Source organism: Trachinotus anak, unplaced genomic scaffold (genome assembly GCF_046630095.1).
Source record: "Trachinotus anak isolate AG129_WGS33_773 ecotype Australia unplaced genomic scaffold, CSIRO_AGI_Tana_v1 ptg000031l, whole genome shotgun sequence".
Lineage (NCBI taxonomy): Eukaryota > Metazoa > Chordata > Actinopteri > Carangiformes > Carangidae > Trachinotus > Trachinotus anak.
The window spans coordinates 7,895,877-7,967,177 of NW_027273882.1; the positions used below are offsets into that span (position 1 = coordinate 7,895,877).

At 41.4% G+C, this 71,301-nt stretch overlaps 4 protein-coding genes across 5 annotated transcripts in view; 2 read left to right on the top strand and 2 right to left on the bottom strand.

Moving 5' to 3' along the window:
• Window positions 1-1,339: 1,339 nt before the first annotated feature.
• Window positions 1,340-4,395, top strand: LOC139612439 (bifunctional protein GlmU-like). 2 transcript variants are annotated; one of them, XM_071468019.1, is made up of 3 exons: window positions 1,340-1,450; window positions 3,541-3,732; window positions 4,128-4,395. In XM_071468019.1, the coding sequence occupies exons 1-3, from the start codon at window positions 1,448-1,450 to the stop codon at window positions 4,368-4,370; spliced, it is 438 nt and encodes a 145-aa protein (XP_071324120.1). In that variant the 5' UTR covers window positions 1,340-1,447; the 3' UTR covers window positions 4,371-4,395. The 2 variants fall into 2 exon arrangements, 1 of the variants encoding a protein (XP_071324120.1); XR_011686539.1 differs by lacking the exon at window positions 1,340-1,450 and adding an exon at window positions 2,593-2,806.
• A 15,747-nt stretch (window positions 4,396-20,142) lies between these two features.
• On the top strand, window positions 20,143-55,890 carry xrn2 (5'-3' exoribonuclease 2). The gene is made up of 31 exons (XM_071467770.1): window positions 20,143-20,372; window positions 21,123-21,250; window positions 21,677-21,788; window positions 22,162-22,273; window positions 22,570-22,628; window positions 22,722-22,811; window positions 22,955-23,027; window positions 23,244-23,294; window positions 23,457-23,614; window positions 23,989-24,063; window positions 24,274-24,407; window positions 25,443-25,500; window positions 25,618-25,725; window positions 25,876-25,920; window positions 26,400-26,543; window positions 26,962-27,006; window positions 28,761-28,855; window positions 30,444-30,579; window positions 35,155-35,262; window positions 35,698-35,787; window positions 36,731-36,803; window positions 37,214-37,297; window positions 37,736-37,833; window positions 38,924-39,003; window positions 39,149-39,205; window positions 40,939-41,007; window positions 42,153-42,281; window positions 43,709-43,827; window positions 51,040-51,100; window positions 53,698-53,887; window positions 55,623-55,890. Exons 1-31 carry the CDS (start codon window positions 20,298-20,300, stop codon window positions 55,683-55,685), a joined length of 2,919 nt encoding a protein of 972 aa, XP_071323871.1. The 5' UTR covers window positions 20,143-20,297; the 3' UTR covers window positions 55,686-55,890.
• A 362-nt stretch (window positions 55,891-56,252) lies between these two features.
• On the bottom strand, window positions 56,253-58,748 carry nkx2.4b (NK2 homeobox 4b). The gene is made up of 2 exons (XM_071467771.1): window positions 58,018-58,748; window positions 56,253-57,507 (listed from the first exon to the last, which is right to left on the bottom strand). Exons 1-2 carry the CDS (start codon window positions 58,502-58,504, stop codon window positions 56,852-56,854), a joined length of 1,143 nt encoding a protein of 380 aa, XP_071323872.1. The 5' UTR covers window positions 58,505-58,748; the 3' UTR covers window positions 56,253-56,851.
• Window positions 58,749-69,998: 11,250 nt separating this feature from the next.
• nkx2.2b (NK2 homeobox 2b) overlaps window positions 69,999-71,301 on the bottom strand; it is a 2,898-nt gene continuing 1,595 nt past the window's right edge. The window contains exon 2 of the mRNA XM_071467824.1: window positions 69,999-71,301. This exon is cut by the window's right edge and continues 155 nt beyond it. Within this exon, the coding sequence (XP_071323925.1) occupies window positions 70,909-71,301 (393 nt within the window). The 3' untranslated portion in view covers window positions 69,999-70,908.

The window sequence follows — 71,301 nt, forward strand, 5'->3', positions numbered from 1 at the left end:
TTTAAAAAAGTGTTTAAATCTGTGTCACTGACTTTAACACTGAGCCCCACACAGTTATGATGATAAGCCTGTTACTGTGTTGCTGTATCTGGACTGTGTCCAGAGCCTTACGTTAAAGGTGTCTGGATGTCAAGTGACGCCAGGACTGAGACTTTGCTTCTGGACTCATTTTATAAACCACAGCACCACCTGGGGTTAAAAACAAAGAAGTTCTTCACTCAGACACTTCAGATCCTCGGCAGAAGGTCACGCAGGTTCAGGTTTCATCTGTAACTCAGCTGGCTGATAACACGAGGAATCCTGCAGTGTTACTCTGTCTCGGAGGTTGAGTGTTTGAAGCTGAATGTGGATTAAAAAGCAGCTTCTCTTCTCCTCCCTCATCAGCTGCAGCGCGTTGAGCTCTCAGGGCCACCGTAGAAGAATGAGCAAAGGCAAATCAAAGAATGAAAAATAACAAATAAAAAAAAAATGTGTGTCTCTTCATCCCCTGTTAAAATCACCATGGCAACCTCTGAGTTCAGGTGGACATAAACAGCTGATTCTGATCAGTTAATGAGAAGACTTAGGTCAAACATTTTACTGACACTTCTGTCAAAGTCCTTCTACAGATCATTTCCACACTACATACAGGACACGTGATTCACACACACCTCAACAGTCTTCACTGGAAATATGTTTTATCACAGTCAGGAAACTTTCAGCAGTTAAATTCAGTTTGTCATTTACCTGGTGACACAGATTCAGCTGCAGCAGTGAAGTTCAGCTTCAGGCTTTTCTTAGCAGACAGCAACACAACCATCCCACTGTCTGGTAGGTTGATGTATTTTGATGAAGAGATTATGACAGAAACTATAATACATGCATTTTAGAGATAAAGTCCAACCTTCTCCCTGTAATACAACGAGTGTAATAACTGTAGGATCACACAAACATCTTCAGCTGAGGAGACTGGTGCTGCTACTCTGCAGGGACTCGTGCAGGTTCTCTAACTCCAGACAGTAATGATGCTCATAGGCGACGGAATCGTTCCATCTGATGAGTGATTGACTTCCAGGACCTTCACGTGATGTTTGAACCTAATCAAACATCTCTGGAGACACCTGGAAATGTCTGTCCACCGATGGTCCCGATCATCCTGACAGAGCCTGAGAGGACCCGCAGAGAAGAACAGCAGAGAATCCTCAAGTCCAGATGTGCAAAGCATCATTACCCAGAGGACCAGAGGCTGTCATCACTACTAAAGGTGTTTCAACTGGTTATATTTCTGTTGCATGTCTCTAAAACTAGCACCAGGTGGCAGTAAAGGATCAGGAATAAAGGGCCCAAACCGTCTGAGGACCCTCTGCAGGAAGTCCTCAGTCAGAGCTCTACTGAGCATGCTCAGATGATGATCTGTTAATGTTTACCTTGTGCGCTTGTGGTCAGAGTTTAGTCCCTCAGGAGCAGAATGGTGAGTTTACGCTTTTACACCTGTGTTTTCACAAAGTGCTCTCTGTGCTGCATTAAAGAGGTGAAGAAGAAGTGACAGTGTTTGGATACAAGCAAACTGCAGCAGAGGAAATAATAAAGATCCATTTAAACATAATTCACTGGTGCGGGTCTTTGTTGGACTCACTGAGCTGCTGCAGATCCTCGACTGACTCCACAGCCAATCTCTGACAAATGACTCTCAAGTGTCTCATGAGCCATTTTAGCTAAAGACCCGCAGACACCTGCACCGCTGCTCAGCGAGAGTCATAAAGACAGAAATTAGACCTCGTTCAGCTTCATTTGGTGCAGCCCATTAATATAATTACAGTGTCATGGAGGTTAAATCTCTTATCCTGAGTTACAGAGTTGTCAGAGCGAACCTACTGCCTCTCCATCATTTTTTTTTCCCACCGCAGACTTTATTTAAAATTCATTTCAGACTTCTGTCTGTGAAAAAGGAGTTTTCTCATGTTTTAAGCGTTTTTTAGTCAGTTTTGTCACACTTTTACTTTATTTGAATATTTCCATTTTATGCTCCTTTAAGCTTAAATTTCTTTTTTTTTTTAATTTCCACTATTTTATTTTATAGAAGAGCTTTCAATGTAAACCATATTATGATCTTAAAAGTATGATGCATTTTTAATACATTAAACCACCCAACAGTATACTGAGTTGTTAACATTAGCCTCACTTTGACAGCATTAAATGCCTCTTACATGTACTAAAAAAAGTAAATTCATTTGCAGTGTTATTTATGATCATAAGTGAAATTTTCATTACCAACTTTTACTTTTGATGCTCTGAAGTACATTTTGTTGATCATACTTGGGGGTTGTAGTTTTACTTTTATTTGTAATGGAGGATTGTTGGTAAAACACCACTGTTTCTGATTGGCTGTCCTTCACCTCTATCAGAACCACTATGGACGACAGTCGTACAAACTGAAACTCTCTCTCTTTATAATGGACTCTAATGGATCCTCCTCTCAGGCTGTTTTCTAAAAGCTCCTCTTCAAACTGTGGATCAGTGGGAGCTTCATTAATGTTTGGTCACATGATTCCCCCCCTCCCTCCCCCCTCTGTAGGGTCAGAGGTCAGGCTGGTGTTTGGTTAAGCACAGTGATCCAGTTACAGATCTGAAAGGACCACACACACACACACACACGCACACACAGAGAGAGAACAAAAAAGAGAATCTGGAATACCACACATTTGTTTTACTTTTAGATCCAGTTTGACACAGAAACACTTTGTGGTCGCACAACCGGGACAAAGTGGGACTGGATTCAGATTTCGAACAAACCCGTGCACCATGGCCTCTGTGTAACTTCAACCAGGTAGTTATTTTGATTTTATTCATCAGGCTGTATCCATCTATCTCCAATAGGGAGATAATAAAAGATTGATTAATAATTATCTGCTTGTTGCAGTGCTTTGGACTTTGCTCCATTATCATGGATCTGTAGATGTTTAAAAGTCCTTTTGTCCATGTTGCCTTCAAAGTCAGTCAGGATCCTGGAAAGTTCAAACACCTACAGTTTCCTCCCAGCTTCAAAGCCCTGTCTGCTGATGAGGACTGTTTGAGTGGACCTTGAGTTGAGATTGTTTGATTGACTGCTGGTCACGAATGAACCGTCAAGCTCTGAGAAGCTCTAGTCTCCTAAAACAAACCTTAACCACAACAGTGACAGAAATCAGTCGCGTCTGACAAAGTGAAAGCGACGCATGAGGAAAACAGTGTAAGCGAGGCTTAAAGCTGCAGCACCTGAAAATATGACAAAGTGTAAATAACGAACAATAGGACTCATCGAAGATTCCCTCACAGCGCTAGTGGAGATATTTGACTTCAAACCTAACAGACAACTGGTAAACAGAGCATCAGGTTAACAGGAAATCAGTCCAAATAACCACCACAGTCAGAATTACCTGCATTTATGTATTTATTTGTGTATAAATTGTTTTAACAAAGACACACTGTCAATGTGAACAGTAAAACTGAAACAGGAAAAGAAAATCAAATGTAAGTAAAGGGAAAAATTGCACAAAATAAGAAACTACATTTTTTTCCCAGAGTTCAGCTGGGGGAGGATCAGCCCTGCAGGTCCATGCGGTGCGGTTTGGCCCAGGTCAGGAGCTGTTGGGATCTCTGCAGGCGTTCGTGGAGCAGAGGCGCCTGCGAGCGCCGTTCATCATCACCTGCGTGGGCAGCCTCACCAAGGCAACGCTCCGGCTGGCGAACGCCACGGCGGCAAACACCAATGAGGTGCTGAGATGTTCGTTGACGTCGCTGCAGATGATTTTTCCTGACTCAGAGTCCAGGTTCATTTTAGCTCATTTTTGCTGAGTTTTTGTTTTTGTTTGGCACCTTTAAACCACAGGGTCTCATTTCAAGTCCGACTTCTCATTTAGTCAATTTCAACAAAGCATAAACCTGCAGGAAACCTAAAATAAACTTCAGAAATCTTTAAAACAGTCCCTCAAAATATTATTATAGATTAGTGGCATGTTGTTTTTTTTACTGGTCACTGGAAATCCCTGAAAATATTAATATTTTCAAGTTTAAAGTGATTTTTATGGAGTACAGACATAAGTGAGGTTCTGTCATTGTATTCACTGAATCATCCACTTCATGATATCAGCTTCATAATTTTCCCTCAGGTGATCCACCTCAGTGGGCGGTTTGAGATCGTCTCCCTGGTGGGCACACTGAATCCAGAAGCCCATCTCCACATCTCCCTGTCGGACACCGAGGGCCAGACGGTCGGTGGTCACGTGCTGGGGGGTCTGGAGGTGTTCACCACGGCCGAGGTGGTCGTCGGTGAGGCAGTCGACCTGCGGTTCACCAGAGAGATGGACGAGCACACGGGTTTCCCTGAGCTGGTGGTTCGGCCGAAGGAATAAACATAGATTTAACATAAAGCTTAAATCAGTGTCGTCTGTTTTTATAATCATTTTTTTAATCATATTGTAGGTTTTACATTTTAAATTTCATAACTGTGATATGACAATGGTCAATAGACAGACAATGGCTCATAAATGTAGATGCGTCCTGACACATATTCATACACTGTTGAGCTGTTATGTGCTTTTCTGCAGCACAGTCACTCTGTCAGAGGACGCTTTGTGTTGGGGAAGGTTTGGTGTGTGGATCATGGAGCATAATCCTGCTGACAAACAAACAAACAGGTGGTTCATGGCAGGCGATGGTAAAGCAAAGCGACAGATTTGATTTGAGGCAACACAACCCTGTGGAGTTTACACAGAGTAGTTCACATGGAAGAGTCTGAAATGAGACTTGTCATCACACAAACAGGAGGAGGTGCAGTTTTCACACCCACACAAATTCATAGCAACACATCTTCAGTCAAAATCAATCAGAGTATTGTTATTGATCGATACAATATCAGCATAGAAAATGAATGTAAGTGTTCAGTTTCTTCAGCAAGCAGCTTCCTAACACACACACACACACATACACAGTGTTGGCAGCCAATAGGAGCAGCTCTGTCGCAGCTTTCTGATAATTGATGTTAAACTGAGCTGCAGCCTTTCAGAGCCTCTGACCCCCCCCTGGTTGTGACAGGACAAAGCAAGAACCCCCCCTATGGATTAGACGTGACCTCGATGAAGAAAGGAGGGCCTCCGCTGCTGTGTGGCGGGGGGGTCAAAAGGAGGGGAGAGGGGAGTGGTAACAGCCTTTTAATGGGTTTTAATTGGACGTCCTAACTGACTGTTTGCAGCCTGCTTCTGTTCTGACTGGGAAATGTGTCAGAAGTCACATTAACAGGAGGAAACTCCAGGTGCGTTTAAGGTACTGATCTGAAGACAAAGAGGTTTCAAGATTCACTAATCTGACTTGACCGAGCTCTGTCAGAGGAGGATTTCTCTTCATTTAGTTTTTGGTCCTGTGAACCGTCGCTGTGTCACAACATCTTCTTCTGGGCTTGTTTCTTTCACACAGAGATAAAGAGAGCAGGAGTCTCAAAGTGAAGAAGTCAGAACTGCTTCTTCATGAAACCCTAACACTTCCTGTTGCCGAGAAGCCTCTTGATTTGTTTCAGTTCACTTCAAAATGACTTGTTTGTCCCACAGTAACTCCAAATTATCTAAACCAGTGGTTCCCAACCTGTGGACGGGAGCCCACTGGTGGGCCGTGAAGTTATTGCAAGTGGGCCGATAAATCATTTGCAAAACACACCAATTTTGCTGAAAAGATGTAAATATGAAAAATAATAATATAAAATTTTTTTGTATGTTTTAAAAAGAAATGATATTTGGAAACATATATAAACCTTTGTATAAAGGACGATCACTGTGATAAACCAAGGATAGGAACTTTTATTTTGTCGCCAGCCAGATCACATCATATACTTGTTATATCTCAGTGTAATTGTGCACTAAAAGCAAGAACTGTAACATTAAATGAAGAGCTGGTTAGCAACAGGAAGAACTAAAAGAGCCAAGAGACGGATGGTGAATCGACAAGTTATCTATCCCCAAAACCAAAAAAGAAAAATTGAGCTTCCTGTTTTCAGTTCAGTCCTGAATGTTCAATCATTAACAATAAATTAAAAGTGTTCTGAGAAAACATCATCTGGCCTCCATGTTGTTATGGGGTTAGATGTGGGTCGCCAACATTCCTGAGTTTTTCAACTCAGCCATGAGTCGAAAAAGGTCGGGAACCACTGGTCTATGCTGACACCACTGTTTGAAGTTGAGTGTTGAACGTACAGTTGTGGGAGTTTGGAAAACTCTGTGGCAGCTGTGTGAGATTTCGGTGAGCGGCTGAGAACTGCTGCATCCACCAGCTGCAGTTTGAGAAGATTTAATGTGAAAACAGCTTTTTGCATCAAAACGCGTCTCCTGTCTTGAATGTTGGATCTTCCACCAAAACAAACACGTGTCTGCAGCTGTATCCCCATGTTGCGATATTCAAGTTGCCATCTTTAACGTAGTCCGATAAAATCTGCAAAAGAAAAACCAACTTAATGTTCTTATCAATCAGCTGCTGTAATGAGAGAATGAAGAGACGACTGCATCAGGACAAACGGCTGCTGGGGTTAGTTCCTCCAGTGACCCACTGCAGAAGAAGATGAGATGACCACAACAAACCTCAAATGGTGGACAACCGTGTGGGAAAAACTGATGGGAGTATGACTGATGGTTTCTGTCAGCACGGCGGCGCTTTGCTGCTTCCAGGAGGACACGGCCACACGTCAGCGGGGCAGCCGGCCGCTACATTAAAGCAGAGCTACAAAGCGTCCCTGCTGCAGCTTTGTGCTTTTGTTTTGCTGTGTTGACGCAGCATGGTGGCCAAAAAGCGTTGGTGGTCTGCCCCAGTGCCCCCTGGGAGGCAGATTTAGACATCCAACTAAAGCAGCTCAATTCTCGTTCCTGACAAATTAGGCGGCAACGCAGCAGCTCGAAGCGGATGTTCTGGATTTGAAATGTAGCTTTTGATCTAGAGACCGTTCTCAATTCTCATCTTTTTTTTTCCTTCTCTTTAAATGGCAGATTTGATTAAACAGTTTTCGTGGTGTTGTTTTTCCTGCGCTCACACACACTTGTTAGAGTTATCCTTATTTGAAACGTCTGTGAATAACAAGTTCAGAGGGAATGTTTGTTGTGTATTAATCTTTCACAGCGGTGTTTGCAGATGGCGTCCTGCTGTGAGGCACCAATTACATTTTACTGTGATGCTCTTGCTTGACAAAGAGATGACTTTAATCTCTGCACAGCTGTAGTGGTAAAGACACTGTGGCTGTGTTCACACTGCAGATCAATGTGTCCCTGTTCTGATACTTGAGTGTGGACAAACTGTAAAATAATAATATCACTAGTAATTTGATTTGATGTTAGATTTATCTCCAGCTCGTTACAGTGATGAGATCCTGGTTGTTAACCTCTGTGATTCAGACTGGTTTCAGATTACGTCCCTGTTTATCCAGAGTCATTTAAAATTATAACTATTTTATCATAATTGCCATGTGAAGTTTTTGAGTAACAGCTAAAAAAGTGTTTGACCTTTGACCACCACCTTAAGGTACATTACATCACTACTATCAGCCTGGTCTGTTGACACAAGGCAGGTTGGGTCCAGCGCTGGTGAGTCCGTGTCCGCTGCAGCCTCAGCCGTCTGGTCTTTGCTGACAGGAACCTGACGCGGTCTCTACTGCTGCAGCTCATCCACCTCAAAGTCAGACGTGTTGTTCATCCTGAGACGCTTCTCTGCTCACCACAGCTGTAACGAGTGGTTATCTGAGTAACTGAAGCCTCTCTGTCTGGTTAGCTGAGAGTATAACTGGAACAATGAAAACAGCAGGTGCACAGGTGTTTCTAATGAAGGTGAGAAATTCAGCTTTGAAAAACGAAGCAGAATTTTCTATATGAAAAACATGAGGAAAACAAGGCAAACTTTTTTTTGTGAAGTGGATGCATTAGGCTTCCGTACTTTTCTGCCCTTCAGCTGCAGGTCTGTTGCTCCTCTGCTCAGGTGAACCTCCTCCCACCGTGGTAGTGTCTCTGAGTGAGGGACGAAGAGCAGAGAAGCTGGTGAGGGGGCTCGTAATTCTTCTGTGTAATATCTGCTCTTTTTCTCATTAGTGACTTCTCCCTGTCGCCTTTTGTCCCTCTGGCCGTATTATCTGTTTGAGTAATGAGTCGTGTGAGCAGTGCAGGGACGCTGCTGTTGTTAAGCCGCCCCCTCTCCGCCTCACTTCTAACAAGACCAGCCCATGTCATTTGTGAGTCGGCTGCTAAACGGCCTCCAGTTCGGGGGAATCAAGAGAAGCCACGGCGGCAGTCACACGCCTATGCACGTCCTCCGGCGCAGGGATGCGAGCAGCAGGCCCCCCTGGGGTGCTGCTGCCGCTGTTCAGCCGGCTTTTATGTGGCAGCCAAAGATCTCCCAGGCTAATGACATGGAGCTCTGTTTGAATGTCGCAGCATGAGGCAGAGGGCCGGACAGATAATACACACAGATCAAAACATCAGAGCCACCGCTGTCACTGCCGAGGGAAGTTGTCACAAGTTGGGTGAGTTTTTACACCAACATTGTGCTGGTTTTAACATTTGAAGACACAAAGAGACACTGAGGACAGTCAAAGACCCACACACAGACACATGTTCACACAGCTCGGTTCTGTTTCCAGCAACAAATCATCCAATTGAGAAAGTTTCTCTTCAGAGGTGGAAGAAGAACACAGATCCTTTACGAAAGTAAGGGTCAGTGCTCAATTACAAGTCCTGCGGAAAGGAAAGGTGCTCCAGATGAAGAAGAGTGGAGCTTTGTTTCACTGTGGGCTGAGATTCTCATGTTTTTAGATCAGTTGAAGACAGAAAAGAAATAAAGAAAAAAAGTATAAAAAGGAGGGAAAAAATGGAGGGGGGGTCATTTAAGAAGGAAAAAAAGACAGACAGAAAGAGGGAATGACAAAAAATGACATGAAGAAATAGTTAAATTCTCTATGAAATTAAGAGGCTTTTCCTAAAAACCTACCTACAGCTGTATTTATCATTTGTCAAGTTTTGCAATTGCTACAAGGCTACGTTAGCTTGATGTTAGCATTGATAGCTATTCAGTCTAGAAGAATCGTGATTTCAGCATCATTCCTCTACTCACCAGGAGCTGTGTCCAGTGAAGCATCCCTCTTCTATTTCTATCACTTCTATTCTTGTACTGAAGTTAGCATGCTAACCAGCTAGCCCCAGCCCCTTCAGACTGTCTCATCACTTTCCGATACCGAGTCACTGCAGCAATAAAGCTGCCCTGAAAGAATAGCTGCTCAGAGGATGTATTATAACCTATAAGACTAGTAATTAAACAGCTGCTAATGCTAACAAGTGGCTATGTAGCAATAGCAAAAGAAACAGCTCCTTAAAGACACACCCGTCCTGTAAATCATATTCTCCAGACGTAAGGGAACATGTTTGTTTGGTACAAGCCCGACAAAAATCATTTCTAAATTCAGTGAAAATGAAACGCCTCATGATTCATCTCACAATCGTAATATCTGCCAAAATAATCACAATTAGATTTTTTTTTGCACATCATCCAGCTCTAGTCACATGACTGCAGCTGGATATCATCACTTAAAGGTCGCTGACAGACAGACAGATTATTATAACTATTAATATTATTGTTAATAATCATGTCCTGAATCTGACGTATGAAAATAAACTCTGTTTGTGTGACCTGGTGTTGAGACATTTGAATGAGTTGTGACTGTGTCAGGAGCTGCTAATGTGAAACTCCAGCTGCCGATGGTGGCAACACTGATGAACACCAGCACCAGACGCCTCTCACACAGCTTGGGATTTGGACTCATGACCTTTTGAGACTCATGCAGCCTTCAGAGCCCTGATGCTGCTGCTTTTCACCACCAGGCGGCAGCATGAGTCCAGAAGTCTGTGAGAGGAGGATGAGGACGGGGGGAGCTCTCGGATATGATGTTAGGACTTTACATTGTGCTCCTCAGACGTTAAGCAGCGCTTTTGATCACTGTCATGTCAGATCTGAAAATAAATAAAACACTGAAGAAAGCACACTACAGCGAGGAAAGTAGTGAAAACAGACTGTGTGTGTGTTGGTGTGATCCAGAAAGCACTGACCTGAAGATGGAGCTGGATCACCTGTCACCAATACAACACAAAGTCTACCAGCTGTAGAAAGTAAAGTTTATCCTCAGGGTGGAGCCAGAGGAAAGGTCACAGCTGTCAGAGCTGGATCATCTTCGATCAGTCGTAAAACTGCTTTTACACCAAGGCTGCAAGTGTGGCATTGTGCAGAGCAAAGCCAGTATTTCCAATGAAGAGAAAGTCTGTGGAGACTGACCTCTGCAACACATCCAGATGGATTCAGACATCAACAGAAGGTGAAAATGATGAAAATGCTGGATGTAACTGAGGTCTCTGATTGTACAGGGACTTGAATGAAAGACTCAACTTGAGCGAGGCAGAAAATATCAGCAAGGTTTCAAGGTTTCCAGGTTGTCAAATGAACAGTGTGACTCTTTACGTTCAGGTTAAATCGTTGGCATAATGTGGCCGTTTTTGTGCTGCTCTTCATTCACACACAACCTCATGCAAACCATTCACTCTCAAGTGTCGGGTCTGAAACCACTGTCCGCTGTATTTTATCTCCGCTTGGGCTCAGGTGCCAACAGTATTTTAACACCACTGCATAGCTTTGTAGAGCATAGCATGGACTAGTGTAGCATAGATTATTTCAGTCTATAGAGATGCCCTGTTAAGATGAACATTATCTGACTTCAATTCAAAACACAAATACAGACAAAAAATAGAAATGGACAGTGATGATCATTAGTTGGCCAATAGCTAAACTGAAACATCAAAAAAATATGAATATAAAAATAAAATCTTTGAGACCACAGATATATAAAAAGATTGGTTCTTTCATTGAGGATGTCATCATTAAATGAACAGCAGCCTGTGTAATCTTGTATTCTTTGATAGATTTATTTCTTTTCTTTGTCAAAATAAGGACAAATATATGTTGACACCTTGATTACCTGTGAAACACAAATGAATCACATAAATATCTACATAGTGCCCAACTGAAATTTACCCCCATAACTAATCATCTTGGGAACATGAGGGGAACCAATCTGGGAACCAGTGTCTCCCAGATGTAGAGATTTTGCTGAACAAATTAAGATTTTGATCTTTTGGTGATGCTGGATGAAAAGTCAGAGAACAACCAAAGTCCTCTCGGGACCACGAACGTATGAACCAAATTTTGTGCCAGTCCATCCTATAGTTAACTCAGGATCAACTATCATCTAGAACCATGTTATTGAGAATCTTTTTCTGCTGCAGACATGCGGATTTTTTTTTAATACAGATTTTAATACAGATTTTTTCAGTAATTCTGCATTTTTGCAGATAATAATGAAACGTATTCTGATCTTTTTAAAATATTTCTTAGCTTTATTATATCAGTTTCTATGGAGCTGGGAATGTAAGACTAATGAGATAAACAAGCAGAACAGAATGAGTTGAAACAAATACAAAAAAGGTTTGATGCATCTTATCCGAGCATTTACTTCAAGTGCCCTGTCCTCAGTTTTGTTTAACCATATTGCGGCTTCAAGGCCTGAGCAGCTCTGCTGTTTGGGAAAACATTATTGTTGAGATGTCGCTCGAATTGCCACCAGCACTGACTCACTTTCCATCATTTAATCCGTGGGCAGTTATTTTGATCAATGCCAAGAGAAAAAAAAGGGACAAAAGCTCATCAAATTGACTGCTGCCGATGTCTCCAAGGACGAAGCGATGAAACAAGTTCTGGGAAACAGAAAGAATGTAAAATGTAGTGCACCCAAGGTTGTGAAATAAATTGAATTATTCATTTATGAGAAAGAATCTGAGTACAGTCTGAAGTATGAACAAACTGTTAGCTCACTCTCCACAAAACACAGTTTGTTATGTCGGAGCAAACATGAAGTTTGTCTCAGTGGAGGCAACAGACAAAAGGCCAAGCTGGTACCAAATAAGAGTTTAACAGAACACAGATCTTCTGTCACAAGTGATATTTCATTTATTATAGGAAAATCTCAGGTTTTACAAATAACATAAATGGCTGTGACAGCTGCAGTTAGCATGAGCAACACCAGAGATCCAAAGCTTAAGCAGATAAATCCTTCAGTTTGTCATTTATACCTGTGGTTTTACTCCTGTGTTGTGTCAAAATGTGAAAAAGCTATAAATGAGAGCAGTGTCCCAATTCAGGGGCCGTGTCCTCCAGAGGGCTCGGACTACAAAGGTGTGGCCCCTCGTGGCTTTCGTAGCCCAAGCCCAAGACTGAACCAAAGTGAGAGAACTGTAGTGTTGAACTGAACTGAAACCCAACGCTTACATTTAACAGTGTGATCTCAAGCGCTATCTGTGTTTGCTGTCATTTCCTAAGAAAAATTAATCTTGGGAGAGGTTGGGCCACGGCAATGAAGGATCCACCTGTTGGATCCTTCATTGCCGAGGAAAAGAAGCATTTGAAGAAGCCTTTGAAATGGGACGGACTGGTCACACTGCTGGATGCGGCCTCTGAGTTGGGACACAGCACAAACATTTGTAGAACTGTTGGATGCTGAGAGCAGAGAGGGGCAGCCACCTTGCACCACTCTTCAGTTGTCCCCTCGTTGCTGGATTTGTTGCTGCATTGATTTGGAGAAAATAAACGTTGCCTCATGTGTCTGAAAAGACAATCAACTTTGCAACAGAGTCCCCTGAGGAGGCAACAGCAGATCATTTTTGTTTGACTGAACCAGCAAGATTATTTCAACATTTGAGAAATGTTTGTGTAACTGAAACTCGGCGTCCAGATCCGCACGTCTGCAGCAGATGAGGACTCCCATTTGAAAATGTGCGGTGAACTTCCATTAACAATAATTGAGTCCCACTCCACTGAGGCGCTGACAGGGAGGAGGGAGAGGATGGCATGTGTTGTTATTAAAATGCCTTCTCCTCTAATGTGCAGGTAAGGACCCCTCGCTGCTGCATCTCACCAGGCCCACTGCCAGGGCCGTCTCTCGCTTTTAAGTGAGCGCCTTAATTGAGACAAATTTAGCTCAATTAAACCGCTTTACCTCTGCCAAGAGTGTTTCAGAGCAGCAGCATCGGTGCTGCAGAGCAGCCTTTTCAATTAGTCGCCATGAGCAGATTCACCACTGATCCTATTACTGTTTGGGTTTGTGAATGTGAGAGCGAAAACCTGCTCTGTCAACATAACCCTGAACGTCCATAATGGAGATCGAGGACATTTTTACTAATTTAATAATATGAGTAAACAAACAGACAGACAATTGAATAAATAAACAAATACATAAATCAATGAGCCTGAACATTTTAGAAAGGGATGTTGGTGTTCGGTTGATGATGATCAGGATATTTAACCAATGATGTATTATTTCACAAACGTGACATTTCAGCCATGTTAGTGGCATATGGGCTCAAAGGAGGGTCAGAATAATTTTCAGCTGGTAAAGTGATTCATACATAATCCAAATGTTTGTAATAACAATAAAAATTTTAAAAAACTGAAGAAGAGAAATAAAACAATTCAAGGGACTGAAAAACCAGGAAAAGTAAGTTATAAGAAGAGTCATAAAGGAGGACACACGTTCATCTGATCTGATTTCCTTCCTCCTGATTGTCCCCTCGAGATCTCAAGCTGTGTACCGGTGTGTATGGAAGAGGTCAGAGATAAAGTCGGAGAGAAGCTGTGGAGAGCTTTAAAGTGATCAATAACATCTTAAAATCTCTGATCAGTAGGTTTTTGGGTGAGACAAGTAAAAGGACTGTTGCAGGGATCCAGGTGTGAAGAGATGAAGGTGTGTCTGTTGTGGTTGTTAATCAACCTTTGTAAACTTGTAAAATAAATCTGCAGGAAAAATTCAGGTTTGCACACATGTAGAAAATTTTTGTTTGTATTTGTAAATAAAATCTGTGAACAGATGATGTCCGGAGTGAGTCACTGTGGAAGAGGAAGAGCTCGTGTGAACATCTGTGGACAGATACAGAAAACTGTGTTAAACAAACTGAGACTGTCGACCTGGAACAAACGAGGTCAGAGGTCATCTGTCAGCAGGTCACTATGACCCAGAGTTAGGTTCTGTTGCTAGGCGACATCTAGTGGTCGTAGTGATGATGACAGGAGCAAAGGGAAAAGTGCGGTGACGTAGTTTATAGAGCGACAAAGTCCACGTCAGGAGGAGGTTGGGGTGGATGGATGAATATGACCCAGGAGAGCGGTGTTCGATTCCCATGTGACAGGAGCAGTTTATGTTGTTTCTGTTGTCCATGACCGTTCATTATTATTGTAACCATGACAACAAAGATCGTCTGATGTTGAGGGAGTACTTATTTTAACCCAAATCACCATCTTTTCCTGAACCTAACCAAGGCATGACTGTTATTATAGTAACCATGGCGACAAAGGTAGGTACATTACCCTCCGTACAGTCTGCATGTTTATTATTGTAACCATGGCAACTAAGATCTGCTGCCATAGGGCCGCGATGTCAGGAGACCCTGCTATGGGTCGTATCGGAGGGTTGATGAAACACCCTGACTGGTGCTTCCGGTTGGAGACTGGTCGTCTGTGTAAACTCACCTGGTTTAGAAAAGAGTCGGTGCTGTCAACCATCTTGAAAATCTAATACACTTTTGAATGTGACTGTAAGTCCAGAGTTCCCGCTCTTTTAGCTCTGTGTTTGTTCTCCACCAGCCCCCGAGGGAAACATCTGGCTGTTTAGCTGCTAAATGCTCCTCTACCTTCAGCAGCTGCTCTCAGACTGTGTGTGTCTGTGGAGCAGGTGGTGGACAGTGGGTCTCACTGTGAGCTGCAGCTCGTGGGTCTGTTTCAGGTCATAGAAGCAGAGCAGTGTCTTAATAACTCACTGCAGAGCTGCAGATTCGGTGATAACTCTGCGGGTTCGTCACCTCGAGTCACCTCATTACACACAGTCATCTGTTGATGTCAAAATGTTGACGATAGGAGCCTGAAGCACATTGTTAGCACAGTACTTGTTCTTGTGATGGAGTATTTTTCCAATGTGGTGCTTGTATTCAGCTAATTAGTTAATTAAGGATTTGAGGTTCTCCATCAATGATGACCCAAACAAGCAAAAACAAAATGGCACCAGTCGCAGTGTCCCCAGTCATCCCTGAAAGCATTTCCACAAAGAAGTATCTCAGTGTTTGGTTAAATTCAGCTAAAGGCAGAACAAATTAGTAGTAAAATGTGAGTGTGTGCGTCTTGGTGGAGGGATAAAAAACTGAAACCCGGCAGGTCTTTATTCCTGCAGCACAATGGGCAGAGGCCGACTCAAAGAGGCTCAGATGTGAAGACATTCTGCGAGCTGCCGAGGACACAGCACAACCTTGGAGACACAAATTTGCTGTATTATACCATGTGAATTCCCGCTGAGCTTTTCATGTGCAGGCTAAAGGGATCAGCTAATGAAAGGCACAAGGAGGAAGGAGCGCCAACACATTTAGCCAGTGTCTTTGTTAGCATGAAACTGCAGTGCAGTGTGAATTGGACAAACACGACGGAGGAAGAGATCCTTTCTGAACCACTGTTAATCAGAGGATCTGTATCTTAGGTGCGCGGTGAAGCTCAGAGTCTGTGAATTTAACCTGCGACAACACACAAATCGAGCTCTGGTTCAGACCCTGAAGGCAGAGATTAAATGAGATTAAATAGTGTTTGAATTCTTAAGCGAGAGCTGCAGCGTCTGTGTGTGATATTCATCCTCAGAAACTTTTTTTGTTTGTTTCTGTTCCTGGTTTTACTTTCATGCCTGCAGGGAGGCTATTGAGATGAGGCATTATCAGTGTGTGTGTGTGTGTGTGTGTGTGTGTGTGTGTGTGTGTGTGTTTAGACAGGATTATTTCCAGTCTAAATGAGCAGAAGTCTTGTGTGATGTTCACATACAATGCATTCACACATAAACACACACGTCTGTTTTATCCGTTGTGTTGTTTTCATTGTTTTTATCCAGATTCTGTTTCATCAGCTTGTTGTTTTGATGCAGCTTTAAAAGCTGAACAGATGGTGACAGCAAATTAGCTTCAGCTAGATGCTCTATATGTCTGTGGTGCTGCTGATGTCTGTTAAATAAACAAATAGATAAAATGAATATATGATTTACACAGATGTGGTCCTTCAGTCCTGACTGGAGTAATTAGACCTGATACAACTGTACATCCAGTGATTTAACTATATATGTATATATATATATATATATATATATATATATATATATATATACATATAAAGTTTGTATGAACTGTGTAAACCAAGAAGTTTCATTTATATTTTTTAATCCATGATTAAATTGCAGCTCGACTTGACATATGATTTTGGGAGTTTCTGAGATTATAATTTGAATTAAACTTCTTATGGGATAATCACAGACAGAAATCACCTGTATGGCCACACAACACCTGGAAAATCAGACATAAACTTCAGGACCTCCGGAGAAAGTGACCACATTAATCCTTCAGTGTGTGATGGTGGAGGGAACAACACGTCTAATGCTCACGTGCCTCACACTCAACACTGAAATAAAGATTATACACATGAAAAATGTTAGAGCTGAACAGAATCAATTCGTTTATAGACAGAAAAATATAATGATCAATTAATCACTGAAATGCTCTTTGTTTTGTTTGATAATAAATTTAATAAATAATCGCTGTCAGGTGGAAACCTTGTATGTCCAAAACAGAAAACCCCTGTGTTTTTAATTAAATCTAACTGAACAGTAACATTGGGTAACAAGCTGTTGTTAATAAATAGTGATTAAATATGACCAGTAGCATTGATTTCTCGAAAAAAAAAAAACAAATATGGTGATATAAGGTTTTCAACTGACAGTGTCTTGAAATGTCAGATTAAATAAGTGATTTGATGCTGTTTTTATTATTTTCATACATTTCATGAGCTGAACAATTAAGAAAATAATTATCATCTCAATTAACAAAAACAAAAAAAAATTTACAGAAAACATCATCACACAAAAAACTTTAACAATGAATAGTCTCAGACTGCTTTTTTCCTCTGGTGGCTGAAGGTGAATTTACTGTGAGTTTGCACAAACTGAAAGAAACTGAGTTTTCAGTTATTCTGTGTATTTGTTATAAAGCGGCATAAAAGGAAAAAAGCCATTTTGTGCAGAGGAAATAATTGTAGAGCAAGTGAACAAGATGCAGACTTTTATTCTGATGATTTTCTGCAGACGCCTCATGTTGTGAGATTGAAGAACATCAGGTATAACATTAATGAGGTGAATCACGTCACTTTAACAGGAAGTCACCTCGGTTCCTGCACTTCTGTGAGTGATATATAAGATAAACACTAACAAAGCTGCAAAATGTTCAATCACAAACATATTGAATGTAAAATTCAGGTAAGAATGAGAAGAAATGATGGACAGCTGGAAAACAATCAGTTAACACCTGAAAAGTCTCTGATTTCCTGATGTCAATCGACTTGTTATTACTAATAGACTTATTAACTAATTATCTCCTCTGGTATTTAGACATGCTAAAGGAAAAACAAAGATGTGTGTGAATCAGGCTAAATCTGGCTGAAACACTTTCACACAGAAAATAAAATCTGATCACAGAACAGATTTAAGTGGTCAAATTCACAATAGTTCTAATGTGTTTCTTATTGTTTCTGTCTGTTGTTTGACCCCTGTCTATACAGCGGCTGCAGCTGGAATGAGACACAGGAAAAATGACAGATGCCAAAGTATGTGTGGTTATAATGGCGATGATCCACCAGGTGAGGGCGCTCTCCCTCTTTCAGTCCACTGAGGACAATCCAAATCATCTCACACACAGACTGAGAAAAGGACTTGATTTGAGCTGTTTGTATGAAACATGAGCTCTGACTCCTGAAATGTTCAGACTGAAACTTCAGGGTGAAATTCTGCTTTTGTTCAAATTCATTTCTACTTTTTTTTTATAACAAGCTCTTTATGGAAATTTGTCTCCAGGGAGTTAAACCCCAGCATCAGCATATGTGTTTACATGAATTCAGTGAATGCGTCACCTGCGGCTGTAAAATGTGTTTTGGTGCCACATTCCTGAGCTGCAACACCTCTGTCTGAGAGAGGTTTCAGCTTGTGGGAGGTTTGTGCCGGAGCTTTCATTTCATCTGTGATTTGCATCAGTTTCCCCTTCATCTCCTCTGTTTCCCTCCACAAACACTGAAATGATGGCTTCATCCTATTACCTGCAACTCTAGTGTAAATGTTTATGGAAATGGCCCGTCAGAGCAGGCCAAGTGTTTTCCATCAGCACCTCTTTGCAGTAATAATACTGCAGTGTTGATGTCAGATCCACCCTGCCTGAAGAGGGGAGGCTAATGGCCCCTTCCCCCCCACCCCCACACCTCCACCACTGCATGAACCAGTGAGGAGAGGAGGGAAAAAAAATCTAATTCACCTTAAATGTGGTGCTGCTGGGTTGGGAAGTGAGAGGGCATGTGTGCAGAGAGTCCCCATTAAAGGAACATTACATAAGATCAGACTGTGAGTGATGGAGATTCAGACGTGATACAATTACAGGGAATATGTGAGTCTGCAAGGAACACACGCTGCACACATTTGTTGGTTTGTTGTTCAATAAAGCATTTCAGTTCCCGTCTTCATCTTTAACCAAAACAGCAACATCAACAATAATAATATTGTGATGTTGAAACTGTAATAAAATGTGTAAATTGATAACTGATTAATCTGATCATTGCTAATCAAAGATAATCTGTTTAGTTTGTGACTTTTATTTTGTTAGTGCTGATATGTTTCAAGCCAAGTTATATTCTTTAAAAGTATAGTTTTTTATTCTACATTGGTGGAAGGTCCACTGTATAAACTTTTGGCTGCTTGTCCCATCTCATCATATCTCCTTCATCTCTTTGTTATCGACTATATGTTGTTGGTATATCACAAAAATTTAATCATAATAATGATTATTAGTATAAAAACGTCATTATCACAAATGATGAGTTTAAATTGCAAATTACTTAGAATTTAAAGATCTCAAAGGTGCATAAATTAAAAATATCTTACATTTACTACATTTTACTTTAATAATTACATGACCGTTCATACAGTTCAAGCTCAACCCAGTGCTCTGACATTTTAACAAACAAAACTGTAAAGTGCAGGAGAATATGTATCTAAATGAAACAATGAATACTGAAATGTAATAATTACAGGTAGACAGAAGGTAATGACTGGTGATAACATAACACAAATGAAGCAATGACTTCATTAATGCAGTATAAATTAAAATTTGTAGTGCATGAAAATGTTTTTTTTAATACTTTAATAAAATGGTTATACACCATAATAGGTCTGCAGTTGTAAACATTATCAATCAATTTCTAAATGGATTTTAGTCCAGATGTGCAGAAGTGATCAAACAGTCCATTAGAGAGTGTTTGAGGGGGATTTTCCACAACCTCGCAGCCCTTCAGTTGTTTTTATTAAACACTTAGAATTGGTACATAAAGAGATTTCCATTGGTTAAATGGTTAAAATAATTTCCTTAAAATGAAAAAAAAAACATTTAAATAAAACAGACATAAACAGACAGTTTCCAAAGAGGAGAGGCATGGTTGCTTATTCATTCTTTTCATTTCACATGTAGCTCGCTTCAGTCTGATTTGTATGGGCACGATTAACAACATGATTTCTATTCATACATCACATATCTTTCAAAATATTATCTGACAACTGTGTCTCTTTGTTACAATTTTTTCCTTTTACTTAAATATATTTTGACAGTTTCTGTTTCGTAAATATCCTAATAAGCACGATATAACATATAAGATACTTGTACATTAGCATATATGCTTTTGATCCTGTATGACTTTGAGTCACTTGTAGTTTTGACTCATTAATTGTGAGGCATATTTTTGTAATAATAATAATTATTATTATATGATAATTTTATCAAAATGAGATATGTTTTAGATGCTTGTCTCCCTGATATAAGCTTCATTATTTAATAAATGAAGCAGACAGTTTGAAGCTGGGCTAAGTATAGCCGTGTTTGACCTGCAGTACCGTTTTTGGCCGTTGGGGTCGCTGTGGGCCAAGGCGTCTCTCCGAAAAGCTCCGGAAAAACACGACATAAACCGGAAAAAGTACACAATGGCCACGGCCAACAGCATGTAGCCGAGCTGTTGTACTCATTCACAACAAGTCTCGTGTTTTAAATTGAGCTATTTTAACCGTTTCGTACGAGGTCACAGTTTTTATAAGCTGACAGAGAAGAGCTTCTGCACCGGAGATGGGAGTCCCGGCGTTTTTCCGTTGGCTCAGCCGAAAATATTCGTCAATTATTGTGCACTGTGTGGAGGAGAAGGTAAGTGGCTAGCATGTTAGCTAGCAACAGAGCCAGGTTCCCTGACGCGTTGATGTTATTTAGGTGAAGACTTAACAGCGCGTGTTTTTGTGAATACATGTAATGAGGCGTCGGTTACTCTCACTGCCGCTCTGTCGAGGCCTTTACGACCTTTGAACGATTCGGTTCGTCGCAAATTAGTCAACGACAGCATCGGAAGTTCGTGGACTTTTGGGTGTAAACAAACCGGCCTCGCACTTCAGGCAACACAGGAGAAGTTCCAGCCCACGACAGTTTAACGAATGAGAAACTTCACTCCACCGTCGATGGAAGTGGAAAATAATCGACTGACTCCGTTAAAAGTGAAGCACTTACACAGTTACAACCCTGAAATGAAGCGGGAAAACAGCATCAGCATGAATGGGATGAGTGTGTGTTGTTCAGGTATTTACTGCTAATGACGTTAAATACGGTAGCAAATAACCTTAATTTTCACTATCGATTAATCTGCTGATTATCGCCTCAGTTTGTCGTTTGCACCCTAATAATTTAATTTGGCAACAGCCCAGATTTTTGTCTTAACAAACGATTATTATCAAGATGGCGTGTTTAGTGCAGATTAAGTGGGGGATGATCAGTGGAACGACTAAAAGATGAATCTCTAATCGCTCCCTGCTGTCTGCAGCGACCGTGAGGCCAGATGAAAAGATTTTCTGTGGAAGAGTCTGGGATGTCTTGTGATTTGTGTGTGTTTTGTCTCTTCCTCCACAGGGTAAAGAGTGTAATGGAGTCCGTATCCCTGTTGACACAACCAAGCCGAACCCCAACGAGGTGGAGTTTGACAATTTGTACCTGGACATGAATGGGATCATTCACCCCTGTACGCATCCAGAGGACAAGTAAGGACATTTAAGACTTAAACATCACCAGGTTTTCTGTCTGCGCTGTATTGTCATTTTTATGATGTCCCTTCATGCCACTCTTGAAGTGGAGCGTTGGTTTTACCCTTAACTGGTTTGTCTGGTGTTGAAACTCACAGAAAGTTCATCCTAAAAAATGTATGATTCTCCAAAGCATAATGTTCGTTAATAGTAAACGATCCTCCTCAAATTGATCAAGATTGTTTTTAAAACTTGGTCATATGTTCGACATACGTTGAAACAGCCTAATAGGTGATATCATGTCCTGACCAAAGAGGCCATTTGATTTGACTGAGTCACGTTGGTTCTGGAGGCTGGTGCCAGAAATCGTTCACTGTTTCCTGAGATCGTTTATTATATTTTTGAATGGATCAGTATAAAAAAGTGATTGATTTGTTTTCACAGACCTGCTCCCAAAAATGAAGATGAGATGATGGTGGCCATCTTCGAGTACATCGACCGGCTGTTTAATATTGTGCGGCCCAGGAGAGTTCTCTACATGGCCATCGACGGAGTGGTGAGTGACTTTCAGTAACAGAAACCTGCAGCCTGAGCAACGTTTGTCTTGGAGGATGTCTCCTATTCATATCAGAAACTAAAGCATGATATATACTGGGTGGGATGGATATATAATTATCTTTTCAATCAGTGATTTAATCACCCAAATACTGTTTGTCATATGGCTAGAAATAGATGGTAGGGTAGTTGTTAGGTTGGCTGCAGCTTTTAGGTTATTTTTCATTTCTCATCCATTTATCTTAATAAATCAAAATAATCTGATATATTGGTTAATATAGAGAAACATTAAATACACAGGAAAACTGCTTTGATGGCCGACCTGAACTCACCTGCTGCACAGTAGAAATAATACCCCGTGTAACTCTCACCAGGCTCCTCGTGCCAAAATGAACCAGCAGCGCTCTCGGCGGTTTCGTGCCTCCAAAGAAGGAATGGAGTTGGCGGAGGAGAAACATCGCATCAGGGAGGAGATCATCCAGAGAGGTGTGTGTTGTTTGAAATCTCTCAGCAAATACACAGAATGTATAACATCTGATGTCAAACATGTGTCTCCTTAACTTTGTGTACTGAATACAAACCTCGCCAGGAGCAGTGTAACGCTTTCCCTCCAGCAGAACATTCTTTTCTCTGAACTGACAGAAAATACTTTGATACCTGAGTTTATCAGGACTGGATGAATCCTCCAGGATTTAGAGCTGAAACACTGCTGTTCTCTGATAGATCCCACTGATTATCTTCATTCTCTGTAACATTACTTGATATATTTTTTCCCTCTTCAGGAGGTTATCTTGCCCCTGAAGAGATTAAGGAGAGGTTCGACAGTAACTGCATCACTCCAGTAAGTGTGCTGCGTTTATGTCTCAGTTTTTAGCTGTTTCTTTAAATCTCAGGATTTGTTTCTGAGTGAATGGTTTGACTCTTCTGTCTCCAGGGAACAGAGTTCATGGACAACCTGGCACATTGTCTTCGATACTACGTCGCAGACAGACTCAGCAACGATCCAGGATGGAGGAATGTGACTGTGAGTATAACTCACTGCTCAGCCTGTCGAACACAGACAGATGTCACTTTCAGTTTCTTATTGTTCATTTTGTGCTGTGGGCAGTTGACATGTTGCACCCTGGTTGGTGCTCAGTCACTAAGTGTCTGTTGTTCTTGCGGCAGGTCTTCCTGTCTGATGCGAGTGTTCCAGGTGAAGGTGAACACAAGATTATGGACTTCATCAGGAGGCAGAGAGGTACAGCTCCATTAAAAACCTCAACATTAAAGCACATAGTGCAGCAGGATGCACCATTAACAAAAAGCCATAAAACCACAGTCATAACTTTCAAAACTAGGACTAAACCTTCAGTCAGACCCCACAGATGTTGTTTCATGTTGGCTCTTTGATCTTTGGACTGTGATGAACTCAAGTCAAGTCTGACCCTCCTGTACGTTTGATTCACTTTGACAGCTCAGCCCAACCATGACCCCAACACACACCACTGCCTGTGTGGAGCCGATGGTAAGTCTTTAAACCTTTCACCTCCTCTAACCGGACAGCTGATCAGTTTCACGGTTGTCAGTCAGAAGAGACCTGGTGTTTTGTTTTTTTTGGTTTTTTTTAACTGTCATCATTTCCACCTTGTTGAAGTAACGTCTGTCTTTTCATGTGGCGACTGATCAGCTGACCTGATCATGCTGGGCCTGGCCACCCACGAGCCCAACTTCACCATCATCAGAGAGGAGTTTAAACCCAACAAACCCCGGCCCTGCGCGCTCTGTGGACAGATAGGTCACGAAATCAAAGATTGTCAGGGGACGGCCAGAGAGAAGCAGGGACAGGTGAGGAACTCTGCTTCTGATTTAGAGACACGTTGGGCTGTTGCATCTTAATGATTATTATGTGCATGTATTTGTACAAAGTAAAGAATTTATTCTGCACTTTAACAACCAACAACTTGTTTTTTTTACATTAACAGGAACAGCTTTAGGTTTCCAACAGGAAGTTTGATCTCGTGTTAATCTTATTTTCATTTTTAATTTCAGTTATAAAATTAGGATTATCTCAAGCAGAAAAATCTGTGATCTACGTAATGACACTGTGTCCCCTGTAATGTTTGGGAATGTGTTTTAAATAATTAACAGTGTGTCAAAAAGTCAAACAGGTCTCATAAATGAGGTCTCAGCTGTCTGACTATTTCCTTTTTCTCTTTCAGCACGATGAATTTGCCGACTCAATGCCGGTGTCTGAGCAGGAGTTCATATTCATCAGACTCTGTGTGCTGCGGGAGGTCAGTTCCCCCATTTATATTGTCTTAGTTAAACTTGTATTTGGTTGATATTGCCCATTACCTGTTATGTTTTTACATTCTCTGTCCGTCCATCCCATTCTTGTGACTGCGCTCTCAGGAACAGAGTGGATACAGGAGGGAACTTTGGAAACTTTAGAAATAAACACACCTGCTAATTTCCATGAACTCTGCTGACCTTTGTGTTCTCAGTACCTGGCCAGAGAGCTGACCATGGCCAGCCTGCCGTTTCCCTTTGACTTTGAGAGGAGTGTCGACGACTGGGTCTTCATGTGCTTCTTTGTTGGAAATGACTTCCTACCTCACCTGCCGTCCTTAGAAATCAGGTGAGCTCCACTACACAGGTTTGGTTCAAGTGTTGGTCCTTTAAAAACTCAAGCACATCTCTAAATACAAGACTTTAAAAATCACTGAGGTATAATAAATGGTCTTATGCAGTTACTGGGTTTTCTCACTGCTTGTCGACTCAGACTTGAGCTTTTTTAAGCTTCACAGAAACAGGGTTAATGCAGGGCAGTTATGTTGTGCTGCTTTAAATAGAGCAGGTGTTTCCTGGGCTCTCTGTATAGAAGACTGCCTGATTACTCATTTTCATAGTGATGGTAATCCTGCCACCGCTTCACTGTAACCTCCGACACTGATCAGCTGAAATCCTCTGGAGAGTCAGACTGTCGTTCTGTTTCCCTGCTCTTCTTTATTTGTGGAAACATAAAACAGGGATCCAAATGTCAGCTGGTTTCCTGCCAGAGTGGATGATGAGGAAGCCAATTTCACTGCTGCTGTCACAGATAAATCAATGTTTGGCGAGCGTTTGGTTTCAGATCAATGTCACATCCTCATTATTGTTAAAGCTCCATATTTTAACTTCTCCAGTGTTTTATTTGAAGTGTTGATCTCCATCAGAAGATATATTTGTGGTTTCAAGGACCAAAAATAATCTCAGTGTAGTTTTACATCTCCTCTCTCAGGCTTCTCTCTGGAGCTCTAGTAACAACAGGTCGGTCAGCCAATCAGAAGAGAGGATCTGAGCCTCTCTTCTGATTGGCCGATTGTTTTCTGAGTGATCCAGTAAAGATATAGCAGATTTCAGATAAACTCTCAGAGAAACGTGGTGACTGTTCTGTTGTGACATCACAAAGTTCCAGAAGTCCCGAGGGCTGGTTTTAAGGCTCAGTTTCTGAATACAGGCTGTGTGCATTTCTCTGTGGACTGAGGCTTTGATACTTTCACAGTATTAATATAGAACCTAGACCTGCTTTATAATCACAAACACATGGACATCTACCTTTAGACTGGGTGGAGCTTTAACATTTACACTGAATGACTTGTGTTGAATTATTCACTGGTGTCGTGTCTTACAGAGAGGGAGCCATTGATCGACTGGTCAACATCTACAAAGATGTGGTGCACAAAACTGGAGTGAGTTGGTTCAAAAAAAGGAAACATGTGCTGAACATCAGGAATAGTGTTTCCAGTTGTGGAGTCGTCTTCTGTCTGCTGCTGTGATGTGACGTGACCCTGTCTGTTTTTCTGCAGGGCTACCTGACACAGAACGGTTACGTCAACCTGGAGCGAGTCGAGATGATCATGCAGGCTGTGGGCGTGGCGGAGGACAACATCTTCAAGAAACGCAAAGAGGATGATGTAAGATTTCACGAAATCTTTAATTAATTCTTGAGTGTGTGCTGGCACACATGAAGCTGCAGCTCAGCTCAGCTCAGTCAGTTAAAAAGATGTTTCACACAGCTTTGCCTTTGTTTTCACAATCAGCTGATCCCATTTTCTGTCTTGTAGGAAGGTTTCAAGAGACGAATGAAAGAGAAACGAAAGAGGATGAAAGTGAGTAAAACTTGAATAATAATGTTTCTTATTGTTGCACAAAGTCAGTGAAACTCTTCAGTGACAGAAAATAGTTAATCTAGAACTGACACCTCAGGATTAGCGATCTCCTAAATCTACAGTCTTCTCATCTTCATCTTAAATCTTGTTGTGGTGAAGATGAAAATAGACGCATCCTGTTAAATCAGAAATTGCCAAGCTCTCATCTATGAGATGTGTCAGTGTTTGTTGCCCTTGTCACCACGTATGATCATTATTGATACGTTCTGAGTCATGGTACAGACATGAGTCCCTGTCTCCCTGCCATATTGTCAAGTTTCACCCAGATGTTGCCACTGTCCAAAGTTCTTTATAGAATGAAAATAAAACTACGGTAACGCATCAGTCTGAGTTTTGACACATGTTGATTATAATACAGCAATTACAGTGTGGACAGCCAGTCACCGGCCGTGAACTGTTTTGTGATCCTCTCTGTGTAGGCGGAGCAGCGGGGACCCGCCTACCTGACCACGGGCCAGTTCGCCCCTCAGGCCCTGGGGAGAAGAGACCGACCTGAGCCCGTCCACAACGCTCGGCACCAGGCGTACGACATGAGGATGCAGTCCAGAGAGCAACACAACAAGGTGCGACAGCCTGTCAATGTGTGACCTGCAGGGTTTTTTTCAGCTGTGGAAATATGGAAAATAAACCTGCGGATTTTTCAGGAGAGAGTCTGCACTTTTCTGGGACCTCCTGTAATTACAGTTCTATAGGAGATCCTGGCCACACCTGGCCACACCTGGAGAGTGTGAAAATCTTTCAGCTAACCAAGTTACTGATCTGTGTGAATCACACCAAGAACCTAGAATATGATATGTGAATATGTAATGAAGACTAGATTCTTGATGTAGTTTTAAGGCTGGTGTCCATTTACATGTTGTAATATTTAACTGATGTGATTGCAGTACACATCTGGAGAGCCGCTTAGGACTGGACATTTTCAAATGTATCATGGTGATAAAAGAATTGCATCATGATCAGTTTTTTGCTGTTTTCCTCCAGGATGCTGCTCAGTCTCTGAAGGCCATGATGAAGAATGGAGGCAATGTAAGTTCTGACTAAAGGCAGAGCTGGGGAGGAGACTTATGGAGCTCTGGCCCCTGATGTTTACTAAATTTTACATGCCCCCAGCCACCCTTAGGTTGGGGCATAGCCCTGAATGTTTACAATGTTTGGCTCCGCCCATGATTCTTAGTAATATTGAAGATGGATAATTACTGTAGATGTGTCCAATCTGTTTCCTGAGACACAGACTCAACTACAAAGTTAAGTTGGTTCCAAAATACAGTAGGAAAAAAATATGAAAAATATTTCATGGTTCTAATTATTAGAACAGAATCTACCTCTGGTGGGTTTGTCAACAAACAGACTTTGAGGGTTGTTTGTATTGTTTAAAACCAGTTATACCAGAATAACCATAATATGTAAAATGTAAAAAGACTAACTTTGGAATAACTGGACCCTTGTATGGTTCCAGTGACAGAGCTGTGTTATTAGATTCTGGTCTGTTCAGGTAAAGAACATGTAGCCTGTAATACACTGAAATGATGTAAACCTTAGACAGGCAGGTGGATGGTGTTAATCATTTAGATAGTGTGAACTATTATGGCTCTTGAGAAGATTAAACAACATAGGCCAAAAGTCTCTGATCAGCATGTCTGAAAACAGTTTGTCCTTCCTTCAGAAAACTATACAAAGTTGATCATCATCCTTGAAAAAGTCCTCAGACTGATTAAACTTCATGCTGTCACCTATTCTTATGGATATTTCATATAGGACAGCATTTTATGTTTTGACAGTGTGTTTGAATGTAGACGCTGCCCTCAGTTCAGGTCATGGTCGTGTTTTTATTTAAAGTGTCTGTTCAGCTGTTAAATTTTATGCCTGTATACAGCTTGAAGTATATCGGCCCACAATAGCAGGACATACATTAGCACATGAATGAAAGAGCGCAAAGGCTTCAGAGAAAAGGAGGTTCGTAGCCAAGGCAGCAATATTTTCTTTTCCATTCCACATTTGATGACATCGTCTTGGGCTCTAGGAAATTGTGACATTTGTCAGAGTCTATAGTCTATAACATTATTGTTGATTTAATTGATTAATCAAGACAATGATTGGCATATTAATCCATAACAAAATTACTGTTATAGCTAATTTGTATAAATATTCTCTAAAATAGCACTATAACCTAGATAAGGTCCCACATTTTACACATCTGTTTTTATCTGAAGTCTTGATATCCTTAAGAAGATATAGATAAGATGGTGTTAAGACCTAAAAACCATCTCAGTGTAGTTTTACATCTACACTCTTGGTCCATGGCTGAGAGCGGTGACTGCTTCATTGTGACATCACAAAGTTCCAGAAGTCCTGAGGGCTGGTTTTAAGGCTCAGTTTCTGAATACAGGCTGTGTGCATTTCTCTGTGGACTGAGGCTTTGATACTTTCACAGTATTAATATAGAACCTAGACCTGCTTTATAATCACAAACACATGGACATCTACCTTTAGACTGGATGGAGCTTTAATTTATACTTTCACTGACCTGTCCAATCAGTCTGATTCTTAATAATCAGAAATAATCTGCAGAATTAAATTTATTCTGTTCTAAAGCACAGATGTAAAGAAAATGCCAGCTGACTGAAATAATCACAGACAGAAAAGACGTCAAATAACTCGTCATTGACACAAATTGAACAATTAAATTACAATTTAAAACAATAATTGTTCACAATGTTTGCCCCGTTTTTCTGAGTGAAAACAGGACATTTAAATAGTTTCCTTTTTTTCTCCCTGTGCAGTCGTCTGCAGGGCCCAGCGACGGTGCAGACAACAGGGGGGTGAAGAGGAAGGCTGAGGACAGCGACAGCGAGCCAGAGCCTGAGGACAACGTCAGGTGAATCTGGGTGGGCGGGGTCACAGTGGAGGGCGGGACTGGGTTGGCAGATGCATCTTGTTCTGACACTTTGAATGAATACATGTTGAATGTGGGCACTATGGTTTTTACCTGGGGTATAGGTCAGTTGATATTAACACAGTCTTTAGTCTTTAACTGCTCTGAAACCTTGTTTTTATTGACCATTGTATACAATACATTCTGCAACCCTAACAAATCAAAGCAACAAGATATCTGTATCAAACAAGCTTCTGCTGTCAGGGTTGCATATTTAACTGCTTTACTATCAAAACGACAAAAACCAAAATTAAAAAGTCGTTTATGAGACTGATCAGTTACTGTATCAATATTCCAAATCTGCTGGTGAGACGGTTTATCGATCATTTGGTTCATAACTACAAAAATAAACTCTTGACACTTATAGAGTCTGTACTGGTGAAGCAGTAGGTGTTCAATACGTGTGTGTGTGTGTGTGTGTGTGTGTGTGTGTGTGTGTGAGAGAGAGTGTGTGAGAGTTAATAAAAGTGAATCTTCAGAGACCCGCTTCAGTCAGTGAAGATGGTGTTAACAAACAGAAGCAAAGAGAAGTACTCATTAATGCCACAGTGCTGCTGCAGCACAAGCTGTTTAACTCCCTGCCACCCACCCCCCCCCACCCACACACACACACACACACACACACACACACACACACACACACACTCTCACTCAGCCCTCTGCTGAACAGCTCCCACCTCCCTCTGCACGTGATTAATATGGAAAGCAGGAATATTCGAGTAAATTCCTCTGTGACGCACTCGTCAAAGCTGCTAAATCCGTCGGGCTAAATTGGTATTCATGGAGGCTTTCCTCTCAGGAGTCGGCGCTCCCTGCGGACCGCTCCAAGGAGCCACCACACAGATGCTGGACGGCCTTGATTATGTGTGCAGAACAGCATCGCCGCCCCAAATCTACCAAGAAGTCAAAGCCATTAAACTGTTCCAGCAGCAGTGAGGAAGTTAAAGCAGTTTTATTTTGTCAGCCAGAGCAGCATCCTAAACACCACCATCTTCTTAATGTACCATTTAGATTTATTTACACTGCAAACATCTGATTGTCTCATCCAATAATCAGATGAGTTGTAACAGTAACGGTTGTAATGTCAAAGCCACAGCGGCCACACAGGTGATTTATGATACATTATAAACAGGCATCTTCTGTATGTCAGATGGAAACCACTGTGGCAACAGTATGGAACAATGAAGCACCAATTTAAACAAATTAGCACAAATTACACCACACAAAGATCATTTGTGTGGTGGTAACTGCCTGAGAATGACTTCACAGTGGTCAGGATGAAAGGAAAAGGGGGCAGGGGCTGGTTGGGAATGGTAGAATAAAAAATAAAATAATTATTTTTATGGCACAAAATTGTAGTTTCAGTAGTTTACCACACAAAATGGCAAAAAAAGTAATTGAACTACTTGAGTCACTGAATCTAGCTCAACTACCAGCAAGCTGCTCCAAAATGTAGTTAATCTACTCATTTAATAACATGTAGTTCACTACTCCCCAACCCTGAGTGTAACCATGTCCCTGTGTGCTGCAGGTTGTGGGAGGAGGGCTGGAAGCAGAGATACTACAAGACCAAGTTTGACGTGGACGTGAGTGATGAAGACTTCAGGAGGAAGGTGGTTCAGTCGTATGTGGAGGGTCTCTGCTGGGTGCTGCGCTACTATTACCAGGTACGGTCACATGTTCCTTCGTTACCATGAACAAACACTGTAGTTTCTTGTAACTCAATCCCTCATAAACCTAATTCTCACTAGAGAACTTGGCTTTATCTGCCACTGAAAATAGTCCCCAGCAAATGTCCTATTTCCAAAACCTGCTCTGGTCCTCTCTTCTGATTGGCTGACTGTTTTCTGAGTGATCCAATAAAAATATAGCAGATTTCAGTTAAAGAAACCAAATCCTGTAAGACTGAATGGTGGGTCCAGGGGGGCAGGGCTTGAGGTGTGGCTGAGGGTGGTGACTGCTTTGTTGTGACATCACAAAGTTCCAGAAGTCCTGACGGCTGGTTTTAAGGCTCAGTGTCTGAATACAGGCTGTGTGCATTTCTCTGTGGACTGAGGCTTTGATACTTTCACAGTATTAATATAGAACCTAGACCTGCTTTATAATCACACACACATGGACATCTACCTTTAGACTGGGTGGAGCTTTAAATATTTATGGCTTCAGTAGGAACCAGTGGGTTTGGAGCTGAGAGCCACAGACGGAAAGTTTTATGTGACAGACAAACTCTTTGGTGGGTTTTGTCTTTTCCTGTGATTTGTTAATAATAAGGAAAAACTCAAATACCACAAGCCTCATCCCAGGGTGGGAGGATGTGAAGGACGGTCAGTGGCAGACATCATGGATGTAGTTTTTAGTATTTACATGAGGCCCACAGGCAGGTATGTGAACAATGATGTCTGTGATGACAGCGGAGCACCGTGGATGGACGTAAAATGAAAACACTGATCTACTTTAATACTTGAATCCAAAGTGGCTCCTAAAAACCGTCACAACATTAAAAGAAACCTCTTTAAAAATAACTTGATACAGAAAAGACACTTAATGTGTGACCAGTGTTTTTAACTGAGCGACAGGTTTTTTTTTTCCTTTTATCTTAAAAGTCAAGAAGTCCTCACTGTGGAGAGCCTCGACCAGATACTCCTCCGTACAGCAGCGCGTGGTATCTCCGTGTTTGCGGTGTGATTATACACTAAATCATTTTACTGTTGTAAAATATTGATCTTTATCTCGAAATGAAATAATCAGCTGCGGGCCCTCTCCAGAAGAGCCGGGGTGTCTCAGGTTGAGCCGGGGGGATTTGTTTCGGGCTGATTGTGTTCTCTGTGTATGCGCGCTCCGCTTCGACTCAGCACGGCCGCCAATCCAAAGCCCGTCTCTGGGGGCCGTTCTGGATGAATTCATTAGCAGGCCCTCGGCGGACGGGGACGTGTCTGCGCTCTGCTGCCACACATTCACGGTTCTGTCCGCCGCCGCAGAGTTATGATCACACACACCTCTCGCCAAATGAAGGGAAGGGAGAGAGGTGGGTTCATCCGAAACACAAAAGACCCAGTGACGGAGATTCACACTTTGTTCTGTGTCGTCTCTCAGTCACTATGTGCTGTGTGTAGGCTGTGGTTCATTCTTAGAAGTGGTCAGTTTATTAGGAACACCCAACTGAAATTAATACGACAGACCTGCAGTTAATTCCTTCTTCATGAAGGTTATCATGTTGAGGTTCTATTGAAACTGTTGTCTTTCTGATGGATGTTTCTAATGTTGAGTTAACCCCCACTGATGTTTATTGGGTGATCAAAATATTAGAAACACCTGAGTAAAGCATGTCTTTTACATCTGTTGTACTGTTAATTTTTGACTTGGTGTAAATAAAAAACTGGCAACTGAGTGTAATAATTTTCACTTTCTATCCCAAAGAAGACTCCCAGAGTCAAAACTTAAAAAAAAAAAAATTCCCTAAAGGAAAAAAAAACCACATACTCAATATCTCTCAACATCTTCTTTGTGTTAAAAGCCAAAATAAACAAAGCACAGGCAGTTTTACCTCTAACAAAGTAAAAATGTATAGAAAAAACATAAACAGCCATTGCAGTATATTTTCAGAACAGGCCTCCACCCCCTCTGGGTTTCACCACTATTTTTGATTCTTTAAGTGTCTTATCCTGAGTACTCCTCCTGCAGAAGCTCAGCTGCTTTCTCACACTGTATAAAATCGTTAAATGATTTCCAGATTTCATGTAAGCATCCACTTTGTTTTTCAAGGTTTATGTTATTCTCTCCATGGACACACATTCTGTCATAATCTTGATCCAAGCCAAGCTGAGACTGAAACTAGTCGAGGTGACTGCTAAGCCCTCACAAACATTTAAACGGCTTTTCTTTTAATTGACAACCTAAATATTGCTTAAAAATAAAAACAATTAGTTGGTGTGTTTTGTTTCATTTATTTTGAGATGTTTGGTTTGTGGAAGCTACTTGTGACTTTTAACGACAGTTTAAAAACTGTCGTTAAAAGTCACAATTTTTTGGCAGAACTTTCTTTAAATGTTAACTAGTGGAAAAACATCAAACTGGTCTTTTTTTTTTTAATAATTGATATAAAATTGAATGGCATTGGGTTGGTCCTCACCTTCATTCTGGTAAATATTAATTTGCATTTCTCACAATTTTCTGACGGATCATAAACTAAAAACTAAGGCTGAACGGTTAGTTAAAATATCATCAAAGTCGCAATATGGCCAAATCACAGGAGCTGCAGTGTTTTTGATGAAGGTAAAATGTGTCACAACAGTCGGTGAAAGAAGCATCGTGGTGCTACAGAGACGATCCGGCCTATAAATCATAATCTCCAGACGTGAAGGAATGTGTTTGTTTGGTCCAAGCCTCAACAAAAATCCCATCATCATCATTTCATATTTTATGTGAAATTGATTTTATAAAAATGAACATCCAGACTGAAATTGTGACTCGGATTGTATTTATAATAATATCTGCTTGAATAAAAGCAAAAATCAGAGTCATCTGGAAATGATTAGACTGAATGTTGTGTATTTACTTTGAAAAACATGGCGAGGGACCAATTTCATTTCCATGTCAGTTGTTGTGAGACAGGACAGTAAATGTAAATTTTTTTTTTGTTGTTGTCGTGGTTTGTGGTCTTTGACCCCAGCGGCCACAGTCACAAATGAGTTTCTCCTCGAGACAAAACGTGTCGTCATATTACCATAAATGATCTGTGCAATTATTTGAATGTGGAGTTCGGAGCCTCCTCCACCTTTTATCATGGTAAAGTCCCATATTATCATCTGAATGACCATCTTTAATAATAGAGTGGTGGTGAGCTTTGAAACGAGATTGGCCGAGATGTGAAGATCGGTGGATTTATCAGAGGACCACCTCAGAGGTGGATTGTGGGAAGTGAAGGTCGTTCTTTGGTGTGAGGCGTGTTTGCTCAGGAAGGATAAGTGGTCCAAACGCTGGATCTGCAGGGTTATATTTGAGGTGCAAGAGCCTCTCAGCAGGTGTCGCAGATTATTCTGTGCCCGGACACTTCAGAGTTCCCAGTAACAGTCTCCTTCCAGTATCTGGATTGATTTTTGCTCCATTGTAGTTTGAAAGTGTAGCGACAACAGACGGTGACTTAATTTTGGAGTCTGATCGGGATTCAGGCTTGTTCAGGTTTTTAAATGTCAGATTGGATTTGAAGCTTTGTGCTGCAGTGGAACATTTGTGGAAAAAGGGCAAAGAAAATCTTTTTTCGTTCCTTTTTCAAGTTGTGTTTTTTTCTCATATTGTCCCACTAGCTCGTCAGTCAGGACGTTACCTCAGGTCTGACACCAGAAAACCACCGAGTTTGCACCAGCCATCACAAATGAACTGTTCGATGTAGAGCAGATGGTTGATAGAGCAGATTACTTATTTACCTTTTGTCGCTCTGTATTTTATTAAATATCTTTTTATTTGTCTGTTTGCTACATATATAAAGATAATTCTCTGATCTTATTTTAAAGTGTTAAACAATGACCCTGATGAAGGCCACAAATAACACAGTAAGGTTGTTTATACTACAAGTGTTGCTGGAATTTCTGCCTCTTCAGACCTTTTCTCTTCTCCACACACTGCAGAAGTTTTCTTCATCATATATAAATTAATTCAAATTGCCTCTGTGTTTAAGTAATTAAAAAAAAAAAATTTAATTGTTTATCAAATATCTGCTGATTATTTTTTAGATTGATCGTTGGGTTTGTAAAACACTGAAAAAATGTCTATCACATTTTCTTAAGTTACTTCTGCAGATGTCTGATCAAAAACAAAAAATAAATAGTTCATTTAAAATAACGTCCGACACAGAAAAACAGTAGAGATATAGATAAGATAAGATATAGCTTCAGCCTGCACCTTCTCTGTCAGTATTATGCTTCACTTCCGTGTGTTTACTATGTATAAATATTGATGAGGACCAGAGTGAACTGAATATTAAAATAGTTGCTGATTAATTGTCTGAAGATCAACCAATCAATGAACCGACTCGTTGCAGCTCTTACACAAATAAACCTCATCAATAAGACAGTGAAGTGAGCTGTTAATGAACAGCTGTAGGTAAGTGGTGAATATATATTTTGTATATTTCGCTCAGGTTTGGTAAAACTCAAGCAGCACGTGACCTGTGTGGGGCAGGATGGATGGATTTGTTCTGACAGGTTGCGTCGTGTTAAAGTCAGTGATTGTGTGTGGATTTGCAGGGCTGCGCCTCCTGGAAATGGTACTTCCCGTTCCACTACGCCCCATTCGCCTCCGACTTCAAAGACATCAAAGGGATGTTCACCGAGTTTGAGATGGGGACCAAACCAGTAAGAGACTTTCCTCTTGTCTTTGTTTTGTTGAACATGTTGTACTCGTCAGATGCCAGTGAACTCACTTTACTTCACATGGTTTTGTGTGAAGTGTCATTCTAGAGAGATCACTACAGGATTTTTATATGAAAAGAATCAAGTTAGAAAAAGTTTCTCATATTGACTCTGAACATTCAGGATTCATATCTACAGGTGCACGTTATGTCTCTAACTTTATTTTAAGTTGATTTCACGAACATGAAATAAGCAGTAAACACAGTAAGAGTCTTCGCATCAAAATAAAATCCACTTTTGGCTGAATGAAGAACATTAGGCAACAAATATTTAATAATTGGTTCATTAAATACTGACGACACTGTTGAATTTGGTCACACTAATATCCTGCTGAGTACATACGGGTGTGTAAATGACTTGTGTGTGGTTGTTGTGCAGTTTAAGCCCCTGGAGCAGCTGATGGGAGTGTTTCCTGCCGCCAGTGGCAACTTCCTGCCTGAAACATGGCGGAACCTCATGACCAGCCCAGTGAGTTTTAATCGTCCCATTTTTTACACTTTTCTGATGTTTAAAGTGTTGATATCCATAAGAAGATATATTTGTATATTTAACACTGACTGAGACGTACACAGAGTATATGATTTCATCCTTTTCAAGACGTGATTGGTGAAATGCTTCGATTCGGGTCGGGAATGAGAAATGCACTATGGGAAATGTAATTCGTTTTTAGCTGCAAAAAAGTTTTTAAAGTCGTGGTTGATTAACCACCTGAGCAAGTGGAGCGTTACTGAAGCAGATTAGTGATGAAAACAACAAAGACAACAACTGACTTCAACCTGCTATTAACCAGCTAGTTAAGGCTTATATCACTGTTAACTTGAGGTAAAGATTCACCTGATGCAACACTGCCACTAAAACTTTTCTCAGCCTCTGAAGCAACTAGAAACATGAAATAAAAACCATTTGAAACCTTAAACCTTTGGCTTCTATTAGGACACACTGCCTTTACCCTGATGGTTATCAACAGTGCACGTTATAAAGACCTGAACTGAACTGAGAATGCCAACGAATGTGCATGTTTTTTATTTCATGTTTCTATCTGAGGAATAAAGGTTTTAGCGAACGTCAAGTCTTTCAGAAAACGCTCAGGTTTTAGAACTTTTTTTTTTAGAGGGTGCTTCAGGTCTCGGTGGCTTAGATATCAAACCTTTAAGAGTCCAGAGTGAGGTGCAGAGAGACCCAGAGACTGTGGTGGTACTTAAAAAAATGTAGAAACATTACAACTGAAAGAAAACTTTAGAAAACAGTCCATTTAATGACGACTGTGATTGTGTATAAAGTGTTTCATCGCAGTTGAAATGAATCATAAATATCTACAAGACAAATGAAGATGTGTTTTTAATCTGCCTAAATAAAATAAACTGTAGTTGTGCCTCTCTTCAGCTTCTGTTAAACTCTTCCTTTGACACAGGTTTCTTCCATCATTGACTTTTACCCTGACGACTTTGCCATTGATCTGAACGGCAAGAAATACGCCTGGCAAGGTGAGTCACACTCCCACTGAAGAATGTGGGTCATGATATTACTGACTGTTATTCAGACTACTTTATCTCACCACCTTGACTAAACTCCTGTCAAGACTCTTCAAGTTGAAATCATTTTTATCTGTCACAGGGTGGTTTTCTCAGCTTCTCTTGCAGCTGCATGAGGGTTTCATTTTATAACCAACTTTTCTCCTCATACGAGGACATAGTTTTGCTTTTGTCAGGGAACAAAAGTCAATTTTTCTTCATCTTTTTCAAATACTGACAGGATAAGAGGATCGAATCCAAACTCCAAAAACACTTGAACAGCATTGTAATATTTACTTGTATTTGGTTTCAGGCATACCTGAGACTCAGAGGTCACAGTCAGTGCAGTTATTCTGTGTGTGTGTGTGTGTGTTGTTTTGAAGGTGTTGCCTTGTTGCCTTTTGTGGATGAACGTCGGCTGAGGGCGGCTCTGGCGGACGTCTACTCCGACCTCACACCTGAGGAAGGTGAGCACAACTCCCACAGTTCACTGCAGCTTTAACTGACGGTGTTTTGTATTTCTGAATGTCACTGATTTAAAACTAGTCTTAAATAGCAGCAGACGAGAGTTAACAACAAAAATGAGAAAAGAGAGGAATCCTAAATTGTCAAAGCATGTTGCACTTCACTCCACTAATGGTAAATGTTTATGCTTTAATAACAGCAAAGCTGCAGCTGCTGTTATTTCTAATGAGGAACAAATCTGTGTGTCCTCTTTGTGTCCAGGTCTCAGTGTCTCTGTGGTGACTTGTTTTTGGATGAAAGTTTTACAACCACTAAATATACTTTGACTGTACCAGCTGCTGCAACCATAGTTACAGTAGTCCTTTACTTTCCTTTCCTTCTGTCCAGTAATCACTGGTTTTCCCGCCCTGACCACAGCTGCTGTCTGTTCTGTGTTTCAGTGAAGAGAAACAGCCTGGGAAGTGACGTGCTGTTTGTCAGCAAATCTCACCCACTCTTCGACTTCATCCGTGAACTCTACCGTACAGAATCTAACGAGGTAACGAAACTCAGACCCCCAGAAACATTAGATTCAGACATCACATTCTGATAAATTTTGTGATCAGGAAACAGGAAGTGACAACATACAGCGTCGTAGAGCTGGGACTGATACAGCACTGTCACGATACTGGGGTGTGTTGGGTGTAGTTATATAAATAATTAAGAACTGTTGTGATTAAGTTAAGTAAACAGCTGTTAAATGAAATGAATCAAAGCAGAACCACTGGTACTTTTATTCTGAAGCACCAAGCTCAACTCAAGGGTGAACTCATTGGATTTTAGAGGTCAAAGGTCACTGTGACCTCATAAACTCATAAATTCATACACTAATTATGACACAATTTCACTCAAATGTCTATAGGGATAAAATGAACTGATGACCTTTTATGTCCAAAAGACCAAAGGTCAACTTCATATAACGTTCTGTAAAAACACCTCTGGTCATTATTCAGTGCTGTAGTTCAGGAAGGAGAAACTGTGACCATGTTTCCTGTAACTTGACTGGTTGGTGGAGGAAACAGCCTCAAGGTGGTGATTCTAGTTCTGAAATATCTGAGCTGTGGACGGACACACAGACACACACACAGACACACAGACACACAGACACACACACACACACACACACACACACACACAGACAGACACAGACAGACACACACACACACACACACACACACACACACACACACACACACACACACAGACAGAGTCAGCTGCTGCTGCTGTGTCACTGCTGTAGATGTGGTGTGTGGTCTCGCAGGTGTTCTGTTGGATTTCGTCATGTTGATTGTTCATTTGTAAACCAAAGCATTCGTTTATTTTAGTGGCTGAGTGAAAACCTCTTAATGAGCAATAAAGAAGCAAAATACAGCAGCAAGTAAAATCTGCAAACATTTTCCTAGTTTGAGCTGATTCGGCTCAAACTTGGTGAGACAGTCACATTAACTGCAGTCAGTTAAAGACAGACTCACTGTGAAAGCTCCCACTGAAAGCCCAACACGTTATCACTGCAGTCATATGTGTAAAATGAAAGAAAATAGACTTGATGTGTAAAACTACAGGTCAGTAAGCAGCTCTGTCTCCTTCAGGGCACTGAGATCCCTGCAGAGCTGTGCCATGGAATCCAAGGTACATTAAATCTTGATGACGACCCTATTCTACCAGATAAGTAAGGAACGCATGCTTTATTCTCATTTTTGTACAATTTGTCCCACATTTGTTTTGAACGAACACTCACCAGAGGAGAGCCGGTCCAGTGTGGTGATTCTGACTCAGCCTTATTTATTCAGTTCTGTTTGATGTTTCCTCTTCAGGACAGTGACGTCGCCCATCCCCATGCTGCGCGACATTGCACAGAACAGTTCGATTGGGTAAGAACCATCTGTCATTAACAGGGACTGTCTGAGAACAGTAGAACCCGTTGGCTCACAAGTTCAGGTTGAAGTGTTTACCACATGTTGGTTTCTGGTCCATACTGATATTATCACATGTTAACAGGCTTTTATTGTGTGTGCATTGACAGCTACTTAATTAATATACTTATTTTTTGCTTATCCTTGAACTCTGACTCTGCGGATTTCTGTCTGACAAACAGAACGATTTCATGATGGAAAATACAAGAGGTAGAGAGGAGGTGGACACAGTGAGAGGAAATCAAAGACAGCAGTCACAGAATGCTTACTGGAGCTGCAACTGATTATTGAGACTGTCAGTTTTATCTATTGATTATTTTTGATAAATCAGTAGATCTTTTCTTCTGTGCTATATCAAAAGAATTCACTTCTCCAGAGCCTGAGGTGATGTCCTCAAATGTGTTGATTTGTCCAACCAACAGTCCAAACCTTAAAAGAAAAGATCAATTTTCAAAATATATATATATATTTATGATGTGTGTGTGTATATTAGAGAACAACAAGTCCTGATCTTTGGAGAAGCTAGAACCAGAGAATGTTTGTTTGGTAAATGGTAAAAACAATTAATCGAAGATGGAAGTAGTTGTTTTTAGCTGTTAGCACGTTCATGTAGCCTGGAGTTCAAGGCACAGTCAAAGAAAAGCAGGAAATAAATATAACAAACCTTCATGTGCAGCTCACAATCAGTTATTCTATGTGCTTATACACATACCGTATTTTCCGGACTATAAGGCGCACTTAAAAGCCTTTAATTTTCTCAAAAAACGACAGTGCGCCTTATAATCCGGAGCGCCTTATATATGGATTAATTCTGGTTGTGCTTACTGACCTCGAAGCGATTTTGTGTGGTACACGGCGCTCACGGCGCTCTGTCAAAATGTTTTAGTACGACTTTGGTTAACTACAAAGCCGCACCGCTTGCAGCATTACGGCTATCGTAGTCAGGAGCGTCGCGGAGTAATACATACTGTGCTTCACCATAATATTACAGTGTGTGTGTATAAGGACCTATAAGGAGTTATTGTGAATACGCTAACGTTTGATTTAGTGGTATCAGACTGTGTTTTTTTTACGTGTTACAACTGAACAAGGTTGGGAGTTATTGTGAACTCGTTTAATAAAGTCTGACTGACTTATCTGACTGTTTTGTTTCGCTTAATGCGCCTTATAGTCCGGTGTGCTTTATATATGAAAAAAGTTCGAAAATAGACCATTCATTGACAGTGCGCCTTATAATCCAGTGCGCCCTATAGTGCGGAAAATACGGTACATGTAATTTATGTAAACAAACTGTCTGGGACCAACATGTTGAGGTTGTTTCTGTCTCTCTCTGTGATTCGCAGAGAGACTCTTCTCAGTACAGCTCCAGGGCAGATTAATTTTAGACTCTGCTCTTTAGACGAGCTCTGTATCTGCACGCCCACCTTTCATTACAATAACACGAGTGTGCAGCCATTCTGTGAGGGTGAAAAGACATTCAGGAACATGTAGGAAATGATAGTGAAGCAGACGAGGCAGGTTGAGAAAAAAATGACAACACTTCATCGCAGAATAATCCTCGACACTAAACATCACAAACTTAGGATCTCTGTATTGAAGAGGAGATTTTTTTCCTTTTAAAAAAAATCTTTTAAAAATGTGAGCTAATGGAACTCTTGACTCATTGAAAATGATTTTCCTCTATTTTCCAGAGTGGAGTTCAAGGATCCGCAGTATGCAGATGGCTTTGTGTTCAAGGCAGTCCTCCTACCTGGAGCCAAGTGAGGCTTTTTCTTTTCTTTAACTTAATTTATCTCAGAAATTCTTTTCTGAACATTAAAGGCTCTTTCAATCTCCACTCATTATTAAAAGATAAGTCTGGTGATATTCTGTATTTTTCTGATTGTCCACAAATCCCATGAAATTATTAAAACCAACAATGTGTCGCTCGGCACTTTGACCTCCTGTCTGTGTCTGTGGCTCTCAGCTCTGAGCCCATTGGTCCCTAGTGAAGACATAAATCTTTAAAAACACCTCACGAATATGTAGCTTCATTTTCAGTTGTGTTCTCCAGCTGCTGACTGTAGTTTTTCAAATGTTACTCACACAGGAGTAAATAGGGCCTTTATGGGGACTTTTTTCAGCTGCAGATAAATCCACTTTTGTTGCCATAGTGAGGATGTGGGGCAGCAGGACTGTGTGTGTTCATGGTGATGAAGGAACATGTGACCCAGAGCAACAGTGAGTTCAACATCAGACTCTAATATGCACACAATAGTTGTTAAAAACCTTTTTACACCAAAATCAGCAGGTAGAAGTGTGTGTTTTGGTTTTTTTGTTTTTTTTACGCAGGTAAATGTAAAAAAGGCAACTTCCTCCTTTTACACTGCCAGTTGAGAGAACACACAACTGTTGGGAGCAATGTCATTATGTGCAGTTACAGAGCTTACACACAGATGCAGTGAGCTTCTAGCTGCTGTGCAGACATGTTAAATGGATCTGTGAGGTCTCATCCCCAGGTTGTTGCTCCACTCAGTGTAGCAGCCTCTGTGTGAGACGCTTCGGGCGGCAACTGTGTGTTTTTGAAACTTATCTCAGGGCTGCAGCTCACGCTGTCATCAGTGTAGCTGCAGTGTTTCTGGTTTTATCAGGTGACAGGTGTGTTGTATGTGCTCTGAGCGACATTACAAACTGAAGTCCACAGTGATGTGTTGAAACTGTGTGATCATCAGCCAAAATACATAAAGTCTTCTATGAAGAAAATATATTTATTGATTAATTACCAGATTATTCACCAGCAGCCTTTAGTTTATCCAAACAGACAAATCTACAGGGTCCCATCCAGAGAGGACAGCAGAGCCATTTCACATAACAATCTTTACAAGTGCAGCTTTAACGCTTTAGTTTGTTTATTTGTGTTTTTCAGGATTCCCAACAAGGTCCTGAAACCAGGTGACTGGGAGAGGGGGAACCGGGAATCATGGAGACCCCAGCTGGGCTTCAACCCCAACAGGCAGCAGGCTCACCTGGACCAGTCTGGCTTCAGGGCTCTGAGGTAAGTTTATCTATTATCGTTCACTACAGCAGCCACTAAAACAATGGAAAACTCAGCGCTTTAAACCTCTGCATTGTTTATAATATTTATCTGGAAAGAAAGAAAGATCTTCAATACAAAAAAAATGTCCACAAAAATCAGACTTTAAAGCTCATCACCCTCATGTTATGTTAAATTTTAAAAGTTTTAAAAGTAGTTCGTCAAATCCTTTGTTGTTACATAGTTAATTTGTACATTTTGCATGGCTTTGTGAACACACACACACACACACACACAACTGCCTCTGAAACATCCTGCTGCATGATGATATGATTTTATAGTGAGAATTGTTAAACAATGACTGCAGATTCTGCAGTGACTCAGTATTCAGATTTGGGAGAGGAGTACAGTATTTTAAAATGGAAAATGTGTTTAAATGTTTGCCCACCCACCCCCAACAACAGTCCCCATTAACCAGCCATCCTTGATTATGATCTAAGCTCTCTCCTCCACACATTGATATTATCATTAAGGAAATGTGAATAATTGAACATCTGGCTCGGCCCGACTGTGGCGTGTTTGGGAATTAATTATGCAGGGATTTGAAGAAACACCATGTATTCCAATTTTTTTTCCCCTCCCTGCTAAACTAAGTCGATTCAGTAATTCAGGCAGTTATGTGCTTTGATGGGGCCAAACAGGCAGGTGCTCTGAGGCTGGTGAGCAGAACAACCATGAAAAAATTGCCAAGAGGATCTTTGCTGATGCTTTGATTTTGAAATCAGATAACATGTAGTTTGAGGGCAAATAATGGGCTCAATAACAGATCATCCAGCCGGGGTTGAACAGAGAGTCAAGGCAGCAGTCTGATTACAGTGACTTTATTATCTAACCCTCTTATGTTGTATCAATCTTCATGCAGATATCAACAAGCTTTGGTTTTTAACCATTTTAATGTGGTTAATGAAGCAGAGGAAATTTTACAGCATTATGACTCATAACAACTGATCCAGTCTGATCGCTCTCCAGGTCCTGAAGTCTTAGGCTTCGTCCACACAAATCACTTCTGCTACGTTTACTCCTGACGTCCACATTACTCTGGAGTCTTCGATCTCCTAAAACTGAGACTTTTGGTTTTAGTTTGAAAACTCTGTGGTTGTGTTGGGAACAATGACGCACACACCTATCGTCGCTCCCTGATTGGATCTTATCATCCTTGGCTACCAGTGGGGAAAACACAGATAATGAATCACAAGTTACAAGTCTTGTAAACTTAGGGAATAAAAAAGCTTCGGTGGGTGAATTAACACAGATTCAGAGGTTTTTTCTACATCGTTGAGAATTCAAGTGTAAACCACAGTTGTGTACAAAGATGATGAAAATGTTTTGTTGAAAAGACGTGTTGATGTGAATTAGATCTCACAGCTCAACTACTTCTTCTCCTGCAGTCACAATCTGAACAGGAACCAGCACAGAGGAGGACAGTACAGCAACACTCCACCACCAAGCAACTACCAGCAAGGAAACTACCGACCTCCACACAGCGGCGGCCACCAGCCTTTCCAACGTAAGACACACACACACACACTAAGAGAAGTCAACTAGGGCAGAAAATACAAGTTTATTGTGTGTCAGCTTTGTTTGAAGCACAGATAATGGCACTAATGTTGTTGGATTTGCCTTGCGTGTATTTTTAGGTCATGATGTAAATCAGTCATGATTGTGACTGATGAGGTGTTGATGAAGTCAGAATCTCATCACTGTAATACAATCCACTGATTGGATATGATCCAGTCAGGGTTGGATGAAACAGTTTCATAATGTTAACAGAGGATATTTACACGAGAAAAATTTAACAAAGAAAATAATGTTTCGGATGTGACAACAAGTGATTTCATGCACAAAGATCAGTTAAATAAGCTCAGAGAGACGAGTTCTATATCTTTTATATCACAATCAAAAGAACAAGTACAGCTACAGAGGTGTGAAGAGTTAAAGACAGATTTCAGGTAAACCAAATCCTGCAAGATTGGATGGTGGGTCCAGGTGGGCGTGGCTTGGGGCGTGGCTGAAGGCGGTGACTGCTTTGTTGTGACATCACAAAATTCCAGAAGTCCTGACAGCTGGTTTTAAGGCTCAGTGTCTGAATACAGGCTGTGTGCATTTCTCTGTGGACTGAGACTTTGATACTTTCACAGTATTAATATAGAACCTAGAGCTGCTTTATAATCACAAACACATGTACATCTACCTTTAGACTGTGTGGACATTATATAATATTGAACTGTTTCTCAGTCTTTGATTAAATGAAGCAAAAATACTTACAATGACTCTTAGAAACACAGCATCTTCTCTTTTCACTGCTTTCACACACTTTACATTAAAGTTCATCACATTTTGAAAAAGAAAGAAATTGTGAGGCAAAATAAAATTTTAGTTGAATTTAAGAGGACTGAAATCATGAGTAGGGGTTCAACAATTCAGGTCATCTTACTGCTTTGTTCAGTACAAGGTAACAGCAGTAGATCCAACACTTCACCAAATCTGAAAGTTCCTTTATGACCTTGGAAACAGTTTGAGTATCTCCACTTACTACTTACAAAATTAATCTAAATTCACTTCATGATTGATCAGACTCTGCTTAGATGATGATGATGATGATGATGATGATGATGATGATGATGATGATGATGATGTGAACAGTTTCTGATTCTGATTATGTTGCCAAGTTGTTTTTTCTGTTATTTGCACCAATGCAGATTAAAGGCTAAACCTTGGACAGTTATGATCAAGACATATGGTATGTGTCTTAACCACCAGGCCATCGGAGACCCCGAAGCCCAGTCTTAAGACAAACCTTTCTCCACTATTGAAACCTTTTGTAAAGCTCCATCCAGTCTAAAGGTAGATGTCCATGTGTTTGTGATTATAAAGCAGGTCTAGGTTCTATATTAATACTGTGAAAGTATCAAAGCCTCAGTCCAGAGAGAAATGCACACAGCCTGTATTCAGAAACTGACCCCCAGTATTGGGAAACACCCAGGACTGAAGGACTTTAATGGATCAGGATCAGACCATAAACACTTGATCAAATCCTCCTTAGTCATGTTCCATCTCTTTGCTCAAGAGCAGGTTAAATGCAGTTTTCTCCTGCTGAAGCCTCTTCAGAATTAGTTTTATCAACTATATCAAGTAGGAAAACTAATAATAAACCCAACATCGGCTTGAATTAACTCCTCTACTAGTTTACAAGCACTGCGGCAGCATCCCATCTCTGTCCTCTCATTGGCAGTTTTTTGACCTGCCAAAGTGTCCTTGAGCCAAAAAGCCTAATCTGCCTGTTTATTATGAACAGTATCATTGAAACCACAGAAACGTCAACACAGAAGAAGGGCTGCAACTAGAGATTGTCAATTAATGTGCCACTTATTTTCTCAAATAACAGATTGTTGATTGAACAAAAACGTGTAACTCTAACTGGGAAAAGCAGAAATTCAACCCAGTGGAAGAGGAGGTTGTGTAGAATGTCCCTCTTAAGACACAAATAACTGTTACATGATTAAAAAGTTCCCTTTTGTCCATCACATGAGGGATGGTCGGACGGCTCGTCACATATGGAGGCAGCATCTCTTTCCCAGCTCCTAATCACGGTCTGTGCTTGGCCCTGGCCTCAGCCCTGTGCTCCTCTGCCAGCTCTTCTCCAGTTTGACTTTGATGTGCCAATTTGCAAGTAGATGAATAATCTCTCCTGCCCACTGATAGCGTGCGGGGGAGTTGTGGCTATTGTGGTGGCACTTGATGCAAATGGGGGTTTTTGGCTCCTCCAGATTGCGGCAGCACCTCCCCTGGCCTCTGCCACTCGTTCTTAATGTTAAACTTGCCAATTAGCAGTCCAGGACGTTCTTTTTTTAATCTCGCTCGCTCTGTATTTTTTCCACCGTTCACGGGGAAATTGTTATTTTAATAATTGGGAATCATTGCAAATCTTCAGCGTGGCTCAGCTGTGATCCCTGGCCTGTTTCTGGTGACAGAGGATGATTTTTATTTTATCAACTGAAGTACCTGGAACAGAAATGTGTCAGTGTTGAAGGTAGCATTTATATTATATTTGATTTCTGCTGATTTTTCAGTTTAAAATTACAAACCTTTGACTTTTTCCATGAGCAACCACAGCCAGGTGCTCAATTTGAGTCTAAAAAAAGATTTGTCACTGAACCTCTGAAATGATTCAACTTTTCTTGTCTGGCCTGGCCGCGGGCCAGCGCTACATCCACAGATGGAGCGCTGCATGACTGGGTCCTAAAAACCCGGAAATAAGTTAGCATCTTAGCATTTCCGGTTCCCTCGTCCAGAAGTCTCTGGGTTTTTGGATTGATGTCTGAAATAATAACACAGGCTCATTTTCAGTATCTCTATTTATGGCATTGTTTTAATCCTGTCATGTTAAATTAGCGTTTAACCTTCTACATGGTCGGACTGGGAAAGAAATTCTGCCCCGGACTTATGATTTTTACCAGCTCCAGACGCATTTTAGGTTTATACCTATTCTTGTGAAAAGCACAAGTGACTGAGGGAGTTTTCTGATTCCTGCAGGAGTCTGTTTCAGGTTGATGATAAAAAGTGGATTTAACGTGGACCAACCATAATATTGGCAACTCTAGGAATGTGATTATCCAGACAAGTAGGCCTTATTCTGCAGCAGGAGCCCAGAGGCTTGCTTTTGTCCAGATAACACTTTCTCAGGGCCAATCCTCTGCTTGGCCAGTAATCATGGGAGGCTTTGCTGCGCTGGGCCTTTGTGATTTTTTTTTTTTTTTTTTTTTTTTTTTTTTTTTTTTTTTGGGGGGGGGGGGGTTGCTGGTTGCTGGTTGCTGGTTGCTGGTTGCTGATTAGAGTTGTGGGAGACCAGGGCCAGTAATGAGACTGTCGAGTGGCTCCGCTGGACACAGTGGCCCCCTCTGATAAAAGCATCCGGGAGGATCCCATTTGATCGGGTGTGTGATGCACTCTTTCAAGTGGGTTGAAACCAAAGTTAACTTCCCCCTTTGACGGCGCAGCTACCTCCTGTGGTGATGTGTCAACACGCTGCCTCTGGAACACGCTGCAGGGCTTTGTGCGCCACAGCCGGACCAGCTGGTGTTTAATAACCAGCCGGGGAGTCTCTGCTGGTGGCCATTATTGTCTTTACACACGGTGACACCAAATTTTAACTGGGGCAGCAAAGTAACGGTTTGATGCAGCAGCCACAGAGGCTGCTGAGCCTCCAACCTCCTCGGCCAACAACTGAACATAGCAGCTGCTCACACGTGTTGGCAGCAGTTTTTTATTCTCTTTATTCTAAAACTTTTCTATGATGTCCAGAAAAGTCTTTTAATGTATTGTAAATCATTATATTTACTTTGGTGCCTCAATACTTTTTTTTACCAGACCAAACAGAATGTGTCCACAGCTTTGTTCTCTGTCACAGTCTTAGTTGTTTTGTTTTGCAAATTTTAAGTCTTATAAACGAAATTAAACATTGGTGTCAGTTTTGGAGAAAGGTTAGTTTCTTTAGCAAAGTATTGAAAAAAGTATTTTTTCAATACTTTGACATTAGGACTGGGTATTGAAAAGTATTTTTTCAATACCCAGTTCTAATGATTCTTTGAGATATATTAATATCAGAAAAATATTCAAATTTTAGCCACTGAACTATCTTTTTAGTTAAGTTTAATCTTAATCTTTTCTTAAATTGATTATTGCTCCATGAAACATGAGGAGGAGGTGACGCTGATGAAGTTTTGAGACTCTGTTGGTCGTCTTTGTCCAGCAGACAGAAGAGATACTGTCCCACTTCTGTTATCAGACCTGAACCGACTGGACAGGAGCTGAGTCAAATAGTCGCTGAACTAATTGAAAAGAGGTGGAGAGAGACGTTTAGTTGTTTAGCGCGGTTGTAATCCCTGCATTAATACAGTGGCCACAGCGTGTTTTAAGGATTTAAAGCGTAATCCTTTGTTGGCTTTTGTCCGGCCCAGACTGGAGGTCTATACACTTTCAGATCATTGTTAATTAAGGAGATTGACAGGTGTCCACTTGTAATTCTCTCTTTTGAGCCATTGCTGGCGATGAGGAAAAGAAGACCAGAATGTTGCGGAGTTATAATTGGAGCCCGACTGGGTGGTCCACTTAAGGTTTGTTGGTGGAGGAGATAATCAAACATGAAAACTGAATGACAAAAACAAAATGATAATGTGCCGACAGCAGTCTGCCTGGTGGCTGGTAATTGTGTGTTTTTACTAGTTTTTGCAGTGGTCAGCAGAGATCTGGTGGAATATTTACTCCCTGACTTCCCTTTATTAAGTTATCAGCAAACACATCATTTCAGTTTCTTCCTCCAGTTCAGTGGAGAAAACACACTGCAAAACACAGTCCCACTAGTTTCCCAAAGTTTGGGACTCATAGGTAAAGGTCCAATACTCGGGTATCTGAAATAAATTTATTATCTATTATCAGTTGGTCCAACATCATCACCCAACATGATCCAGGCTCCTGGTTTGTTTACAGTTGGATATTAACGTAGTGTAGAGTTTTTTCTTGGTCTAGACCAAAGCTCTTGTGGTTCTTTGGAAGAAAACAAACAAAGAATTTACAGATCTTGAACATTATTACCAACAGTATGTTTTCAGTTTTAATCCAATAATGTATCAGCTGTGTTGGTTTGTAGGATTAAAATCTGCAAAATTAAATTAACAAAACAAAAATAAGACCAAGAGGCTCCAGCCATGCAAATATCCTCAGCCTGGCCATGCTAACATACTGATGTTTAGCAGGTTTGATATTTAATATGTTCAGTAGGTTAGCTTAGTTAGCATCTTATGTTAGCATGCTAACATTTGATGTTTAGCACTAAATGCTCGATGAAAAGTTCAGCGATCACCAAAGTGTCCACATTTAGTGAACAACATAACCAAAATAAAACGTACAGCACATTTACAACATAATCCTCAGACCATATGAATGTGTAATCGCTGATGTCATAGAGCTGCAATGGGAGTTTACATGAGACTGTAAAGTTGGGTCCTGGGCTGAAGCAGTTACTCATGGGAAATATTTGACTTTGACATTGTCACTGTTTCCTCAAAAACTGTTGTACCCAAAAGGACCCGGCTGATATAAGGTTATTGTGCATATACGTCAGTATTGATGTAAATGTCAGCCAATAAGAAACAAGGATTAACGGTAGAGAAATGCCAAACCTGGTTTGATAGAATTTTAAAAACAGTCTCATTATAGTTTTTCCACTAGAGGGAAGCAACAAGCTCTGTGTAAGCTGTTTTACTTCTACGTGTTTTATTAGCTGCATCACTTTGGCACTGGCACTGGCTTTTTATTTATTGTATTGTTTTTTTAATTTAGTGGCTTGGCAGGTTCCCACCCTTTACTTTACTGATACTAGTGTTCATTGGTGTGTTAGGATTACTGTTGATGTGACGGTTTGACTTTAGTTCGTCGTCTGCTGTGAGTTGTGGATCTGGTATATCTTTATATTCGTTATTGTGCGTGGGTGATCAAACTGCTGTGTGTTTGTCAAGCGCTTGTCTTTATAACTGAGAAATCAGCCTCATGTGTTTGTCAGACTTTTTAAAACTCCTGTACTGGTCTAGTTGTGCTTGTACAGTCCAAAACTTTACACTTTACTGTCATGGAGGAAGAAGAAACACTGTAAATATTAATATTTAACAACCTGTAACCAGAGAATTTTTATTTAAAAAGATTCCTTTCATGATTAAGGAATTATTAAGGAGTTATTGATTAATTTCTGTTGAGAAATCAGTTATATTAATTATCAATCAATGATCATGTGACCCGCGCTGATGATGAACAGACATTAATATCCCACCCAGCTGTGATATTTCATTATCGGCCTCTGTGAACGTGTATCGGTCGAGTCCAAATTTTTACACCGACTCCTTCCCAGGTTTGTAAACACGAGGCTCCAGGTCCTTTTCACGGCCCCCTTCACCCACCCTGAGCCGAGCCACTCAGCAGGCCTGCCCCTATAAACAAACAAGTCCGCAGCTCGCAGCCGGTCATCGCCTTGGCAACAGTGAATCTGGAAGAAGCCGTTCGCTCCTTTTTTTTTTTTTTTAAGTGTGTCTTTGTGAAGGGCTTGCAGCAATGGAACCACGGTACTTGAGGCGTCCACAATGCTGCCGGCTGAATGCTTATTTCATTTTCTGAACAAAAAATGCAAATGTGGAGCTCCTGCTCTCTCCCCTCGTCCACGGCCCCCCTCCCCCCTCCACCTCCACAGCCCGGTGAGATTCACCGTTTGAAAGAACTTAATTTTATCATGACAACTGATTCGTTCTGTATCCATGACTAAAATGAAATAGTTTATTTTTCTCTCTTTATTTTTAATCTTTAAAGGTTAAAGCTGACGAACGGGGTTAATTATAGTATCAACGTTTCATCTCATGTCCCCGTAGTTGTTGCTTCTAAACAGTCAAACTGGAGGATTTCCTCCGGTTCCTTCACAGTTCAACTCAGAAAAGTCGTCTTAGATGATGTGAACATGAACCATTTCTCTTCCTTATCATCCTCTTGAGTATTAAATTGCATCACATGTTAAAGTTTGAGATGAAACACAACAGCCGCCTCCTCACCACTGTGTCAAAACCATTAAGATGCAGGTAAAATTGGTCTTTCCTCAGAGGACTGAGCTCTGCTTCTTTAAAAACTTTAAACTCAGCTCAGCAGAACCACTTCTGAACATGTCGTCTTTTGTTCTCTGCAGATTCCAGGCAGAACAGTTTGCTGGGAGCGCCTCCCTCCTTCCACCAGCCCCAGTATCCAAGGTGAGTCGGCCGGTTTGGCTGATTTTTCTACATCCATGTTTTCTGGCTGTCAATAGACGTAAACATTCATGGTTAACCTGCCAACATTAATCTCTTTGCTTTAGCTACTCCTGTGTTAATGTGAGATTTAAAAAAGAGAATTGTATTAGTTTATAAAATAGGATTTAGCTTTTGATTCATCGTCAGCCAGGAGCATTTGTGCCTTTTTTAAAAGAAGAAATCTGGAAAATTCATCATCCTCTCCCTCAAACCTCCCCGTGTGTTTCCTTTTTACAATCATATGTAGAATTAAACATGTCAAGGCCCTGGTCTGTGTTTCCTGTAGCTCGTCTCCGTCTAAACCCCCCCCCCTCACATTTCTAGCCTTTTCACATGAGCGCTGTGCCATCCTCCGTTGAGGGGTCTTTGCAGCCGCCGCTGCTGCTGAATTAAGATTTTTCCCTGTCGCTCTAAAACAAATTTCTCTCGAGGAGGTTTGTGCAACTTAATGAGGCATCACTAATGCTGTTGGAGGCTGCGTCGTCTCCCCGCGCCGCAGCCGCCCAGTCCGCACAGACCGGCTATTGATTCTGGCTCCGGGCCTCTCCAGAGCCCTAATCAGGTTCTCTGGTTCAACTTTTCAGGCCCATTGTGGCTCTGTGTCACCTCAGGTCAGTAGTTATTAGCGGCAACTGAAAACAGTTTCTTTAACTACTCAGGACCGGGCCAAATGAAATGCAGGAGGAACTAGGAGAGTGGGGATTATGGATTCCAGGGCTCAGTTAAGTCCAGCTCTGGCCTGAGTGTGACATGGTTCAGTAATGAGGGATGGGGCTGCTGCTCTTAGTTCCTTCTCTCCTCATTGTTACTTTTAATATCACCGTTGGATTGACACATTGTCCGATGGCAGTTTGAAGGGCCTCGGTGTGGCGGCTCAACGCCGGGTCCCACGGACGCAATGTGGCCATCTCATTTCAGGGATGAGGGCGATCCTGGCCATATGTGAATATGGACCATTTCATACTTAGAGCTCTTTCATGTGCATCGATGCTCAGTCATCTGAGGAGAGGCCGTTTTATCTCTTTGAGAGCTCGATCCCTCGGCAAACGCAAGTCGATGGGGATTTCAGGGAGGTCACTTCAAAGCAGCATTAAAGGATCAGGAAGTCCAGCGTTTTATCAGATGGTTGTAACATGAATAAATCGAAATGTGTGAAGTGGTGAAATCAAACTTTTTTTGATTAATAAATAAAACCTTAGGATTTCCTGAGTCACAAAAAAAATCTGAATGAATGTAAAATGAAGTAAAAGTTCAGAAAGTTTCATTCTCAGTCAAATGTTTTCTGATCAAACTTCAGACTGTATTTTATTCAAGAGAAGTTCTTTTTAGGGCTGATGCTAATCAATATTTTCATTATCAGTTTTTTTTTTTTTTCAATTAATTGTTCAGTCTATGAGACAGAAATCGACCAGAAATCAAGATATTCAGTCAATGATCTAAAACAGTGAAACTGCAACAGTTGATTGATTAGTTGATTAATCGATTATCAAAGTAGTTGCTCTTTTTTGTGAATCGTTTTGAATCACTTTTTTTTAAGGGGACATTTGAAAATGTGAATATTTTCCAGTTCCCATCGTCCTCTCTGATCTTTGTGTTAACCAGACAGAACGAGACATTTTAAAATGTCACTTCGGGCTTTTGAGAAATTTTTTTCACAATATTCTGAAAAATCATTGACTAAAAAATTACTGGATCAATCAAGAGCTTAATCAATGATAACAATAATTGTTAATTGCAGCCTTGTAAAACAAAAAAAATCCTCAGATTAGAGAAAAACAACCAGAGGATTATTGAAGGTTTTTCCTTGCTCTTTCTTGAAAAATGGCTGAAACAGTAAATTGATGCCAGATCCAAAATTAGATCATTAGATTATTGTTCTGTCAATCGATTCTTTCAGCTCTAGTTCTTTTCTCTCTGCTTGTCATTAAAATCTGAAGTTGTTATGTTAAATAGTTGGAAACAGAAACTGGATCATGACACCAGTGTCAGAAATCTTTAAACAATCCTTAGACCTGTAAATAAAGCAGCAGAGCTTCTCATCTCTGTATTTAATAATAGAAATAGAGAAGTGGTTGAGTGTTAAGCTAAAAACTGTCGCTGCTCTTGGTCCTTGAATCGACATTGTTTCCCACTGTCCAGCCAACAACGTGTGAAACTTTGGGAGTAAAAGCTTCAATTGATCAGAAATTAATAAAAAGGTGACTGAGTCAACACGCTGTCGAAGTCTGTAGTGGACTGCTCCTTGTGAATGAACCTGTTTTTAACCTGTTTGGAGTATTTCTAACTTCACTCTGTGATTACCTGAAAATGTAAGATAATAAAGAATTACTTTGTGCCGTCTATTCAGTGATGAAGTGTGTTCACATTAACAGATTCACACTGCTTAATTTTTCCTCTAGAGTGCAGGTGCTTCTTCTTTCAAGGTCTTTACATCCACTTCAGACCAAACACAACCCAGAGTTAGAACCTTTAAAATCTGTGTGTTCATCTAAGACCTTGATAAAGTGCTTAACGCAGCTTGTCAGGAGCCAATGTGTTTGATGTGATTGTGTCTCCAGGCAGCAGCAGCAGCAGTACAGAGGTGGGGGTCACGGTTGGGATCGGGCCATGCAGTCGCAGCAGTCGGCGTACCAGCAGAACTTGAACCGCGGGCAGGGAGGGGGGGGGCCGGGCGGCTACCAGCAGCGCTACGATCACCGCAGAGACGACTGGCAGGATCGCAGGGACAACCGGGGGCAACAGCATCAGGTAAACGCATCAAACCCGTCAGATACCCTGTGATCTCACAGCCCGCGGTGGGACGAGCTGTGGGCGGAGCTAAAGTTTCTGTCTTGAACTCAAAGTGTCCAGTGGTCACCAACAGGTCATAATTAAAAACAAGAAAGTCAGTGAAACGCCCTCAGAGCTTCCATCTCTCTCTAACACCTAAAACTTTTATTCACGTCGTCGTCTTCGTCAACGCTGGAAGTTTTGATTTTCATTCAGAAACAAAAACATCAGAATCTGATTGGCTGATGTTGCTGAAATTTTGAATATTAGTCCAAACCAACGTTCACTCAACTTCCCTTTGGGTTGATCGAATCACTTGTGTTGTTAAAAATTCACTTTATCTGCAGTTTTACATTTTACTCCTGTTTTACATTTGATTATTAACACGTTGATGTGAAGTTTTTTACAAGTCTGATACTTTTTACTAAATACGCTGCAATTGATGTTTGTTCTCAGGTTTTTTGTTGTTTTTTTAGTTTTTTTGATGAACTGTTGAGTGTGAGTCCAAAAACCCAAAAGATTCTCAATTTGCAAAAATACAAAACAAAGAAATTCAGCAATGAGAGAAGCTGGAATCAACAAATATTTCAATATTTTTGTTTCATAAACAACTAAATCAGTTCATCAATTATCAGAGAGTCCTGGCGATTCATTTTCTGTTGATTGACCAGTAGATTAATCTTTATGATATTTATTTTCTTAAATCTGAACAAATATTTGAAGCAGTTTGACCTTCGTCAGACACAGAAACTCTTCACTGAATCAGTGTTTCAGAGGTCTCTCACACACACACACACACACACACACTGTCCTTTGATTCTTTAGATTTTAGAATAATGAAATATAAATTATTTTACATCCTGTCGACTTGAAAAGGTTTGAAATGAAAGTTTTCTTCCTGCTGCAGTAAACGGTTGACTTTAGGAAACTGATGCATGAGAATCTATTTTTGTGTTTGTGTTAGATTTTAATTCATTAATTTAAAAAAAAAAAACAGCAACACTCAGTAAAAAGCTGACCGTCGTGTTCCTGTTGGACTGAGGAGAAAATCCATTGCATTAAATGATGCATTAAAGGGTCAGTTCACACAAATTCAGAAGAACTTCTCTCCTACATCTATCTCTCCAAAGTTTTGAATAAGTTTTATTTGTTTTATTTCTCCAGGTTTTTTCCCCTCACATTTAAGAACTTGAACAGCAGCAAACAAAAAGTCCATGTTGCTCCGAATCATCCACAAACCTCCAGATTTCCTCAGTAGAAGATGTCTTTTGTTTTGTTTCCTCCTGGGTCTTTTTATTCTTTCTTGTTTTTATATTTTTGGTGAATCAACCCTTTAATAAAGCTGCTGCAGAGTTTGGCAGAGGAAATATTTCCTGTAGGATTTTTTTCTGTTTTTAACACCTGAGTTTCAGAAACTCACCCAACACATGAAGAAAACACCAAACATTCTTTTTTGTCTCTGTAAGAGCAGAATGAATCTAGGGTTTAAAGTTTTTAATTTCTCTGCCGATTTAAATGTTGAGTTTTAAAATGATTAATTAATACATGTAAAGAAAATGTGAAACATTTCCTACAACAAAGAAACAGGAATGAGATCAGACACAGGTGCAGTGAACTAATTACTAACAGAGGCCTCGTTCCAGTGTTATTTTATCAGTGGTTTTATTTAAAACCTGTTTGTCTTAAATGCTGAATTTGTCCTTTTGTCTTTCAGGGCTACAGCTCCGGCAGAGGTTACCCTCCTCCTCCTCCCTCCAGAAGATACAACTGGAATTAAATTAATCAATGTTGGACTCTAAAAAAAAAAAAGGGGGGGGGGTGACTATTTTTAGGAGAAACATGTCATCTTTTTTCATTTTATTGTCTTAACAATGAAATTTTTGTTTTTTCCTTTTTATCCAACTTACAAAAAAAAAAAAAACTTATTATGTAACTTGTGATTTTTAAGAGAACAAGTCTGTAAAATACAAGTGAGTCAAGGAGGAAGTGTCCTGCTGTGTTTCTTTGTGGGAGAAATCCCTCCATGTGTTGTAGACATAGAAGAGCAACAGTGATGTAGGTCAGATTTGTTATATACTCAGGGAAAGGAAATGCTTTTTTCAAAATAAAGTGTTTGATTTCCACTTAAATTTAAAAGAAAAAAAACACTGATTGTAATCAATGTCCCAGATTTAACCGCCGCAGGTTTTACTGCTGAACATCTGGAGCTCTGGAGCATCGCGGTGCGTTCAGGTGTTCAAATTACTCCGTAAACCTCCGTTTATATGGGCACAGTTTGAGCCTCTGCTGTAAATCACAACAAATTTTTGTCCCTTTTAAAACCGCAAATCTATTAAAAAAAATTTCTTCAAGCTGAACAATTAAAACGGTAAAATGTTCAAAATGAAAATCTAATTTATTCAATACTGGAAACAAATTAAAATCAAAGAATAACAGAATATTTAACGACTTAACTCTCAGTGAAAATATTTCTCAATTGGTTTCATTCCAAATGGAGAAACAGCTGCTGCTCCCCCGGACATTAATGTTTCTCTATTGCTTCACTTTGATTTTGCTTCTTATATAAACCTGCAATAATTTAATTAGTTGTAGAAATGAAAGTCCTGAATCTCCTCAAATTAGATTTTATGATTTTGTTTCATGACCTTAAATGCAGCAGCGAACACAAGTCATTTTCAAAAACGGAGACTAACAGATGTTGACTTTTGAAGGGAGAAAATGATAATTAGCAACATTCAGACCAGGCTCTAATATACAGAGTATTTTTGCACCGTGTTGCTCAACTTCACTGAGTGTCCTTTGAGTCCCTGTGCGCATGAAGGACCAGAGCTTTGCGCCGGGAAGAAAAACAAGTTGGTTTGTCCTCCAGCCGGTTCTCCAAACAATCCAACCCGGGAATGATGCTTCCACAGGCCCGATCCCGCTTGTCCGTCCCCCGTGTCCCTACCAAGTTCTCCCGTACAGTAAATTGGAGCCGATCATGCTGTTGGTGTACTCGATGAGCGCCGCGTCCGTTTGCGTCATGTTGATCTGTCCGTGCAGCCCCATGGGCGGACTGGGGGACAAATCCTCTAGATCCTCCGTGGACGACAGCTGGTTCACCTGCTGCTGCGGGGTCGCCGTCATGGCCTCCCCCGAGCTGCGCTGTCGGTTCACAGCCTGGTTGGAGCCGTCGGAGTCGGTCCTGCAGCTCTTACCGTTCTTGGAGAGGACCGGGGACACGGAGGAGGAGCGGCGGGTCGTTGCGCAGAGGCCGCCGCCGCCGCCGCCGCTTCCATCTTGCTGCAGCTGCTGTGAAGCCTTGTCCTTGGCCTGCCGCTTCAGTTTGTAGCGGTGGTTCTGGAACCAGATCTTGACCTGGTTCGGGGTGAGGTGGATCAGTCCGGCCAGGTGCTCCCGCTCCGGGGCCGACAGGTACTTCTGCTGCTTGAAGCGCCGCTCCAGCTCGTACACCTGCGCCTGAGAGAAGAGCACCCTGCGCTTCCTGCGCGGCGCGGCGTGCAGCGTCACCATGGACTTGGCGGCGGAGTCCATCCCGGCCAGACTGCCCACCATCCCGGACATGTTCATCCCGGCGGAGGGGCCCATGAATCTAGAAACTTGGAGGGAAAATAATTAATATATTGAGCAAAAAAATAAAATAAAATAAAAATTCAGTCACGCAAAACATTTATAAATCGTGTCCGTCATCTGGAAGATGAATTAATTAGTTTAAAATAAACGAATTAGAAAATTAAAACAAAGATTAGTGGAACAAGAAGTTAATATGATGTATGTCTGTGTTCATATCACAGACTTCAAATTTAAATTGAGCTGGAGGAGTAAACCGACATGGTGATTAAAATTATTTTATTTTGAAATAACTGTGGGCTATTGTCAAATCGCGTTTCAGAGCCACAGACATTTACATTTATTTAAGAGCTGAAGAAACACGCTGCTCTCAGGCCGCTGGAGAGGAGGCTGGTTGCAGCCCTCACAGGGCAGGGGGCAGGGGGCAGGGGGCAGGGGGCAGGGGGCAGGGGGGTCTCCACAGAGGAGTCCGTCCTGCGCACCTTCTCTTTCCAACAAACTTTCCTCAAAAAGCTCAAGTTTGGGCTGAACTTTCTTACTTGTCGGGTATCTCGGCTCCGGGTTGCTGTACCACGCCGCGGCCGCCCCCCCGCTCCTCACCGTGTCCTGGTAGGACGGCAGGTCTCCGACGTTCCCGATGCCGCCGTTGCAGAACCCGCCCACCGGCCCGGAGAACTGCGGCACCCCGTGGGGCACATGATAGGGCCCGCCGGGTCCCAGCGCGGCGGCTGCGGTGGCCGAGGCTGAGGAAGAGGAGGAGGATGAGGATGAAGAGGAGGAGGACAGGTGGTGATGGTGGTGGTGATGGTGATGGTGGTGGAGATGAGGTGGCTGATGCTGCTGTGGCGGCTGCTGCTGATGCTGCATACCGGGCTGGGAGACCTGCGGCTGCCGGTAGGCGCCCAGCGGGGACCCGAGGCTCCCCGCAGCGGGATCCATACCTCCGAACCTCCGGTAGCTGTCCTCCATCGGGCTCAAAATGTCTGTGACTGAGAAGGGAGTGGAGTGCTTTGGGCTCAAGGACATGGTGCGGCCACCCCGTGCCCTCTGGTCCGGTCCTCTGCTGCCTTTCGCGGGATGTGCTCGGGTTCGTCCGGCGGCTCTGCCTGCGTCCCCCTCCCTCCCTGCGGCTTCCTGCTGCTCCTGTCTCCCTGGGAGGAAGTCCAGCTGCTCGGCTGCAGGAGGAGAGGAGTTGCCCTTATCCCGCTGGACTCAGACTCCGACACATGAAGGGGCGGAGCGACGCGGACACCGCCGCCAACAATGGCCGTTGACATCAGAGGTGAGAGAAACGGTTTGGACCCGTTCTCTGCTGCCGCCGTTTGCTTTCCAGGTTTCACCCAAATAAGAAAGAGATGAAGTCACAAACTGCAGATTCCTCCGCACATCAGAGTGTGGACTACAGTCACGCTGTCACTAGGGTCCATATGTCCCGTGAGTTTTCTCATTATACTGACAACGAGCTATCATCACGTCATCGATCACCTATCAGGTCATCAGCTGTAAAACATGAATCGAAAGTTGGTTTTATCAGCTTTTTACACTGTGGGAACCTGGACTCAGGTGTCACTCCGCTCTTGCTGCGGATGTTTCCCTCCAACATCTTCCCCTTGTTGTGGCCTCTCCTGCTGTCCCGGCTTCATTTCCTCTGTCTGACCTGCAGTCTTTATAAAGTTCAAGGACAATTTATTTTTCTACCAGTTTCTTCCTGCATAGAAACTTTAGAGGAGTTAAATGCCTGGTGTTGACATGTAGAGTTATATATATATATATATATATATATGTATATATGTATATAGAAAGCTCATTGTCAAAGTTGTTGTCAGAAAATCTTTCACCGTCACTGAGATAATCATGAGAAAATAAGTTTTGCTTTTTTCTCCTTATTTGAAGATAAATCTTCAACTCTTTTTTCTGTTCTTCTGATATATTTGATTTCTTCTGTGAGATTTTTTACTGTGAATTTCTGTTCTTATTCGGGCTCATTAATGTAATAATTATATAACAGCCACACATTTCTCTAGCCTGGGTTTACTGCTGCCACTTTATAAGCTGCTGTTTTAAAGTGTTTGATTTATTTCCGTTTCAATTACTTACAGATACTTTACTAATGACTCATTTATCATAATTAATTATTGTTACAAGATTATTTGATGTGTTTAATTCTAACTAAAGTTTAAATTCGTTTAAGGTTGAAATCAGACTGAATTATAAATAGATTCACAGCTGAACTTTGACTGTTATTGCAGATTTATTTATTATTTTGATTATTAGACACGAACGAGGCAGAAACTAGGCCCACTCTTCAACATGACGTCATAATGCAAAACTAGATATATTTTAATAAGATTAATAATAAGAATGAAAGAAAAAGGGGAAGAAGGACAAAAAAACCCAAACAAATTTCTGACTTTATTAGTTTACTAACGTTATTATTATTGTTGTTATTATTATTATCATTATTATTATTGTTGTTGTTATTGTTATTGTTATTATTATTGTTGTTGTTGTTGTTGTTGTTGTTGTTGTTGTTGTTGTTATTACTGTTATTATTATACTCAGAGATTTTTCGTCAGAGTTTAACCCGCGCTCAGGTTCCTCATTAATGAACAATAACCCAGGTTTCAACCTGCAGCTGTAGTTCACTTCAGTCCGGTTCACTTCAGTCCGGTTCACCTCAGTCCGGTTCACTTCAGTCCGGTTCACTTCAGTCCGGTTCACCTCAGTCCGGTTCACCTCAGTCCGGTTCACTTCAGTCCGGTTCACTTCAGTCCGGTTCACCTCAGTCCGGTTCACCTCAGTCCGGTTCACCTCAGTCCGGTTCACTTCAGTCCGGTTCACTTCAGTCCGGTTCACTTCAGTCCGGTTCACCTCAGTCCGGTTCACTTCAGTCCGGTTCACTTCAGTCCGGTTCACCTCAGTCCGGTTCACCTCAGTCCGGTTCACTTCAGTCCGGTTCACTTCAGTCCGGTTCACTTCAGTCCGGTTCACTTCAGTCCGGTTCACCTCAGTCCGGTTCACTTCAGTCCGGTTCACCTCAGTCCAGTTCACTTCAGTCCGGTTCACCTCAGTGGCTCTCACAGTCCGAGCAGCCAATCACCTGCTGACCTGCAGCAACACGTCACTTCATGTCCTCGTCGCAGTTTTCCCGGCGGCGGATTAAAACGCGCCTCCCGGGGAACCGTTCAGCTCCAGGACGGACCGGAGCGCTGCCGGACCGGGACCACAGAGAGCGCAGGGGGCCCGGTGGGACCTGGACCAGGATCCAGAAGCAGTGGAGAGTCCGCAGTGACCTGGAGGTGATTCCAGATGTTTATAGCTGCTGTCACATCTGTATTTCATCCTGTAAAAGGATTATTATGAGGTTATGGATAATTATGACTGAAAGACATTTTTATTGTTAGAATGTCTCTTATAATAAAAATGATATGTTCCCTCTGCATTTCTGAGAGGGACTCAGTTTATTCTGAGTGGAGTGGAGTTGAACAGCTGCAGCACGTTGCCTCTGTTGCTCTAAAGTCTCATGTTTTACTTTTCAGTGACTTTGTGTTGAAGGGTTAGAGGTTTTTCGCTCCGGTGCCTCTGGTTCTCCACAGTTTGATGTGCTCACACCACAGACTTTATTAGTATCTGTGCTGCTGCTTCATGACTTCTGTGGAATATTTATAATATATAATATAATGTGTTTGTGCAGTTTGAGAGTTTCAGGTAAATTAATTACAGCTGAGACATTTTAACTCTATTCATATAAAACCTATATTTCATAAACGACTTCAGTATATGGAGAATTAGCCAAACTGAATTATTCTAGTTTTGTTTTTAGATTAAACTCCAGATGTTTTCTAGTCAGTGTCTTAATTAAAAAGAATGAGCTGCTTCATTAACAGTGAAGCATTTTAACTGGTAATGTTAAAGTGTTTGTAAGAGCTGTGTGTGCATCACAGGGAGGTTTCTGATATTGATGTAATAACCTGGTCAACAGTGAGTTCACCTGTGAGGATTAACGGAGTGTGTGGTAACGTCAGCACATCACAGCCTGTTTCCTCTGATTTTATCTCCAACATCTCTGAACTGTGTTATGTCACAGGGAAGTTTAATGCTGGATAATGTTCTGTCTGTATTGTTTGTAATAATGTTCAGACACAGACTTGAAGTTTGTGGCAGCTTTAATGTAAAAATGATTCACTCCCATAATATTTCTGACTGCTCTGTTTGTCCTTGATGCCGTTTTACTCATTGATCTATTGTGAATTTGAGTTTTAATAAAATGAAGGAGTCTGTTTCTACAGTTTTAAAATGTATTTATAAGATGGTTCCAGTAGTTCTTGGTATTTCCTCCTGACAGTGTGGAGAACAGTTTTACACAGTTTTTATTTCTAAACCCCGGCTTTGTAATATTCGTGCCCTGTTTATTCAGGCAACAGTAGTTTTATTCATGTTTTCCTCAGACAGTTGTTGGCTCCTCAGCTGTGGTTTATCCATCATTTGCATCTGAGCTCCTCATTGAGCTCTTAAACATTTCAGTTTCCTTTTTCTCTTCCATAAAGCCACAGACCTCCACGGACCAAACCACCATAGAGCCTGAGCCTCCGATTCAGACTCGCCTTCTCTCTGGCTGAATTGAAAGATATGAAACATGATGAAGTCTGAGAGAAAACAGCTGTAAATTAGAAATACAGTGCACACAAAGACGAGAAATCTTTTTCTTTCTCTCTTTGCAGGGAAACGTTCTCGACTTTCTTCCCTTTCAAAGGCTCCATCTCCTGATTTACATCAGTCAGTGCGGAGATGAATGTCGTCAGCCTCTGGAGGTGAGTGAACTCCCTTCTCCCAGGTTTCTAATCAACAAAAAAATCTTCCTGCAGCACAGAGGGAAAATCTTTTTTCACGGCTGTTTTTCTGTCAGGAAGCAGCAGCAGGGTCCTTGACCTCAGACAGTTTTCTGAATAAAACACTTTAAAGAGGGAGAGACTTTATCAAACCTGTGGACTTGTTGAAGTGAGTTAATTTGCCGCTAAATCAGGGGGAAGAAAACGGTCGTGAGCTGGATATGAGCTGTAATGTTTACTCCTGTTGGATTTTGACGCGTCTGCAAAGAGGATTTTACAATTTTATGACAATATTACAGCAAGGAAACGATGTTTTTGTGATAATATTGTAGATCAGAACTTTTTTATTTCAGAATAAAAGCTAAATCTTTGTGTTGAAGCTGATTTGTCACAGCCTGAGGGCACTGGCACTTTTTACTTTACTAAAGATCAAAAACATGTTTTCTTCTTCTTCCCTCAGAGACTCTAACTCTGCATTCGCACCAAGCATCAGATAAAAAATCTTAATCAGCTGAACTTAACCAAAACAAAAAAAAAAAATCCATCAGTGGTTTGAGTGTTTGAAGGGGCCCGGTCTCATTTTCATTGTTTCCCCAAAATGGTTCCAGTTGGAAGAAAAAGCAGCTTGAAGAGAGAAAACTCATCACTTCCTGAATCACATCACTTCACCTCAATTTGCTCCAAAAATATTACAAAGGATTCACAGCAGAGTCTGTCCTGTAACGAACGAGGTCAGAGGTCGTCAGTCAGCAGATTACTGTGACCCATCGTTAGGTTCTGTTGCTAGGCGACATCTAGTGGTCGTAGTGATGATGACAGGAGCAAAGGGAAAAGTGCGGTGACGTAGTTTATAGAGCGACAAAGGCCACGTCAGGAGGAGGTTGGGGTGGATGGATGAATATGACCCAGGAGAGCGGTGTTCGATTCCCATGTGACAGGAGCAGTTGATGTTGTTTCTATTATCCATGACCGTTCATTATTATTGTAACCATGACAACAAAGATCATCTAATGTTGAGGAAGAACTGATTTTAACCCAGATCACCATCTTTTCCTGAACCTAACCAAGACATGACTGTTATTATAGTAACCATGGCGAGGAAGGCCTGCCGCCATAGGGCGCTCTTTCAGGAGACGCTCCTGCGGGTCGTATCAGAGGTGGCTGGTTGCTGGAGAATCGGTGTCTTTGCTGGTTTTGGTTTTTAATGGGATCTGTTGACATTAATGAAGATATAGAGCATCAGCATCTGTCCATGAAGCTCTGCTCTGCTAACATCAGAACGTCCTCAAGAGAAAGTCTCTGTTCAAGCAGGAGTGAAGTTGAGGTACGAGCCATCACAGGTTGTTATAGAGATGGTGTTGTAATGTCAGGAACCAGTAACATCAGGCAGCAAAGTGTCGACTCCTCCCCTCAGTCGCTGATGGATGTAGCCAGGTAGCTCGCTACGTAGGATGATGATGTTTCTACTCTTAATCACACCTGCAGAGCTCTGATTGGCTGGCCGTTTCTCATTGCACCGAGAGTGAACACAACACCAAACCTTCTTCTCACAGGCTTTGATTTTCACCATCTTTGTTAAATTAAATTGGCTGTTTTTTGAATGAAGTCTGGCCCAGGGTTCTTTCATCAACATCAGCCTGCTCTTTACATGAAGCATCACAACAACATACAGGTCTCCTCCAGTGTTCTCTCTTTCTTTAATAACAGGAAACTTTATGAGGAAACAGGGAAACTTTATTGATATCATTTTCACTGCAGCATTTTATTTTCAACCTGTGCAATATCTTTATTTTTTCAATTTCTATCTCTTTCTTGAAACCGGGTTCCCACATGATGACAGTGCTGCACTGAGCCAAACCACCTGTGGGTATGAAGGTGGGGGAGGAGGTGAAGGAGACACTCAGTACAACCTCTATTTGTATGCATCTTTTTTCCTCTCCCTCCCCCCCTCCCTTTTACATTTCCTGCCTCATCGTTTCCTTTCATTTGCCCTCTGCAGACTCTGGTCCTCTGCCTGCCTCTCTGTCCGTCTCCCCTCAGTTTAATCCTCGGCTCTCTGGAGGAGCATTAGGCCAAGCAGCTGGGGCCCCTGAACGCCTCTTGAAAAAGGCAGCCCACTCAACCAGGAGGGAGAGGGGGGAGGGAGGAGGGGGCGCCCAGACCACCTGGCCCCTGAAACGTAGAAAAATTCACCAACCTATAACACCACACCGAGAGGAGGAGGAGGAGGAGGAGGAAGAGGAGGAGGAGGGGGGCTGATGTGATGCACCCACAGGCAGCCACAACCTCTGGGAACTAAAACGACCTTTCTGTCTTTCTTTGATACTCAGCTGAAATAAAAAGACAAATCTAGTTTTATTCTGTCTGTTTCTTGCTGTTAATAATTATTAATTAATTATATGTAATTATTAATTATATGTAAGATGAACAGCGATTGTATTTTAAAACCGAGATTTAAACCTGTTCCGAGATAAACAGGAGGGAGACCTTGTTGAAATGATCCACATTATAATGTTGATGATTTGATCCTGATGAGTCTGGATTTTTCAGGTCTTCAGCTGTTGTCACAGCAACGAGTCCTGGAGTCCAAACCTGCAGACGTACTTCCTGTTGACACTCAGCTGGATCATTACTAAGACGTTTGAGATTTGACCCCAAACATGAAGTGATTTCCATAAATGAATGACTGTCACAGGTCGTCTGTCAGCAGGTTGACCCAGAGTTAGGTTCTGTTGCTAGGCGACATCTAGTGGTCGTAGTGATGATGACAGGAGCAAAGGGAAAAGTGCGGTGACGTAGTTTATAGAGCGACAAAGGCCACGTCAGGAGGAGGTTGGGGTGGATGGATGAATATGACCCAGGAGAGCGGTGTTCGATTCCCATGTGACAGGAGCAGTTTATGTTGTTTCTGTTATCCATGACCGTTCATTGTTATTACTGTAACCATGACAACAAAGATCGTCTGATGTTGAGGAAGTACTTATTTTAACCCAAATCACCATCTCTTCCTAAACCTAACCAAGCCATGATGTTATTGTAGTAACCATGGCAGCAAATGTAGCTACACCGCTCTCGATACAGTCTGTCTGTTTATTATTGTCACCATGACAACCACTGTCCAGCCTGCCTGCCACTGTAGGGGTGTTACTTCCAGAGACAGCGCTGTGGGTCGTATCAGAGGGTCGCCGCTCAGCTGCTGCTGACATCAGCTCCAGCACTTCCTGTTCGCTGAAGAGCACCGAGGCGAACGCTGGTGAGCTTCGAGACTCCACGTACCAGAGTCGGCCTCGGTGCTTGTTAGCCTGTGGATATTACTCCTGATTCCTGCTGCAGAGACTTCACTTCCAGTGCTTGTTACTGTTAATAATTATTCCACATTTTGATTTAAATATTTTGTTGTTTCTGTTGCCACCATAAATCAACACACATACAAGCTGGTATCTTCTGTTTAGTACTGTGAAAACACACATGAAGCATCAACACACACGTGTTCCCAACACACCTTCCTCATGTAACTGCAACCACATGACGAGCCCTCAGCCAATCATATGAGTGCTGATCAAGTCTCCATTCATCTTGTCTTTATTTCAGAATAAAAATCCCATGTAGTCCAGAATTATCCAGGATTAACGAACACATCAGCTAAATTTGCAGTCAGTTTTTCTGTATTAGCTTTCTTTTTTCCAGAGGTTTTTTTTTCTCGTGTCAAGGTTACACATGTTCATGTGTTTGAGCCTGTACCAGGAGGGAAGAAAGCCTCCATGATGACCTGGTTACAGTGTGCAGGGAAAGGTCAGAGGTGACGCCTCCAGAAGTGGTCTTCAGAAATCATTCAGTGTGTCTGTGTACAGGTCGACGGAGGTCAAGGCGCCGTCTCTGCACCACTTGGCAGTTAAAGACGCATTAAGAAACATGGAAAACACCCACATGTCCTCAGCTGTGTGTGTGTGTGTGTGTGTGTGTGTGGATGCTGAGAGATTTGAGCTCCACGGCGCCATCATGAGGTTGGTCGTTGTTTCACTAAATTAAACTGATCCCAACATTTACTGAACAGATTCATTTAAAATTATTTCTTTGATGAATTTTATTATAATAATAATATTTTATCAGTCTAAAGAGCTAAATATGATTTCTGACATATGAGTAACTCAGAGCCTTTAAACTGTATTTCTTTATGTAATTGTATTTTACTAGGCTGCTTCTACTTGTGTGCTTAAACCTCAACCCTGACAGCTCTGTATGTTTCCGTTCATCACACTGCATCAGATGAAACCAGTGGACTTAAAGTAGAATATCAAACTGATGAGCTGTGAACAGGTCCAGTAAAGACAGATTTCCATCTCAACTCCTCTCCTGCTCTCATTACATTAATTAACACAAAGAGGTTTCATTATCAGAATGTCACAATAAAAATCAAAGATTAGAGAAAAGTCCCAAAACTGAAGCTTTGTGCAGCAGGACTTTGTTTTTTCTTCTCGTGACGCCTCAGATTCATCTGACTCCTTAGACTGGTGCCATTTTTCTGATAACTGATAACTGATCATTTTACTTTTGTAATTTTACTTGAGTAGTTTTTTGATTTTGCAGGACTAACTGTCAAACACCTGCAGCCAATTCAGGCTCTGATCTAACAGTATTATTGGGATAATTATTAATTCATTATTGCTTTGGTTCAGTTTTCACAGAAAAGTTTTAGTGTTTTCTTGTATTTCTTACTTCAGAAATATCTGAAAATACCAATGAGTTGCATTTAAAATAAATAATAAGACAAATTTTCATCATCAACATTTTTAATTTTATTTTTGTAATTTGCTGTTTTAATGTAAATATAAATTAAAGTCTAGAGTTTGACTTTAACTACAACATTCACACAGGATCAAATAATGATTCTTCTTCACTGCATCACGTCACTGTTTCTGTTTGTTTTTGCTCCGACACTAAACCGTCCTGTGGGGTTTCAGTCTGCCTCCCTGGTTCAGGACCAGCAGGTCTGATGAGCTGTGACAGTGAGGCGGCAGGATCCACAGCAGCAGACGCTGGGTCTTATTGTTCTCACCTGAACCTCTGCCACTGCCACGTGGTGTTTCGGGTCTTTCCACTCCAGGCCAGTGGGGGGGGTGGGGGGGGGGGTCAGCAGACTGACCTGCAGGACCAACACTGTGCTGCAGCCTCAAGTCCTCAGCTGCCACAACAAGGAGTCACCTGGTTCAGGTCAGTGTTTGTGGAGTGAAGCCGTTCGGTCCACAACAAATACGCTGTTTCCTCCTTTTTTAATTGATTAGAAAACTGAGGTACATTTATTATTTACATCTTCAGTAGGAACCAGTGGAAAAACAAGCTGAACAACCTCATTATTACTGAAACAATCAAAAACTAATAGTATAACTGATATTAAAATAAACTTTCTTGAATGTCTGTCTTTGTGAGGACTAGTTTGAGCTTCAGGCCTCATTATCCTTGATCTGTGTAGAGAGAGGACGATGGAGTGTGTGTGTGTGTGTGTGTGTGTGTGTGTGTGTGTGTGTGTGTGTGTGTGTGTGTGTGTGTGTGTGTGTGTGTGTGTGTGTGTCCTGGCAATAGCATGTGTTAATCAAGCTTTTGCTGCCACCTCCTGGCTGCCTGAGGTCTGACCTCAGCAGCATTTTCAAGTTTAAAAATAAATGAAGTCGACGTATAAACTCTGAACTGTATTTGTATAAATACACAAACAGAGCTGAGGTAGAGACAACGACATGTTTTAATAAAAACACAAAATGAAACTGGACAAAGTAGCAGAAGGAAACATGGATGGAAGAAATAAAAGAGTGAAAGTAGAAACATGTTACTCTGTGAGGACACTTAAATAAAATGTATAGATATATAGAAAGATATTTGAAGCATAGGGCAAAAATCACATGAGCTTAATGAAACATAACATTAAACAATATACAAATAATTCAACATAACGTTTAATCAAACCATTAAAATAAGAGAGGAGAGAGTGAAGCCTTTCACACAAATGTACTGCAAATCACATGATATCAATAATCACTGCTGATTAGATCCTATAAAATGTTTGTCCTGTTTCTTTATCTCAGAAATAAAATCTGGAGTTTAAGTATCAGGAACAAATAATTCCTGGAAGGTTTTCTGACCATGAGAAAATTACAGAAAATCACCCGATTTATGCTTTAACAGAAAAAATGACAAAAACATAACAAAACAAAACAAAAACACCAGCCTGGTCCTTTAAACAGCAAAGAGCTGGTGTGTGTCCTCCACCTCCTCCTCCTCCTCCTCCTCCTCCTCCTCCTCTTCCTCCTCCTCTTCTTCCTCCTCCTCCTCCTCCTCCTTTTCTTCTTCTTCTCCTCTTTTATAGCAGCAGGTGACACATTATAACTGTCTCAAAGCTTTGACCCCTCCCTCTGACATCATCCCTCTGAGATGAGCTGACCCCTGACACCAACAGACCCCCCCACCCGCCCCAAACACACACACACGGGGGGGGGGGGGGGTCTTTCTCTCCTTTGACAGACACAGTAAATGTCTGGTTTTCTTGCAGTAAATGAAGTCGTCTGCTGCAGTGAAGATGTTTTAATCCTCACACAAGTTTCAGCTGGAAACTCAATAATCAGCCTGAAGACAATAAAACCACAAAGGAACCTGCCATCAGCTCCACACCTGCATCACATCTGATGCTGCACATGTTTACCAGCGAGGACATTTTCCACCTTTCAGAAGTCACTTTGTGGTGGTGGTGGTGTGAATCTGTCCGTCTGTGTCTAAAGAACGTGAACATGTGAAAACACTGTCACAGTGAATTCAACACTGATGCAACAGGATCAAATCACCAGGAAACAAAATCTTTTAAAATGTGTTCAAACCTTCATGAGGTGAAATGTTCATAAAATAAACAACTTTAAAGGAAAAGTTCAACTTGTACAGTGTTAGAGAAGAACCCTGACCCTGCAGGTGGAAGCCTCGAGATCAGGTTCGTGTAAAGTCTCAGTTTCCTGAGCAAAGTTAGAATCAATCAAATCACCACAGAGCTTTTGTTCTTCGCTGCTGCTCTGAAATCAATCAGCTTATGAGATAACAGTTACCTGTGACCCCTCCTGACAGAATATGGCCATGAACGGCCACATAAGTTAAGATCATTTCAATTTAAGGACATACAAATGTAAAAATCACATAAATAGAAAATAAAGACTTTTTCCCCCCGATTTATTTTTATTTTAATCATCTTGTGACCAAATTTAATTTAAAGATCTAATTTACCTCAGTTCCCCTTGGAGCGTTCCCGGTCCCCAGTTCAGGAACCACTGATGTCAGAAAAAGGCCTATATATAGCCCTATATACAGCCTTAGTGAAGTTCCTATAAAAACATTAAATGACAAACAAATCCTTAAATATACCAAACTCCATTCAAAAAAGATGGAATTTTATCACTTTTAGGTGCTAGTTTTAGGAGTCTTGGGGAAATGTTTTAGGAATATTATAGATTTAGTCATAATGAGCTAATTAGTACAATACACTTTCCTCTACTTCTAAATATTTATAATCTCTTTAAACGGCCTATAATAAGTTTTGACTTTTACTTTAAGCAGCTTAAAACAATAATTAAAACTTTTACTATAGAAATTTCATTGAAATATTATAGGAATATAACAGGAATTTTAATCTTAAGAGTTAAAGAGACGAATTTTCCCAGATTTCAGTTCATTAAGGATTTTGACTTTAAAGTTTACAGTGACTCTGCATCGAGAGGTAACGAGACAAATCCTGTCCAAGTCCAAGTCCTGTCCCAGGCTGGATGATGAATCATTTCTTAGTTTATATCTGGTTCACAGTGTCCTTCAGTGGTTTTAGAAATTCTGCAGCAGTTTGAAGTTGATCATGACAGGATGAAAAGAGTAAAACACTCTCAACATGCAACTGAAATTATTCATAAAATGTGTGTTTATAGAATCGTGATTACATCTCAGTGTATTCATGTCGCAGGTCTGAATGAAACCACTCCCACCAGCTCCAACTTTTATTCACTGTCATAAATATCCAGTTCAATACAAAACAACTCACGTCGACATTATAAATAGGTTTATAAAACACAGGGCAAGTGACTCTTCTGCAGCAAACACAACGAAAACAACACAAATAAAACTCACAAAGTCTCCGAAAAGTTTTCTGATCGGTTCACCTTCAGTCTTACTGTCCACGTGTTTAACAGGAGGCTGTGCATCTTCAGGTTTTACGCTTCTGGGATCAAAAGATTTTAAAAATCAGCAGATTTTCCATGAAACCGAAAAGATGTTATTTTTAAGGGGGATTCGCCTCTAGACGAGTGAATTTCCTAAAGACTGCAGATTTTAACCAGAAAAAAAGGCTGAAAGTGAAACCAGAACCCACCAGGAAACGAGTCTTCAGTTCAAAATGAAACGTGTGTTTTCATATTCTACTTCTCTGACGCGGTGATGTTTTCTTCTGCCATCTGGGCAATACAAATACACATTTTCTGATGGAACCAAATCCTGAAATATAGGCTACCAGAGTCCGTACAAAAAAGCAGGAATTTTCTCACTTTTTGAACAATGTTATTTGTCGTTTGGGGGGGGGGGGGGTGTTCACCAGCTCCAGTGGTACACATGCGCCAGCTGCTGCACCCCTGGGTGCCGCTGTGCCAGGCCGGGGTGCTCCGGGCCGTACGCGGGGTGCAGCAGCGGGGAGTAGGCGCACAGAGGCAGGCTCAGGCCGGACCTCAGTGGCGCCTCCAGGTCCTGCACTATGATCCGATCGCATGGCATCCCGTCCCGCACCAGGACCGGGATGGCGACCCGGCGACCCGGCAGCAGCTGCAGCGCCTCCTGGCTGCGCTCGGCCCGGGCTCGCTTCATCTTGTAGCGGTGGTTCTGGAACCAGATCTTCACCTGGTTCGGGGTGAGATGGATCAGGCCGGCCAGGTGCTCCCTCTCCGGGGCGGACAGGTAGCGCTGCTGCCGGAAGCGTCGCTCCAGCTC

Excerpts from the sequence above, each read along its gene's own strand:
- LOC139612439 (XM_071468019.1), top strand. Across the intron at positions 3,733-4,127 it reads CGGCGGCAAACACCAATGAG|GTGATCCACCTCAGTGGGCG; the intron begins GTGCTGAGATGT and ends ATTTTCCCTCAG.
- nkx2.4b (XM_071467771.1), bottom strand. The coding sequence starts at position 58,504 with ATGTCCTTGAGCCCAAAGCACTCCACTCCCTTCTCAGTCACAGACATT. Across the intron at positions 57,508-58,017 it reads GGAGCCGAGATACCCGACAA|TTTCTAGATTCATGGGCCCC; the intron begins GTAAGAAAGTTC and ends TTTCCCTCCAAG.
- xrn2 (XM_071467770.1), top strand. The coding sequence starts at position 20,298 with ATGGGAGTCCCGGCGTTTTTCCGTTGGCTCAGCCGAAAATATTCGTCA. Across the intron at positions 21,789-22,161 it reads ACATGGCCATCGACGGAGTG|GCTCCTCGTGCCAAAATGAA; the intron begins GTGAGTGACTTT and ends AACTCTCACCAG. Across the intron at positions 25,726-25,875 it reads AGAAACGCAAAGAGGATGAT|GAAGGTTTCAAGAGACGAAT; the intron begins GTAAGATTTCAC and ends TCTGTCTTGTAG.